Here is a 72,089-nt window from a genome sequence, read left to right on the forward strand (position 1 = left end):
TTGGCTTTAATGTTATTTGTAACCAATGGCCCTTTTAAAGGCCACAAGCGAGTTAAAGTAAAATTATTGAAACATGTCAAGCTACGCACAATCATGTTTAATACAATAATCTGTGGGCTGGTCGTTCATTACTATTTCAACCTTTATGATGTACACAAGAGATTTTTAAAAGAAATATCTATGTCTCAATGGTTGCAGGCGTTGTACTTATTAACCCATCAAAGCCACCATTGCATTCAATGGAGAATTAAATTTGAATATTTCGCTCTTCTCTTTCAAACATTCACTTAAACAATGACACTCACAGATTCTTATAAACATACATATGCCAGAAATGCAGTTTACATTAGTTTTTGATCTAATGATCTGATATAGTCCTACGTCACCCTTTCGTTCAACCCTTAGGGATGTATACCATGTAGTTTTTTAATAAAATAAGTATTATGTTTCCGATTGCGAGAAACCATAATAAATAACCATTAATAAATGTGCACTAATTCTTTCATAGCTTTACTTCAATAAAAATATTGAGGGTTATTAAAATATCCCGTCAAATATCAACGCCTAGTTTGGCTTGTTCATCAAAGTAAATATCCTCACCATCTGAACTAGTAACAAAAACAAAAGAAGAAAGTGTACCATACATACTTACACATTTTATTCCTTCTGTTGCACTGCATTCATTCCATTATGTACAAACACTTATTATACTCGGATTTAACGTTTTCAACAATTATGCACCAAAGTATAAATGCGATGTTATTAGCGTGGTCCACCTCACTTCTGCATCACTGCTATATAACTAGCTAAACCTGTTATGTACGGTCAGTACCTTTAGCTTCATGAAATTATTTGACCGTACGTACAATTAGTAATACAATAATAAGCACTTTAACGCGATGAACAATCAATTTATCATTCGCACGCTTTTCATGTAACCGGTCTTTAACATTTTAGAGCCACGTTCGAATAGCCATTTGGAGTTTTATAACTTTATTTCCCAAAAAATATATACCTACAGAAATTTGACTGCACCGCAACAACCCATTTAGTTTATTCATCCAAAGTACCAAATCAGCGTAGTAAAGAGTATACCAACCTAGCTAGTAGCGTAGGTAAAAATTAAAATGAAATACAAATTTGCGATTAAAACTCAACCTGTAGCATCTCACGGGAATATTTAAGTCGAGTGACAATATTAATTTATTTCCGGTAACACGACGTTCCAACACAAAATATATAGTTTCTCGAGTTCTTGATTATTTTCTTACACACTGTCAGTTTGTTTTCATAATTCTGTCAATAAGATATAATTTTTACGAAAGTCAATAAATGATTATTTAATTGATTGCTTATAAACGTTGCAAATGCTCAACTAAAATAGCGAGATACAAATTTGCGCTAGCTACTTCAAATAACACGGTCGTTACGCAGACCAATGAACAATAAATTTGACTGCCGCTGTTTGCGATGCTGACGAAACGACTAAAGATGCCGAATGACGTTATTTAACTGGAGTCATGAATCTTCATATCCTGTTGCATTAGCAAACATCGCAGTCGGTTGCGCTTCGTACCAAAAACCCGAGCATGCGCTCTTGGTAGAAGAATGCTTATTTGACGCATTCTTTCTATTGAAAATTAGAGATGAAATGATCTTACATTAAATAAAAAATCTCCAAAAGGTCACAGTCAACGTAAAAGTGACCATCAATTGTTTTGTACCTCGTCACCCTGTTGACGAAACAGTGTCTTAAGGTTCAAACACGCGTTATTAATTTCAGGGATTTCGAAGGCACTTTCTATGCTTAAAACATAACTCTTACGTGCACAAAAATTTATCAATGTGTTCTGACAAACGCAAAGAACACAATGATAAATTTTCGTGAACATATCTTTTGTTTTGAGCTTAAAAACTGCTAGTAAAATCCTAGGAATAAAGGACGCATTTTTGAACCTGAAAAAAATATAAGTAAATGTACAATTTAATATTATTTGCTTTATGTTTCAAAATGCTGCAACATTGGTTTAAGCATTATTGTTAAAACTTTATAATAACCCATAGGGTATTTCAGAGTGCATATGGGTCATTCCACGCGAAGTGTCCGAGTCACCTGTAATCGACCTTCACGGATTTCAACCTAGAACTCCCCCCCACCTTGATTAATGGGAGCCCCCCTCTTTTTAATGAATAGCACCATTTTTGCTAAATTCTTTTGCTTATATCTCCGTAGCTATCAAATTTAGAAACAAACTTTCTTCTGCATTTTCAAGGACAATTTTCCAAGGAATCCGAAAAAGATCAGTTCAGTTCAGATCAGTTTTTGGCAACAGTGCTGCCAAATATTGTTATTTTCGATTTGAAAACTAAATTTGCATTTTTCTTTCAATGAAGACAATTTGATTTCGAAAATTTCAATACCATCGTATTCCTGGGACTTTTTGCCTTTCTACTATATAAATATCGGTAGAGCGGTGATCAAATCGTCGACGTATTTTTTGATAAATGGAATCGGTATATCGATCGCTTCTATCACATAATCAAGTAATGTTTCCATTACCAGATCGGCAAGAGCAGGACTTAAAGGATTGCCCATAGCTGTTCCTGACTTTTGCCGGAAATGTGTTCCCCGGTAAACGAAATAACTGGATGAGAGATTAAAGTCAATTAGATTGGAGAAAATATCTATGTTTTTGATTGTTGTGTTTTTCTCGATCGAATTCCAGTTATTTCTTACCGCTGCCATAATCAAATCTCTCGGTATGCAAGTAAACAAACTGACGACATCGAACGAGACCAACACATAGCCTGTTGGAAGTGAAATGTTGTAGATGAATGAACAGAATTCGTACGAATTTTGTACGTTATATTTGTTTTGGTCGATCGATAATCTGATAATGTTTGCAAGATATTTTGATAAATCATATGTCGGGCAGTTGATGCACGAGAGTATGATTCTCAATGGACTTCCCGGTTTGTGAATCTTGGGAAGTCCATAGATTCTTGGACAGGTTGCGTTATATGTTATTAGCATAGACCTGGCTTTTTGGTCGATCATTTTTTGATCGTGTAAAGCATTAACAAGCTGGTTGTTTTTTGTTTGCACTCTGTTGGTCAAATCCGTATCTATCCGCTCATATGTATCGTCGTCATCGATAAGGGTTTTCATTTTTTCTTCATATTCTTCTTTCTTCATTATTACGGTTTTATTTCCCTTATCGGCTGGTACAATATATATGTCGGGATTGTCACGGATGAACTTTTTGGAAATGTGGTAAGCTCTCATCAGGAAACGGTTGACAGAATCAGCTGTAGGATCAAGCAGACCGTTTTTTCTTTTGTTTAAATGGTTTTGAATGATGTTGGTAAAACGGTTTCGGTTTGCTGCTTGTAGCGATTCGTCGGTTTCAAGTTTGAGAATTGATTCCAAGTCTGCTATAATCTTGAAGTACGGGACTTCTCGATTACTTTCGAAAGGCAAGGCAAATTTGGGGCCATAACCCAGAAGAATCATTGTTTCTGTAGGAACAATAACTCGGTGGTATTTTGAATCCAATTTTCGTTTACAGAGAAGTTAACAGAAGATTCAATTTCAACTCTGGTAAGCAGACGTTGAAATTTATTCTCAGATTTAGCCATCAGAAAACGGCTTTGTCTTTCGAGGTAAGATTCTTGTGACCGAAAAAATGAACTGTAAGTGTGCGAGGGGGTTACCTGTGTAATCTGTCTAGTCAGAGCTACTTTTGTTAATTCTAATTGTTTCACTTTGTGGTAGCTGTCTTTTATCTCGATATTTAGGATGGTGCGTTTAAATCGGTCCACTGCTTGTTGCAATTTTCTTATGTACGGGCTAGCGTCTTCGAGCAGTTCATTTACGCATCGGAAGGAATTCTGGATGTGTGCTGGGTAGAGTCCGGATCTTTTACATCGTCGTAGAAATTCTCTGCGGTTCAACTGTGAGCTCAATCTGTCAATGGTGTGAGCGTACTTTTTAAGCAATCTGCGTTGTGGTTGGGGAAAACTGTTGTAGAAATTGGAGTGTCTCGGTACTTCTCTTGTCGCCATTGTCAAAAAATACGTCGACGATTTTATCACCGCTCTACCGGCTGACAAGATCGAATACGTGAAGCGCACGCTCAATACGTATGACCCACACATTCAGTTTACGTGTGAGGTTGAAAACGAAAACCGATTGCCGTACTTAGACATGGTTCTAATAAGAACTGGTGAGCAGCGAATCGTCACCGATTGGTACCGCAAGCCAATCTCCAGCGGACGTATGTTGAATTTCCTCTCGTTTCACCCTCTCACCCAAAAGCTAAACACGGCCACCGGCTTTATAGGAAGAGTATTTAAACTATCGACATGTAAATCTTTTGATGAGAAAAAGAACGTGGTACGGGAATATTTGAAAAACAACAACTATCCCAGTTCATTGATAAATCTTCTGATCAACAGATTTGCCACAACAAATTCACGTACCAGTTCAAATGGTGAAACGGAAGGCGAGGAAAAAGTATATCGATCGCTTCACCACGTAGATGTTCTCACTCCCGCACTTGCGAGGGTCGTTCACAAACACCAGAAAAATGTTTGCCTTAGTTTCAAATGTGCCAAAGCAAACGCAGCGCTATTTTCAAAACTTAAAGATCCGACATCTATGCTTTTGAGACGCAATGTGATATATCGCATTCCCTGTGCAGATTGTGAAAGTTGTTACATTGGACTTACGACACAACAACTAAAGCAACGTTTGTCTGGTCATCGATCTTTGATAAAGCGTTATCAAGATTTCAAGCAGTCAGACTCTGGACAAAATGAAAACAAAAACCCGAATTAATCCACCTAGCGGCGTGACCTCGCCTTTCTACTGCCACAATAATCATTATTTAATTTTTCAGGAACATCTATAATTAACTTGACTATTTTTTTAAATATCCGTTCCGTATTCCTCAAAATTCTTATTTGTCAGTGAAATTCACAACGTATTGCGTAGAACAATTATATTTTCTTTCCTTGGGTGCGTAAATACTTGTAAGCGTCATTTATGTTACTTGATGAACACCTTATTTAGTTTTATAATCGGTCGGCCTTAACTTTCGGGCTTCAGAGCCACATACGAAACTTGTTTTGAATTGACAATATGAAATATGTGTTCATAGCAGATTTTTTTATATTTTGATATTAATACCATGCGTTCAAAAGTTAGCATCTTTGAAAAACAAGAGTTCAGAAAAATTATTATACTTCGCTTTTGAAGAAAAAGGATATCGACAACAAAATAATTAGTCTCAAAATTTTACTATTAGTTTGCTTGGCTTCAATTTTGCAATATATCTGAATTAGAAAAAACTGAATAGAGCATTAGATATGAAAAAGAGAAATTGAACTTTTTCTTAGCTGGCGCTCTTTCAGATAATAATTTTTGCATGAAAATCAAAACTTAAGCTTCTTTTGAATGTACTTTTATGAAAAAATAGACTTGATTAGCTTGATCGCATCGTTTTTACAATGTTAGAGGGTTAGGAAAACAAGATGAGTTCGAAAAAAACTACAAGGTGTACAGCCCTAAGGGTTGTACGAAAGGGTGACGTAGGACTATATCAGATCATCAGATCAAAGACTAATGTAAACTGCATTTCTGGCATATGTATGTTTATAAGAATCTGTGAGTGCCATTGTTTAAGTGAATGTTTAAAAGAGAAGAGCGAAATATTCAGATTCAATTCTTCATTTAATGCAATGGTTCATAAGTACAACGCCTGCAACCTATGAAACATAAAGGTTTCTTTTAAAAATCACTTGTGTGCATCACAAAGTTTAAAATAGTAATGAATAATTAATTTCTGTTTTATTTGTGTGAGAGTCTTTATCCTCCTACCACAGGGGTGAGGGGTCTCAAACCATCATAAAATAAATAAATTCAAAATAAATTCAAAACCCCCACGTGCCATTCCATTTGCTGGATTAGTTCTAAAGTTATGAGGAAATTTATATTTCATTTGTATGAGAGCCCCCCCCCCTCTTAGAAAAAGAAGGGGTCTCAGTACACCAAAGAAAAACATATTACCTCCAAAAACCCTCACATGCCAATCTTGGTTCCTTTTGCTTGATTAGTTCTCAAGTTATGAGGTAATTTGTGTATTATTTGTATGGGAGCCCCCCTTCTAAAGAAGGTCTCAATTCACTATAAAAATCCTTGCCTTATAAAACTCCCACATGCCAAATTTGGTTCCATTTGCTTGATTAGTTCTAGAGTTATGAGGAAATTTGTATTTCATTTGTACGGGAGACCCCCCCCCCCCCTCCCTCGTAGAAGAGGAAGGGTTCTCAGTACACCATAGAAAAAATTCTTACCTTCAAAAACCTCCACATGTCAAATTTTGTTCCATTTGCTTGATTAGTACTCGAGTTTTGAGGAAATTTGTGTTTCATTTGTTGAGAGCCCCCCCCTCTTAGAAGGGGAAGAGGTCTCAGTACACCGTAGAAAAAAATCCTGCCTTCGGAAACCCCACATGCCAAATTTGGTCCCATTTGCTTGATTCGTCCTCGAGTTTTGAGGAAATTTGTGCTTCATTTGTATAGGAGCCCCCCCTCTTACGCCCTCCTTAAAATTGCTTTCTTGCCCCCCTATAAAATTGCTGGTCATTTTATCTATCCAACGACATATAAATCGTTTAGTTTCGTTCAGTAGTTTAGTAGTTATTAGCATTTGAAATCTTTCATTCAAACGTTACACTTTAATTCTCGTTTTCACAAAGTGCTACCCAGTCCCAGTATAGTAAACAAAGACGTAGTCCTACGTCAATAGTGCAAAAGCTGCGCCATAAACATGCTTCAGAATGGGAAATATGATCGGTATGATTTCCAGTGCTTGTCATTTTTGATTTATTTATTAAAACATGATACATGACATAAGACATTGTCCTTTAAAATGACACTAACGAAAACAAATCGTACAAAGTTACTACCGTGCAACGTTTACTTCCTATTTTTCATATAACATTTCTAAGCTCTAGTATCTATGGATTGAAAAGAGCATCTATTAATGCGCAAAATTTGTATGAAATTTGTATAAATTTATTTGGAAAAATCAACTCACTAGTATTTTAATTCTCTACACCACTACACCTACATGCTTAAATTAACTGATTTTCTTCGCTTTTTGCTTTTCTTGTACAATTGTGAGTAACAGCAAGTGAAGAAAATGACAATTGAAATGTGAAATCAAAGAAAAGAAAAAACTTTTCGATTGAATCCCACTATTTAATATTTATTTGCAACAGATACGTAGTTCGCCTACGACGTGCAGGCTTCATCAGTGTCTTATTTCAAAGCGTATACGTATCTGTCGCGAATAAATATTAAATAGTGGAATTTAGTCGGTAAAAATTTTTTCTTTTCTTTAATTTCAGAGTTCGTATTCCACTAAGAGGCTTCAAAAACTTCAGACAATTGACATGTTTCTCACTTTTCTTGAATTTCAATGCAAATTTAAAAATTGCAAATTGTCACCACATACACATACATACATACATACATACATACATACATACATACATACATACATACATACATACATACATACATACATACATACATACATACATACATACATACATACATACATACATACATACATACATACATACATACATACATACATACATACATACATACATACATACATACATACATACATACATACATACATACATACATACATACATACATACATACATACATACATACATACATACATACATACATACATACATACATACATACATACATGGCCGGTTAAGGCCCTAACTCAGCGAGGTTAAGGCGCCGAACAAAGTCGCATTCGACTTTGCGCGACTCCGAATAGCCATTACGATGGGAGCGGGAACTCTTATCCCTACCTCCACGCGGTACCGGCCGGGACGCAACTGGGCCTAGGGTCAACCAAATACCAGTCTTTGGTTGCACCCTCAGTTGTGTGCTAACAGGGAAAGGGGGGCACTTTGTGCCTGAGGGTAGCGTGGCGTAGTGGTGTAAAGAGGCGAGCGGGGCTCAACTCCTATAAGCCAGCTGCGGGCGCCGTAGTGTTTGCGGTTAGCGTGGCGCAGTGGTGTAAAGAGGCGAGCGGAGCTCAATTCCTATAAGCCAGCTGCGGACGTAGTAGCGTCCTGTTAGAGCTCAGGACTTTAAGCAAAAAAGCCAGGTCAGGAGTGCCATGGGCACATTAGGATCGGTTCCAGGAAGATCCTAATTACGGTGTACTGGACGGGCGGGAATAAACGTTTGGATTTGGCGCTACAGGGCTGACGGCTGTGCTATTCTATTACCTTATGTAAGGAAGGGTGATACCTTCCCGAAACGGCGAGTAGGCTAATGGTACAGCTGCCTTCCGTCCCGTTAAAACCGTGGCTGGTCTCTAGGTACGTTCAAAGCTCGTCACTCACGTCAAAGTGCGGTGGTGTAGGCTCAGATGATACATTCCTGACTAACGCCGATCGGATGCTGACATCCCTGCCCCCATGAAGGGTAGGGGGGAGTGTCCCTAGCCATGGCCTCCCTGCTTGCATAGATCACCATGGGATCGTTAAGGCGACTACACAATTACGAGTGGAGATAGCGGCCTAGAGTTGGGACCCTTTCGAATGGACAAATTTTTAAGTTTCAAAGAGGGATCGAATACGGGTGCTACTAGTGGCAAAGATGATATCTTTGCCAAAAGTAGTAAGTTGGCTAGGTCACCAACAGCAAAGACAGGTAGCCCCCCGTTATCGGGGGCGCGACCCAAGAAGGGAAGCCCGCCGAAGTCGGGGGCACAGCCCATACAGGGAAGCCCCCCGAAAACGGGAGCGATACCGAAGAGGAAGTTGACACCACCTAGGACTAACACCCCAGTTAGAACGCCGGTGGCCATCGCTGCCAGCTCAGCCAAGAAGGCGAGCGACAGCGGTAGGCAAATGTCAACGGAGGGCATGGTGCACCCTCCTGAGGGCGAAGTCGGGCTTCCTCCAGCCAGTAGCAAGCTGGAGGAAGCCAAAAAGTTGGTGGACGAGTTGTACTCGTTCATCAACTCTAGGTCAAATGTCCACCTCGACATTAAAAAGCTGGCGGTGAGCCTCCGCTCTACCGTCATAGCTGCCGAGGTGGAGAGGCAAGAGCTTCTGCAGCGATGCGAAATCGCCGAAGCTCAGGCCATAGCCGCTAAGGCTGTGGCCATGCCTAGTCAGGCGCGTACGCCGCTTGCCAAGCGCAAGGCGGCTACGCCCGACCATGGACCAACGCTGGTAGCCAAGAGGCAGCGGACTTCGGCTCGCGCCTCTACCAGCGAACGTGCGGAGGCGGTCCCGGATGGTGCTTCCGGGACCGGGGAAGAGGATTGGCAGGTGGTTAGGCGTAAACCGCCTAAACCGCCGAGGCCGAAACCGAGCGAGGCTGCGGCTGCAAAGCCAAAGCCAAGGCGCGTCCATAAGGGCGACGCCTTAGTAGTGAAGCTGACAGGCAAGCTGTCGTATGCTGATCTACTGCGCAAGGTTCGTGTGGACCCCAAGTTGCAGGAGCTTGGGGCCAACGTTGTAAAGACCCGCCGAACCCAGGCAGGGGATATGCTTTTCGAACTTAGAAAGGACCCAACGGTCCAGAGTTCGAATTACCAGGAACTGGTTGAGCAGTCCCTGGGCGAAGCGGGCCAGGTCAAGGCGCTGTCGCAGCGTGTTCTGGTCGAGTGTAAAAACCTCGACGAGATTACGACGACAGTTGACCTGAGTGAGGCTATGCGGGATCAGCTTAAGGTTGATGTGGCACCCGCAGACATCCGCTTGCGGAAGGCATATGGAGATATGCAAACCGCGACCTTAAACGTGCCAGAGGCAATCGCCAACAAGATGTTGGCGTCTGGCAAAATTAAGGTAGGATGGTCAGTGTGTACACTGGTGTCGAAACGGCGTATCGAACGCTGTTTCAGGTGTATGGGCTTTGGCCATCGGGCGGCCAAGTGTAAGGCCCCCGATCGGTCCAAGCTGTGCAGGCGGTGCGGCGAAGATGGCCACTTCGCCAGGGGATGTAGCAAACCCCCCAGGTGCATGCTCTGCACAGTCGATGCGGGAAATAAGCATGCCACAGGTGGTCCACTGTGTGCGGCTTATAGGCGGGCATTGCAACGATAAGGGTGCAGGTTATACAGATTAACCTAAACCACTGTGAAACGGCACAGGAGTTGCTTTGGCAAACGGCAGCCGAGACGGGGTGCGATATTGCCATTATCGCGGATCCCTACCGGGTCCCCCGTGGAGGCGCTAACTGGGTTATCGATAAGGGTCGAATGGCAGCGATCGCTGTGATGGGTAGATACCCGATCCAGGAGGTGGTGTCGTCCGACCAAGAGGGGTTCGTGATCGCGGTGGTCGATGGCGTCTGCATCTGTAGCTGCTACGCTCCACCTAGGTGGTCGCCGGAGCAGTTTGACCGGATGCTGGACGTGCTCACCGACGAACTCACGGGCCGCAAGCCCGTTGTCATTGGAGGAGACTTCAATGCTTGGGCTGTCGAATGGGGTAGCAGGTGCACTACTCCGAGGGGACAAAGCTTGTTGGAAGCTCTGTCCAAGCTAGATGTAAGTCTGGCTAACGTGGGATCCGTCAGTACCTTTTGTAGGGGGGTACAACAATCGATCATCGACATCACCTTCTGCAGCCCAACGTTGCTTGACAACATGGGCTGGAGGGTGTCAGATGAGTACACGCATAGTGACCACCAAGCTATACGGTACACGATTGAACGACGGGCGCTACGGCCACGCGGGGCGAAGTCGACAGGGAGGAGGTGGAAAGTGAAGGCCTTCGACAAAGACCTGTTCGTTGAAGCACTCAGTGCAGAGAGCACCCGCTCGAACCTGAGTGCTCGTGAGCTGACCAACGTCCTAGTACGGGCATGTGATACCACTATGCCTAGGACGGGGCAGCCAATGAACGGTCGTCGCTCGGTATACTGGTGGAGTGATACCATTGCCCAGCTCCGTTCCAGGTGCCACAGAGCGAGAAGGCTAGCGCAGAGGGCCCGGACCGATGCAGATGCTGAAGCTCGGGGAGTTGATCTTAGAGCGGCAAGGTCGGCGCTTAAGAAAGAGGTTAGGCGTAGCAAGAAATCCTGTTTCCAGGAGCTATGTCGCGATGCGGATTCAAACCCCTGGGGTGGTGCATACCAGGTGGTAATGAAAAAGATGAAGGGTACATCTGCGCCGCAGGAAACCTGCCCCCAAAAGCTGAAAGTCATCGTGGAAGGGCTCTTTCCGCAACACGATCCAGTTTGGTGGCCTCCGACCCCGTACGGTCAATCGAATGATGTCCTCACTCCGGTCACGAATGAGGAACTCATCGTAATTGCCAGGGGTTTGAAATCGAAGAAAGCGCCCGGTCCTGACGGGATTCCGAACGAGGCACTCAAAGCGGCGATCCAAGCGTATCCCGATATGTTTAGAGAGACGCTTCAGAGTTGCCTAGAGGTATGCGAATTTCCAGACAAATGGAAAGTCCAAAGATTGGTACTGCTGCCAAAGCCGGGGAAACCGCCTGGTGATCCCTCGTCGTACAGGCCAATTTGCCTATTGGACACGCTAGGCAAATTGCTAGAGCGGGTAATCCTAAACAGGCTGACGCCTGTAGTGGAAAGTGATGTCGGACTGGCAAACACGCAGTTTGGCTTCCGTAAGGGGAAGTCCACTGTAGATGCCATAAAGTCCGTAGTGGAGAGGGCCGAGAAGCCTATGAAACGGAAAAGGCGAGGCGACAGGTATTGTGCTATAGTCACAATCGATGTCAAAAACGCCTTTAACAGCGCTAACTGGGGTGCAATTGCGTTAGCGCTGCATAGGATGAGGGTACCGGATCATCTATGCAGGTTGCTTAAGAGTTACTTCGAGAACCGGACGCTAGTGTACGACACGGCGGATGGGGCGAAGAGGTACAAAGTGACAGCGGGTGTTCCACAGGGTTCGATTCTCGGCCCCACGCTTTGGAATGCCATGTACGATGGGGTGCTGAGGCTTGAACTACCCACCGGGGTCGATATTACTGGCTTCGCCGATGATATCGTCCTTACGGTGGTAGGCGAGTTTCTAGAAGAGGTGGAAATGCTGGCATCAGACGCCATAAGCATAATAGAGGGTTGGATGGCGGGCGTCAATCTGCGATTGGCCCACCATAAGACGGAAGCTGTGATGGTCAGCAACCGAAAGTCGGCCATAGAGGCAAAAATAATCGTGGGGGGACAGGTGATTGTCTCCAAACGAAGTGTGAAGTACCTGGGTGTCATGACAGACAACAGGCTGAACTTCACCAGTCATGTGGATTATGCTTGTGGTAAAGCGTCAACGGCGGTCACTGCTCTGTCTAAGATCATGCCGAACGGCTACGGTCCTAGCAGCAGTAAGAGACGCCTGATGGCCAGCGTTGCCATGTTGGTGCTACGATACGGTGCACCGGCGTGGGCCCCGGCTTTGGAGAGTAAGCGCAATCAGGCATGCCTGAACAAGGTGTTCAGGCTGTTAGCATTGCGCGTTGCGTGCGGCTACCGTACCATATCGTTGGATGCGATTGGGGTTATTGCAGCCATGATTCCAATATGCATACTCCTAGGTGAGGATATCGAGTGCCATAGGCAGAGGAACGTCAGGGGCGCTAGGGACAGAGTTAGGCTGGACTCTATTAGGCGTTGGCAGGCGGAATGGGATCGCACCGACCATGGTAGGTGGACCCATAGGCTGATCCAGAACATATCGTCCTGGATCGGCAGAGGTCATGGTGAGGTAAACTTTTTCCTTACCCAGTTCCTGTCGGGTCATGGATGCTTTAAGAAGTATCTACATACGCGCGGGCGGGCAGATTCACCCTTTTGCCCCGTTTGCACGGTAGCCGAGGAAACGGCGGAGCATGTGATCTTTCACTGCCCGCGGTTTACGTCCACTCGGCAGGTGATGCTTGCGGTCGTTGGAGAAGACACCAACGCCGACAACATCGTGCAGAGAATGTGCGCTGAGCAGCGTGCATGGGGTGCCGTCGATAGGGCGGTAACCGCGGTGATAACGGAGTTGCAACGGCTAGAACGTTTGCAACGACAGGGCCGACATAGCTTGCTAGGGTCAGTAACGGGCTGATTGGGCAGCCCAGGCCCTAGGTGAAGGGTAGTGGCGGTATGAAATGGCAAGGGTGTTGTGTGGACCCACACACGCAACGGACAAGTCGGAGTGCTTCAGCACGTCCTCCCTCCTGAAGTAAAACCTAACGGTAGTTCCGGGAGGGGTTCAGGAACGGGCAGCAGGAGAGTTTTTAGTAGGTAGGCGCATGTTGGCACCATGTGAATCCTATTCGGCACCGCGAAGGTGCTGTCTATGAAGATTTTCTCCCTGCATAAACAATACAAAAAAAAACATACATACATACATACATACTTACATACATACATACATACATACATACATACATACATACATACATATATACATACATACATACATACATACATACATACATACATACATACATACATACATACATACATACATACATACATACATACATACATACATACATACATACATACATATATACATACATACATACATACATACATACATACATACATACATACATACATACACGCACACATTGAATACAATCAACATTTGATTGATATGTTTTGATTTCACACGTTTTAACGGTTTAATATACGGTGCTTAAGTGTTAAAGTTTGAATAACTTTTGAATGAACCGTCCGATTTTCAATAACTCGGTTTCGTTTGATAGATCTTAGCAGTAATTTTCAAATAATAATAAAATGTGTGATGTTTTTCATTGAATTGATGCTTATATGTTACAAAAATATGTTTTAAATACTATTTTTTCACATTTCTTTATGTAACTTTCGAACTACAGGTCCAATCGTCATGAAATTTGGAAGTTAAGGGTTTGCAAGACTCCTCTTTCATATGCAATCAATTTTGTTCAAATCGGTTAAGGGATCTATGAGATAATGAAGTCCCATATTTTTCGTATTTTTTTAGATAACTTTTGAACTAAAAGTCCGATCAGTATGAAATTCAATAGCGACCTATGGGACACCTAGACCTTTCATTTGACACTAAGAACATTAAAATCGGTCCAGCCATCTCCGAGAAAAGTGAGTGAGATTAAAAGCGTAACATACACACACACACACACACACACACACACACACACACACACACACACACACACACACACACACACACACACACACACACACACACACACACACACACACACACACACACACACACACACACACACACACACACACACACACACACACACACACACACACACACACACACACACACACACACACACACACACACACACACACACACACACACACACACACACACACACACACACACACACACACACACACACACACACACACACACACACACACACACACACACACACACACACACACACACACACACACACACACACACACACAAAATGCTCAGTTTTCGAAACTGAGTCGAATGGTATATGACATTCTGCCCGCAGGACCTTTTTTCCATTTCCGGTTTTCCAAGTGATTTCTATACCTTTATACTATATATTTATATAGTAGAAAGGCAAAAAGATGAATTTAAGAAAACTGCACTCATGGTTCACATTATCAAACATGATCACAATTTTGATTTATCCAGAGTCAAAATCATAGACCAAGACAGTAGAATTCAAGCTCTACAAATTTTGGAAATGTGCCATATCTTTTCTGACAATTCTACAGTGAATTTTAGAACCGACACCCAGCCACGTAGCCAGAGGTGGGGGCCAGGAGCCCTATCTTGGCTCCTAATACTCTATATGCATATCTTACTGCTTATAACTATAACACATCACAATAAATTTAATGTATTGTAGTTCTAAACGAAAAAATATGCATATAAAACGGTTTAAATCAAAATTGGGCCCCTGGGCCCCCCCTTCTGGCTACGTGGCTGCCGACACCGACAATTTGAATTCTACCTACGCTGGCATTTTACACTCTCTCGCTCAAAAATTCTGATCGTAACTCTCAGCCAAGACGTTGCTCTTTAGCTACGCCATCTCTGTTCTTATTAGTTTCCAAGCGTTCCATGCAATCTTTTCTTGAAATTTCGCCATCTCACACAGTCATTTGAAAAGTTTCATTCTTCAATCTGTGTCCGATGTGCCCGGGTAAAATCTGTGTTAGTTCTTCTTTTTAAAGTCAATAGTTAGCCAAAAAAGAAAACACTATAAATGTGCTGCTTTTTCAGTGTAGAGAAACCGACAACTTTATATACAAAAATGACACAAATTACTTGACAAAGAAAATATTTGCATACGTTGTGAGTAGTTAAATGTTAAATGTTAGACTTGTATAACTATGTTAAAAATTTTGTAAATCAATAGCTGTCCTGAGGATGAAGGGATACCCTTCGAAACGTCGACAATAAACGAAATATAAATATTTTCGCACGAAACCCGTGACCAAATGCCAGTACCACATCTATAATTTAGTGCAAGTTTTGTATAAAAATACGAAAAATATGGGACTTCATTATCTCATAGGTCCCTTAGCCGATTTGAACGAAATTGATTGCATATGAAAGGGAAGCCTCTAAAAACCTTAACTCCCAAATTTCATGACGATCGGGCTTGTAGTTTAAAAGTTACATAAAGAAATGTGAAAAAATAGTATTTAAATCATCTTTTTGTAACATATAAGCATTAATTCAATGTAAAACATCACACAATTTATAATTATTTGAAAATTACTGTTGAGATCTATCTAACAAAACTGAGTTATTGAAAATCGGACGGTTCATTCAAAAGTTATTCAAACTTTAACACTTAAGCACCGTTAAAACGTGTAAAAGCAAAATATATCAATCAAATGTTGATTGTATTCAATGTGTGTGATGTATGTGTGTATGTATGCATGTATATATGTATGTATGTATGTATATATGTATGTATGTATGTATATATGTATGTACGTACATATGTACATGTGTGTATGTGATGACAATTTGCAATTTTGGAATTTGCATTGAAATTCAAGAAAAGTGAGAAACATGTCAATTGTGTGAAGTTTTTGAAGTCTCTTAGTGGAATGTGGAATACGAACTCTGAAATTAAAGAAAAGAAAAAAACTATTTCCGACTAAATTCCACTATTTAATATTTATTCGCGACAGATACGTATACGCTTCGAAATAAGATACTGATGAAGCCTGCACGTTGTAGGCGAACTACGTATCTGTCGCAAAAAAATATTAAATACAGTAGGATTTCGAATTTGGCAAGAAATGCGTGTCACCTATGTTGCCAAAATCGAAACCGTGCCAAAATCGAGATCTTTTTTTGATATGACAAAATCTTGAATGAAATTGACTAAATGTTATTAATCAACGATTGCAACCTTTTTATGTCAAAAAATCCGCCAAGAGCTATCCGTGCGGTGCAAGTAAGTTTTTGGCGACCTACGGTAAGACGTAGTCCTACGGTAATAAAAATATTATTGTTCGAAACATTCTATAACCGCAAACTTTTTTTCATGAACACACTTAGGCCAATAATTTTTCGTTATTTAAAGTAATGCGGAAACTGACTGATATTTATGCATACTTTTGGAAGTAAAATGTTTTGTGTTGCCAAAAACGGATACTTTTGTTGCCAAAAACGAACCATGCCAAATTCGAAATCCCACTGTAGTGGGATTCAATCGGAAAGTTTTTTCTTTTCTTTGATTTCAGATTTCAATTGCCATTTTCTTCACTTACTGTTACTTACAATTGTACAAGAAAAGCAAAAGGCGTAGAAAAGCAGTTAATTTAAGCATATGTAGGTATAGTGGTGTATGGGATTAAAAATACTAGCGAATTGATTTTTCCAAATAAAAATCGTTTCCAAATAAACGATTTCGGCGCATCAATAGATGCTCTTTCCAATCAATAGATACTAGAGCTTAGAAATTTTATATAAAAAATAGGAGGGAAACATTGTACGGTAGTAATTTTGTACGATTTGTTTTCGTTAGTGACACTTTAAATGACAGGAATCTTATGTCATGTATCATATTTTAATGAATAAATCGAATTGACAAGCACTGGAAATCATATCGATCATATTTCCCATTCTCAAGCATGTTTAAGGCGCAGCTTTTGCACTATTCGACCTCATCTTGTTTTCCTGACCCTCTAACGGGATACATTGTAAAAACGATGCGATCAAGCTAATGACTATCTTTTCATGAAAGTACATTCAAAAGAAGCTTTAGTTTTGATTTTCATGCAAAAACATTATCTGAAGGAGCGCCAGCTAAGGAAAAGTTCAATTTCTCTTTTTCATATCTAATGCTCTATTCAGTTATTTTTTCTAATTCAGATATATGTATTACAAAATTGAAGCCAAGCAAACTAATAGTAAAATTTTGAGATTAATCATTTTGTTATAGATATCCTTTTTCTTCAAAAGCGAAATACAATAATTTTTTTGAACTCTTGTTTTTCAAAGATACTAACTTTTGAACGCATGGTATTAATATCAAAATATAAAAAAATCTGCTATGAACACATATGTCATATTGTCAATTCAAAAAAAGTTTCGTATGTGGCTCTGAAGCCCAAAAGTTAAGGCCGTCTGTAGACCCGTTAGAGGGTTAATTTCTAATTTTCTATATATATTCATTCAAGTCTGCAAACATTATCTTTGGTATTTACATAAATCTATAAATCTTTAAATTTCTATAAATCACGTAAATACTATAAAACTAAATAAGGTGTTCATCAAGTAACATAAATGACACTTAGAAGTATTTCTGCACCCAAGGAAAGAAAATATAATTATTGTACGCAATACGTTGTGAATTTTACTGACAAATAAGGATTTTGAGGAATACAGAACGGATATTTAAAAATATAGTTAAGTTAATTATAGATGTTCCTGAGAAATTAAATAATGATTATTGCGGCAGTAGAAAGGCTAGGTCACGCCGCTAGGTGGATTAATTCGGGTTTTTACTTAAGAAACACTCATCACCCCGAGGTATTCTTAGCCGATTCCGAGATACAGCGTTTTGAAATAAACAACACCCAATTTATCATGTAAAATTACAAGCAAAATAAAACTTTTTGAAACATGAGCAATCTAAAGACACTTTGCGCTGTTGTGGAAACACATAAACATACTGTTTATATAGTCTATATAAACTATATAAGTCTGTTTATATAGTATAACATAGTCTTCCCTAACAGTGATACCAACTATTATTAGGACACTATCAATCCATATTAAATATTTAATCAGTATTAACATGTACGGCATTGACAGTATTAATATATTTTTATTTCTCTTAATAATTCTTTCCTTCTGCTTTTATTGCTTATTTCTATGACACTATCTTGAATGCTGTCCCTGATTTTGATTCGGAAATAGTTTTCATTATAACAGTGTTGGTACCAGAAGGAATTGCAGCATGCGTAGATCGGATACCAGGAATAGACCAAATCATCATACCGTCAATTGACAGATACTGGCGCCCTTGTTTACATTTTGGAAAATTTTCCTTTTCGTTTATAGCGAATGTAGCGTGTATTTTAACATTTTAAAGGCATAATGGCGTTTTAAATTTATCCTAATGCTGTTTAAAATAACAAACTTGCCGTTTAACAGCTGAAACTTTTTTGGACTCTGCGGTCTGTTTGTAAACAAGGGCGCCAGTATCTGCCAGATGACGTCACCTTGATTTGGTCTATAGATGCTGCTGACTTGAATCGTTCCTTCAAAATTTGTTTTTCTTCGCAGCATTCTGCGGCCGACACGAATTTCACATTAAGTTTACAATAGATCATTTTGCGATGACGTCATTTTTCCGTCAAATGACACCACTTGGTGGTTTGTTTACATGTTTTTGTCACATCCAGCAATTTCGATTTGAAATTTCGTGAAGGATTACTGCATCAGTTTTTGTAAAATGCATGTACGGCACTTTCTCTTAAATAAAAACTATAAATTTTTATCATCTGCCGGACAAAGATAGAAAACTCAATTCAAAATTTAACACCATGTAAACAAACCACCAAGTGCTGTCAGAAAAGTGTGGTTAGGAGCTCCCGTGTAATGATCTATTATTTAGCGTCCAATTGTGAAGTTGTTTGGGTGTCTGTACACTCTTAAATGATTCTATCCGTAAATAAATCGGATTTAGCTAAAACTAGGCTGAAACTACTCAAAATGCCATTAAAGTTTACAAACTCAGATTTTGAGTAGTTTTTCAACCAAAAAAAATCGCTGGAAAACGTGGAAGGTAGTTGTATTGTGCTCTAAAGTGTCTGAAATTATAGTACAATTCAGAGGCAGAACAACTCCTTCCTGTCCGATATGTGCCGCAAACAGATGAATCGTAGCCTGACTACCCAGGTAACCGCTGAGCACTGAATTAAGCTTGAAAGCTGCTCTATATTTGCAAGTTACATGCTGCCAGATATAATTCAGCATTGTCAAAGCATAGTAGCTTTAAAATGGCATTCTCAATGCTGAATTAAAATTTACTTGAAGCACTACGAAAAGCTGATTCGATGCTCTAAGCAAGCTTTATTGCCGTTACCGGCATCAAAAGAGATTTTGAACACTGCTCACACTTGCAGGAAATCTCCTTGCGAACGTACGTGTGATAACAGAAAAAATGTTTCCCTCTCTTTTTATCTTACGCAAAATCCTGCGCCACCGATTGAATAAACATCAACACGAATCTATAGGGCATATGCATACGGATAATTGGCCTTGCCAGCGTTGAAAGAGATTTCGTAGGCTGCTCGCACTTACAGGAAATCTCGTGCCGAACTGTCAACGCGTGAGTGTTGACAAAAGCAAAAATACTTCCCTTTCTTTTTTTCTCACGCAAAACCCTGAACAATATCAGCAACGCTGGCAAGGCCAATATGCAAGAAATATTTCTATACATGTATGCCATCACATAAAAAGAAAATAAAAGGTAGGTAATTCTCCCAAAGCGCAACTTATGGAAAAAATGGGAAAAACAAAATCTTTCCCTCCATTCCGCCTTGATAAGCAAATCTAACATCCGAGTTAAGAATTTCGGTAATTTAAGTAGAGCTAGTGGCAGCTGACTCGCAACTACCGTTTACAGATCAACTGGTAAAGGCGTTTCCCTACTCCTCCACTCCAAGCCACGTAATCGACAGATTGGCTGGCGGTTCAATTCTAACCGAAAAAGAAAATAACAAAAAAGCAATCTTGAAACGACAACAAAGTACACCATATAAGCAATAACAGAGAGGGAAGATAAAAAAAGGATGTACAATATTTTTCGCATTTTTTTATGTTTGACGTTTTACCGTTACGCAACAGGCGTTACGTTTTATGACATTCGTAAATCTCCAAGCACTAATGTAGCCGGATATTTCGCCAAAACCGGCTTTCTAGCAGCTTTTTATAGACATCCCAGGTAACCAATAAGCATTAAAATAAGCAGTAAATCAGTCGTTTATTAGCATCCCTGGCGTTTTATACTGCATGTTGTTGTTTATCAGCTTTTTGACTGTATAACTGTTGTAAATTGGCATCCACAATTCTATTTAAATTCTTCTTGTTGGTAACTAGCTGCAAATAAGCATTGTCAGCACTATAAGAGGGCTGGCAGTAAAGTAGCCGCATATTTTGCCAAAATAGCATTTAAGTAGCATTTAAGGCAACTTAAATGCTTATTGGCTTGCTTTTAAATTGCATTGGAAATGCTTATTGGTTACCTGGGATATTCAACTATGCTGCACGATATGGTGTGCACCATAGGCTAATAAAAAGCTAGATTTCTGCTTCTTTAAGTGCTCACTTGTTACTTGGGTATTATTATAGTGAACCGACTATACGCTATCTTGGAACACAAATGAGAAATTTTCGGAGAAATCGGCAACAACTAATGCCTTACCCTCACGAAGATTATTACGTACACTTTTAAGGTGATACGGTACTAAATCCCAACATGACCGAAAAAATTGCGTCCTTGTGAGGATATAGGATGTCCGACCATGTTGGATATCGTTTCACCTTAAAGAACTCCGCTTGTTGTTTTGAAACGTAGTCATGTTCGCAAGTACATCTGGGATTGTATCAAACAACGTTTCCACAAAAAGTTCGACCTCCGAAACATGACAGTCCACGCAAAATCTCTCTTACTGAGACTAATATTTGTATTGGATTTGCTTGATATCGGTATCATCAAAATATGACCAAACAAGATCTTTCAAAGTGCTTAGATCACCACATGCGGACTTTTTGCATAAATTTAGGAAACATGTCTCTGTTGGTGGATTGCACAGGCATCGTTTCAGCATATCTCTGTAAGGTTTCAAACACTTTGATCCCATCAATCTCCATTTGATCCAAGCGGGCTCCTACGAATTTCAGTCTGAAATTTTCATGAATTGCACACACGCACACCGTGTGTGTATCTGTTCCTGCCAACACGCACTCTGGTGGCCGAGATTCTGCAAACTTCGAAAATCCAATTTTTTCATTCGGGAACTTTTCTTTATACAGGGCATATATTTCTTTCAGATTCACCAAAACTAAACGCTTCTACTTTAAAACACGAGTGATCAGTATTTTGCATTTTGCTTTACGCAAGCAAATGGTATTGTTGCACCGTTGACATTGTGTCACCTCTGCTGCTGGTCATCTCGCATGGTTAAAGGCACGAGAAACTGGGAATTGCTTGTTTCAAAACGCTATATCTCGAAATCGGCTAAGAATACCTCGGTGTGATGAGTGTTTATTAAGTAAAAAAGTCCGAGGAACACGATGGTGTTGAAATTTTCGAGATCAAATTGTCTTCATTGAAAGAAAAATGCAAATTTAGTTTTCAAATCGAAAATAACAATATTTGGCAGCACTGTTGCTAAAAACTGACTGTGATTTTCGGATTCCTTGGATAATTTTCCTAGAAAATGCAGAAGAAAGTATGTTTCTAAACTTAATATGTTCGGAGATATAAGCAAAAGAATTTGGCAAAAATGGGGCTATTCATTAAAAAGAGGGGGGCTCCCATTAATCAAAGGGGGGTCCAATCGGAATCCGAGAAGGTCGACTAGGGTAACCAAATTGATTTGGACCCCTACATGAATTGGACCCTTTCAACTTATTTAGCCGCATTACTACGTAGAAGCTCTAAATTCGATTGGTTTGATACCTTAATAATATTCTTTGGATTCTTTTCTAAGCCTGAATATTTTCGGATCACTTTAAATTGCTTTTATTTATCTAAAATTTACAATCATAAAGTGTATTGTCATATACCGCTCGCAATCCGACGTAGGTGAAGAAGAAAAGATGTTTGCAACACATTTTCAATTTGTTTTAATAGCTGAATTCAATGAATTCGTATTGATGAAATCAGTTAGTTTTATTCTGAAAGACGTATTTTACGTGGTTTCGAAGGTTTCTTCTCAAGATTTGTCCAAAATACATTTTGGACACTGTCTAAAATAAAGTGAGAGGGTCCAATATATGAAAACTACATACTAAATAAAAATGTCTATAGCACATTTTTATCGACAAATAGATGACCCTACAACACTTTGGCTTTTAGGTAAGTTGTTCTAAAAGAGAGTCTTGCATGATTTGCATAGCAAAACAAGGTTAATACACATTTTATTCCAATAAATGTAAAATTACTTCCACTAGGGGTCCAAATTCGGTTGGTTACCCTACACGTTTGTAGGGGAATGTCCCCGGTTATGAAACAGGTTTTGTTTTTTGGCCATAGCTTTTGATCGGATCATCCAATTTTAAATCTTTTTAAAGCATTTGAAAGTTTAAATGTATGCCTATCTTTTTTGTATATGGTTTTTGTTTAAAACACAAAAGTTATATCAAAATTTCAATACATGGTTTTTTGTGGCTAAAAAAAAGTATCCCCGGTTGTGAAACACCTCGGAAAATCGTGAGAAAAGAAAAGAAAATATAGAAATATCGAAGGAAAATAAAAAATTAGAATCTTTTTTTCATGGAAAATATTAAAAATACAAAATCATTGATTAATTTCTTCGTTTAATCGTCTAAATCTACATCGCAAAAAATGTATGTAAAAAGCTAGCGCATTTGAAATGCCCTGGCGTGATATGTGTGTTACAAGGAATTGAGTTTTTGCTAAACTTAAATAAATCCTACTGCTATTAAGACTCATAATACCCCAATTAAAGTTATGTATGTTCAATGAAGTATAAAATAATTGATTTTCAATATGTTTCACAACCGGGGAACTTCACTGTTTCATAACCGGGGCGGAGGTCATATTGCAAAAAAAATTATATAATTATTTTGGAATCAATTATTTCACCTAAAATTCGCCTGTGTGATGAAATAGAGGTCCAAAACTAAGCTTATAGGCTTTTACCTGACCTTTTTTATTCCATTTGATACACAAAATAATCAATTGCAAAACATGCGAAAAAACATTTTTGGGTGTTTTTTCAAACACCTTTCCTACAAATCATTGTAAATATTGAAGTTTGACCGTTGTTTGCTTAAAAGTTATATTACTATGAGACTAGACGTTGACAGGAGTTTGACAGCACTAGGATAATAAAAACCCGAATTAATCCACCTAGCGGCGTGACCTAGCCTTTCTACTGTCACAATAATCATTATTTAATTTCTCAGGAACATCTATAATTAACTTGACTATATTTTTAAATATCCGTTCCGTATTCCTCAAAATCCTTATTTGCCAGTAAAATTCACAACGTATTGCGTAGAATAATTATATTTTCTTTCCTTGGGTGCGTAAAAACTTGTAAGCGTCATTTATGTTATTTGATGAACACCTTATTTAGTTTTATAATCGGTCGGCCTTAACTTTCGGGTTTCAGAGCCACATACGAAACTTGTTTTGAACTGACAATATGAAATATGTGTTTATAGCAGATTTTTTGATATGTTTTACCTTTGTTATACTATAACAAAGGTTTAGAAATTGGTGGAAAAACACGAAATTGAACCGAGGCCCCGAGGCCGACCCAAGTAACAATTCCAAGTTTTATTACGTTCGTATAGTGGTTTTCATGACCAATTTCTTAAAACTGCTAATAAAACTATGAGCGCCACCAGAACTTTCTGATGACCGCTATAAAACTGCTTTCTGACCAAGTGGCCCACTCCTCAGAATGTTTTTATAACCGCTATAAGAATTAGATCATAAGCTCGTATCACGCTCTGCTCAAAGCAGCAATAAAACCGGTTAAGCTTTCGCTGCTTGACAGCCATTGCCATAATTTGCAAAAGCTTTTCGCTTTTCGCATTTCGCTTTTCTGCCAAAAGCTAAATAAGTTCACTAACTTTGTCAACTTGAAAATACATCCGTGAGAAGAAAAGTTTAGGTTTTAGTGACAGATCATTCTGAATGATTTGGTTTATAGCGACCAGAATAATGTATTCCATAGAATATTTATTAAATTTTAAACAATTTCATTGGTTTGCAGTATGTGCGCATTCAATTTCATCGTGCATATTGATATGATAGGTCGATAAAATCAGCGCGCCACTGAAATTTTGCAATTTACGAAAACTGGTTGTTTCAACAAATTGAAAATATTCAGTTAGTCAATCTCAATTTCTAGCAAAACCATTTTAGTTGCTTCGTCTGACAGGAAAACCGGTTGATAATAACTTTTTTTCTGCAAAACACTTTGCTTTGATGAATAGTTGTTTGCGAGCTGAAACAAAATACTAGAATATGGCAATATGGCTTCGCATAAAAAAATGATTTTGGTGTTGAACTTAGGTATTCTTCATAATAGCAGCAAAAAACTGTTTGGTCAGGGTGTTACCGTTTTAATAGCTCTATAAAACTAACAGATTTATTGCGGTTTGACAAATAACCGCGGTAAGATCAACTTTGATTGATGCGCCATTTTGTATTGATACGCCACACGTATGTTAGATTTGTAAGAGACGTGGTGCAGCCAACAAGTTTTAACGTGGTAATACAAGCAACCACAATAAATGTGCTTTATTAACAGTTTTATTATGGTTTTCTAGCTAGCTATAGATGTGCTTGGACTCGTATCCCCTAGGTATTGCGCAATACCACAATAAAACCAGAGGTAATGATTAATACCGCAATAAAACCTTTATAAAATTCAAGTAAAACCAAGTGGCTTTAGAATTGTTACTTGGGGAGTCACATACACTAATCGATAGGGTTCGACGAACTGAGCAATGTGTGTGTGTGTGTGTGTGTGTGTGTGTGTGTGTGTGTGTGTGTGTGTGTGTGTGTGTGTGTGTGTGTGTGTGTGTGTGTGTGTGTGTGTGTGTGTGTGTGTGTGTGTGTGTGTGTGTGTGTGTGTGTGTGTGTGTGTGTGTGTGTGTGTGTGTGTGTGTGTGTGTGTGTGTGTGTGTGTGTGTGTGTGTGTGTGTGTGTGTGTGTGTGTGTGTGTGTGTGTGTGTGTGTGTGTGTGTGTGTGTGTGTGTGTGTGTGTGTGTGTGTGTGTGTGTGTGTGTGTGTGTGTGTGTGTGTGTGTGTGTGTGTGTGTGTGTGTGTGTGTGTGTGTGTGTATCTAATGTTCCGTGAACGTACCATATTCTGCGCAGTTAAGACATTTTTATGATTCTTCCGCTATTATAAGTATTCTAGATTGAAATTAATAACGTTGATAGCAGCAACGTGTAGTGCTACGGTCTATAGTATCTGGTAAAAAACATGGGAATTAAAAATCGTCCAACAATTGAGTATATTTTTCGTTTTGTAAACTTATCAACGGTGCCTAATTCTGCGCACTTTCTTGCCCATGTTCCTAATTCTGCACATGTTTGTTCCTAATTCTGCGCACCCAAAAAGTAACAATAAACACTCATACCATGTTGTTTATGTCATTATACGCTAAAAGCACGTCAAAAATCCGGCATTAGCCATTACAATAAATAAATCCATGATTTAGCGTTCTTGTGCTGTCCAGGTGGCACAGAAATATTGTTATCATTTTGATTGGCTTATTTTAAATATTTTATTGTCGATAACGTGAAGGGCGAGTTGATTCGGGGTTTCTGCATACTGAATATTACACTTTAGATATATATTAAAAATTGTGTTTTCATGTAGAAACCCCTTCGCCACTGCCTGAAGTTGGACATTCAAAAAAAATTCAGAAAACATGGTTCCATAAATTGGCGCTTGTAGGTTCGGACCCCGAGTCGCAACACAGTATTCCAATCAATGCACGTTAAACGTTCTACTTGAATTTTCATGCCTCTATACCTTAGCTATTTGGGTGAGGTTGCGTATTGTTTCATGATTTCTTCGAAGGATACATTACTGCGCAGAATTTGGAACATGAATAAAAAATCTGTGCCTAAATCTGCGCACTACTGCGGTGCATTTTTCCAACGAAAGCAAGGCATGTAATCATTCTTTTTGTCTAAAACATGACTAAAACTAATTATTCTTTCTAACTATGGTGGGTAATTTGATCATTGCAAGGAATTTCGACCATAAATTTGTTAATTTTCTAGAATGACAGTTTTAGCGTTGGCGCTAACGACGTTGTTTTCTGACATATAAAATACTTTCAGTTTCACTTTAATTTATTTCGCTGTCAAATATTATGCCTCTTTGGTGAATAATGGCGTAATATTCAACAGATATTTATAAGAAAATAACACAATGGTCATAGTTATGCACAATGTTGAAAAATACATATATAAAGAAAAATGCGCAGAATTAGGAGCTGCGCAGACTTAGGAGCGGTCACGGTATCACTATTGAGTTGTTTCATGGTCCGACTTTTTGTTTAAAAGTTATGAGCAAAAATGTGAAAACTACCTGACACGATTTTCTCCAGAACTAGACAACCAATTTCAATGATCTTAGTACCAAATGAAAGCTCTTGCTATAATAAAGAAAATGTCAGGAAGCTTTATTGAGAACAAACAAGTAGTTTAAAAGTTAACCTTAAAAAACCTGTTTTGACAAGGTAATAATTATCGCCTGTTTCTCAGAGATGGCTGAACCGATTTTTGAGCTATTAGTCTCATTTGAAAGGCAATATAGCCTAATAGATCACTATTGATTTGTTTTTTGATTGGACGTTTAATTTGAAAGTTATAGACAATCGTGTACATCACATCAAAATTAACAATAATTTATAATAATTTTAACCAAGACAATTTATCAAGTTTCAATTATTTTAGTACCAAACGAAAGGTTTTGACACTGCGAATGTATCTGCAAAATTTCATAAGAATTGGTTTTGCCGGTCAAAAGATATTAACCCTCGAACACTCGCGCCAACTTTTTAACACGGTTACTCGCGCGCACAATAGCCCAAAACCAAAAAACGTGCGCATTAGAGTTTTGACTGGGAAAACTTGGTTTTAGATTTATCGAACTATTGGAAGAGTTTCTTGAAATTGAAAGCTCTATCGTCTGGTAGAATTTCAATTTTGATTAATCCCCCTTAAAGTGAAACAAAAAAATTATTTTTCTTCAGTTTCAATATAACACATTGACGACTTCTGCAAAGTTTTAGAGCATATTATTACAAGAAATTCTGCTGAAGACAGCAACCTTTTATCTATTCAGCGAAGATAGAAAAACCTTATTTATTGTACAGTTGGATTTCGAATTTGGCAACGTTCGATTTTGGCATGCTTCGATTTTGGCAACAAAAGTATTCGTTTTTGGCAACACAAGATATTTCACTTCCAAAATTATGCTTAAATATCAATCGGTGTCTGCATAGACGACGAAAAAATGATGCCCTCAGTATATTCATGAAAAAAGTTATGTGGTTTCGAACAATAATATTTTTATTCCCGTAGGACTACGTCTTACCGCAGGGTGTCAATAACTTATTTACACCGGACGGATAACTATTGGCGGACTTTTTAAACATAAAATGGTTGCAATCGTTGATTAATGATATTTAGTCAAATTCTAAAGCATTTACATTAATTTTTTTCATATCGAAAAAGGGTTTCAATTTTGGCACGATTTGTAAAATCAGTTTTTCTATTTTAGTTCTTTTTGGAATTGTTGTATGGCTTTTACATGTATTACGAAGTTGTACAAATAGTTAAAATACACAACTTTGCTAAATATAGTATACCTCTATGTTTGCTTGTTCAGGAACTGTAGAATTTTGATTATAAAAAATACCTTAATTTTGATTCCGAATTACTTGACTACCAACAGACGGATACATTTTAAACATTTTACATTTGCTGATAGTTTTGCTGCAGAAAAACACCATTTTTCCATATGAAGAAACGAGAGAAAATTCTGGTTGGAGTCAATTGCGGTACACCTCACATGCTGCTTACTTCATTTCCGTGATGTCGGTTTATGCTGATCTATTTTCCTAACAATTTAAAGTATTAATGCATTGAATAGTTATGACATTTCGCTCATAACAAGTTTATTGAAGAATATACGTTAGTTAAACAACGATTTGTAACTTTATAACAATATGGCATTCTAAAACCTACACGTGTTGTACAAAATACAACAGCGTGAGTAACCGAAGGTTAATAAAAATTGACGAAATTTATTCAAGAAAACTTTATTAAGTCAAATAGAATGCCATTACAGGAAATTATGCATAGTTCAAAAACCTATAAACTAGACCTTTACTGCGCAATGTATATGTTAAAGAATAGTATTTCCCCTTACAACTTACTTTTACTTGCACACGGAAAGAAATCTGTTTCTGTTTTCATGAATGAAAAATCATGAAAACAAAAAGCTTGAAATTTCATGAAATCATTACCATTACTCATGATTTCATGACTGTACCGACCAATATCATGAACTATAACAAGCATTTTTGTGAATATTCTTCATAATTGCTTCAAGCGTTACACGAACTGTCAAATCGGATCTTTGAAATCACAGCAGCCATGTTATTGATTTAGCAGTATGTGATGATTCTATTAAATAAAGAAGTACAGTTTTGTGTGATGGTTTCCGTCGCTGATAAGCAAAAAATGTGGATAGATTAGTAATTTTCAGTTTCGTTAGCGTGAGTTGTGTGTTAAAAGTGCTATTATAATGAAAAATAGCGGAATAGAAAAATCCGCTACCGTGAAAGTGGGGGAAGACGATAAAAGCCGAAAGGTTATGATATCTTAGTTTCTGGATATGGAAATTAAACCATCGCACAGTGGTTCAAACAGCGAAATACGTGATCGTTTGATATAGCGCCGAAACGTGAAGTTTTTCGCATATAGTGTCTTTAGGAACATTTCTTGGTATAATAAGCTCCTTCTTGTGAGAAAAATCTTTGGGTGATTAATTCTCTTAAAAGTGAGATACGAAATTTATTTTCTCGTACATTCGAGATACAGGTTTGGTACTTTCAGCAAAGTTGTAGTGAATATCAATACAAACAACTTTGTCAAAGACACCATACTTGTATCTTTTCATGGAAATTGTCTATGAAGCGCTATTCGTGGACAAACCCTTCAAAACAGTTTTTAAACCCTGGTTTATTCTGGTCAACTTTTATGTGTTCATAGTGTTCTAGAAAGTTGTTTATCTTGCTAAAATCAACGTTTTTGTAGAACATTATTATATGCAATTTTCTGCAGTTTCGGAGATTTTGAGCATTTTTGATGAAAAATAGTACTAATTTGAGCCTCAATATTTCCCAAGGTGGCAAATGGTGGCAGACCAAACAACTCCTACTTAAAAGTACAACAAAAAACCTTTAAAAGCAAGTGTCAATTGGCTGTATCCGTTTGTATCCTCAAAAGTTATAGTTGTTTTAAAAATCCATCTCAGTCATGTTTATGGAACAATTAAAATGTACTTCGGATGCAATAAACGCCATTTTGTTTACGTTGATAATCTCTTTCTAACAAGTTGAGTTACCAGCAATTTTTTCGCCTATTTTCGAGTCGAAAATGAATGTAGACTTAAAATTATTTAACGCAATTAATAAGAGCAAGACTTCCAAATAACTAACTTAAGTCTATTTTGTTCAATACCTTCGATTGGTATCTTTTCAAAAGATCACACTCATAATGGGCTGGTACCGAATGGCCGAAACACAAATGGTCGAATCACGAATGGCTGAAATCCAAATGGCCGAATTTCAACAACAGTCACAGAAGGCCGAATTTTCTCGGAATGACTAAATAACTATTTAATTAGAAAACACGAATTAACAAGCAGTTAACAATTAACTTTACTCAAACCAAAAATAAAATAAGCAACACATCTTTTTGTTGTACTTTTAAGTACGAGTTGTTTGATTTGCCACCATTTGCCCCCTTGGGAAATATTTAAGCGCAAAAAAGTACTATTTTTCATCAAAAAAGCTCAAAATCTCCGAAACTTCAGAAAATCACGTATAACAATGTTCTACAAAAACATTGATTTTAGCAAGATAAACAACTTTCTAGAACACTATGAACACATAAAATTTGACCAGAATAAGTCAGGGTTTAGAAACTGTTTTGAAGGGTTTGTCCACGAATAACGCTTCATAGATAATTTCCATGAAGAGATACAAGTATGGTGTCTTTGACAAAGTTGTTTGCATTAATATTTACTATAACTTTGCTGAAAGTACCAAACCTGTATCTTGAATGTACGAGAAAATAAATTTCGTATCTCACTTTTAAGGGAATTAATCACCCAAAGATTTTTCTCACAAGAAGGGGCTTATTATACCAAGAAATGTTCCTAAAGAAACTATATGCGAAAAACTTCACGTTTTGGCGCAATATCACACGATCACGTATTTCGCTGTTTGGACCACTGTGCATCGATCCGTTTTAATGACGGCAGTTCCGTTGAGGCAACAATGATGGCCGTTTTATCCGACGCAACAAGTGTTGTGGGGAAAGAAGAACCTGCGTCATACATCATCGACGCAGCCGAGACCGACTCCTACCGAACATAAGAATAACGAGGATTGATCCGACTCCGAGCACCTTTCATGCAATTGCCAATCCATCCGTCGTTCGATCCAGGTAACTCTGGTAACATTCCGCATTATTTGAACCATACTTTAACCGTAAATATTATCACGTGTCCTCTTATCTAGAACCACTTTTGAAATGGTTCTGGTTACCGTATCCAAACTGTTTCCTGTAGTGATGGGCAAAACGGATCACTAGACTGATCGGATCAGAGCCGGTTCATTTAGTCAAGGATCCGGATCTTCGGAACGGTTCATCGGATCTTTAGTTACACAGAACATGTTTAGTTACACTGGGGTTTTCCCTACTCTTCAGGCAAAATTTTAGAAAAAGAGTCAATGTTACTCCATAGAGAGAAAGACATAACTCTGAAGAAGATTCTACGGAGATTATGGCCACGCATGCTTTACGTGCGCACGTTTTTCGTACAAGCTAGTACTTTTAAACGGGTTTCCTCATCCCTGCACGAACGTCATTCTCATACATTTTTCGGCTCGATTTTATGTACGTCAAATTTGACAGCAGCTGTAAGAATTACGCAATCATACGGTTTTATGCTTCAGAAAATTTGTTGCATGTGGGATGTAGATAATGAAACATGTTCGTTTTTTCTGTTATCGGCAACGTAAGAAAGGAAAATTTCTGACTTTCGATAGTCTTATTTTTTACGATAAATGAAAGAGGGGAAACAACACGCTGCATTCGTCATACTACGCAGCATTAAATACATGCGTTGTCTCGTATAAATTTTGTTTAAAAATTTGTTGTCTAGCTCTATTACCACCACTATCAGAGGCGGCTTTAGCTGACAACTGTCGTGACAGGGATCTGGTTTTCTCTCATTTTGTTAAAATGCGGTATGGCTACGGAGACATTTCCATTCAAACCCAAATTTGAATTTATTATTAAAGCGCACGAAGAATAGAGCCATTAGGCCGTATGAATAAAACAGTTTGCTTTGCTTATCCCGTTTAAAACGTATGGGAGCATTTGCTCTAACTGTTTTATTCATACGGCCTATTGTCTCTGATCTCGTTTTATCCTGCCTTGTCAGTAGTCTGCCTTCATGACAGCAACCTGAAATAGAGTGAAGAGAACGAAGAACTACTAGGTAAGACATAGAACTGTCATCAGCGAAATAAAACCTAATGAAAACCGCTGCAAACTAAAAGTCGCACGGGCAAGATCCGTGTCTTAAAAGAGAAGATTCACGGATCAGTCATTCTTTTTACGGATCCGGATCTTTTACATGGATTGACGACTCATTGATTTTCTGGTTGCTTGACGAAAAATCATGACTGATATAGTTGATATTATTGGCCCTATTTTGTGAGTCCAGCCGAGCAGCTCGACTCGACTGTCGAGTGTAGAGTGCGGGAAGAACGGCCGGCATAGCAGCCGAATGCACCACCAAAATAGGACAAGCTCAGTCGTCATTTGCTGACGGTTGAGTCACTAACTTTTAGCAGTCGACTCAGTCGAGTTACGCGACAAAATCGTGTCGCATGTTACTTAGAGGTTGGTAAACGGCTAGATAATGCGGAATATAGACCCCATAGTGGTCGTTAGCCTCTTATCCAGCAACTCCGATCCCGCCCTCCTCGTGGTACCAGCCGGAATACGAGCAACCTTAGCGGAGATCGGGTAACCAACCCCGGTGGAAACTAAGGTCGTGTACTAACCGGGAAGGAGGTAGTGAGTCTCGGCACTATAAGATGGCAGCCCCATCACGAGACTCGGTTGTGTTGCCCCAGTACGGCTACACACCTAAACAACACAAACTAACAACATTCAAGCATATTCGGAGCGGAATATTCGGCATCGACCTAGGCGACGAAATAAGGACGACGAATGGAGACTCGGGACTTGGAACTGCAGATCGCTAAATTTCGCAGGTTGCGAGCGGGTGCTGATTGAACAGCTGGAACCCCGCAAACTCGGCATCGTAGCTCTGCAGGAAATCTGTCGCAAAGGAGAGAAGGTATGGAAGATACGTGGCGGAAAGGCCCAGTTTTACCAGAGCGGTGGCGCTACCAACGAACTGGGAACGGGCTTTGTAGTGCTGGGCGGAATGCAGGATCGCGTGATAGATTGGAAGGCGATCAACGAGAGAATGTGTGTATTGAGGATAAAGGGCCGTTTCTTCAATTATAGCATCATTAACGTGCACTGCCCGCACGAAGGTAGACCCGACGATGAGAAAGAAGCGTTCTACGCGAGGCTGGAGGCTACGTACGACAGCTGCTCGTCACGGGACATCAAGATCGTCATCGGGGATATGAACGCCCAGGTCGGTAGGGAAGAAATGTATAGACCGGTGGTAGGACCCCATAGCCTGCACACCGACACAAACGATAACGGCCAACGATGTATAAACTTCGCAGCTTCCCGAGGCCTGGTGATCCGAAGTACCTTTTTCCCGCGCAAGGATATCCACAAAGCCACCTGGAGATCACCTGACCAACGTACAATGAACCAAATTGACCACGTTCTCATAGAGGGCCGGTTCTTCTCTAACATCACGAACGTACGCTCCCGTCGGGGTGCGGATATTGATTCTGACCATTACCTAGTAGCAGTACATGTGCGCTCAAAGCTGTCCACCGTATACCGGACACGTCAAAGCCGCCCTCCTCGGCTGAACATCAGGCAGCTAGATAACCCATAAGCTGCCGAGAACTACGCGCGAGTACTGAATGAGGCACTGCCTTCTTCCGAGGAGTTAGGTGCTTCAAACCTCGAAGACGGTTGGGGCAGAATACGCTCGGCCATCGGAGAGGCCGCTACCGCGGCACTAGGTATTGAGCCTCGGAGTACACAAAATGATTGGTTTGATGGGGAATGCCAACAAGCGGTGGAGGAGAAAAAAAACGCTTGGAAAAATTATCTAAGTATTGCCACTAGAGAGAACCTGGCCAAGTACCGACGAGCTAGGAACCAGTTGACGACGATCCTGAGGAGAAAAAAGCGCCAAAAGGAGGACAGAGATCGTGAAGAATTAGAACAACTATTCCGAGCTAATGACACGCGCAAGTTTTATGAGAAGGTGAACCAAACTCGGAAGGGCTACACACCGAAACCTGACATGTGTAGGGACGAGGGAGGGAATCTAATTACAAACGAGCGCGAGGTGGTCGACAGGTGGAAGCAGTTCTTCGATGAACACCTCAATGGCGAAGTCGCAGAAGGAGGCGGAACGGAAATTAACCTAGGAGCGCCCATGGAAGATAGTGATGTCCTAGCACCTGATCTCCAAGAAGTCAAACGAGAAATCAGGTTGCTGAAGACCAATAAAGCCGCTGGGAAGGACCGCCTACCGGCAGAGCTTTATAAACATGGCGGGGAAACGCTAGCAAAGGCTCTACACTGGGTTATTTCGAGGATTTGGGAGGAGGAAAAGCTACCGGAGGAATGGATGGAAGGAGTGGTTTGTCCCATCTACAAAAAGGGTGATCGGCTAGACTGCTGCAACTATCGTGGTATTACGTTAGTAAACGCCGCCTACAAGGTACTCTCCCAGATCCTGTTACGCCGGCTGTCACCGATAGCACAAGGTTTCGTAGGGAATTATCAGGCGGGTTTCATGGGGGCTCGCGCAACTACGGACCAAATGTTTACTATCCGACAGATCTTGCAGAAATGTCGGGAGTACAACGTGCCCACGCATCACATCTTTATCGATTTCAAAGCAGCATACGATACAGTCGATCGAGACAAGCTATGGCAGATAATGCACGAATACGGTTTTCCGGACAAACTGACGCGACTGATCAGAGCTACATTGGATCGAGTGATGTGTTTCGTACGCATCTCTGGGACACTCTCGAGTCCCTTCGAGACGCGACGAGGGTTGAGACAAGGTGACGGTCTATCCTGCATGCTGTTCAACATCGCTCTTGAGGGGGTGATCCGACGAGCGGGCATTGAAACGAGAGGCACGATTTTTACCAAGAGTAGCCAACTTCTAGGCTTTGCAGATGACTTCGATATCATAGCCAGGAACTTTGCGACGGCGGAGGCAATCTACGCCAGACTGAAAGCAGAGTCTAGGAGAATTGGGCTAAAAATAAATGCGTCGAAGACCAAATACATGAAAGGAAGAGGCTCAAAGGAAACAAATGCGCGCCTCCCACGGACGGTAACCGTTGACGGTGACGAACTAGAAGTGGTAGAAGAGTTCGTGTATTTGGGATCGCTGGTGACCGCGGACAACAACACTAGTAAGGAGATCCAGCGGCGCATCCAAGCGGGAAATCGGGCCTACTTTGCCCTTCGTAAAACGCTACGATCAGGAAGCATACGCCGCCGCACGAAGCTAACATTGTACAAAACCATTATTAGACCGGTAGTTCTTTATGGACTTGAAGCCGTGACGCTGCTTACGGAGGACATACGCGCCCTTGCCGTGTTTGAGCGGAAAGTGCTGCGGACGATATTTGGCGGAGTACAAACTGAAAGCGGAGAGTGGCGGAGGCGTATGAATCACGAGCTACAGGCACTGCTTGGGGAGATTCCCATCGTACATCTAGCGAAAGTTAGCAGGCTACGGTGGGCCGGACACGTCGTAAGGATGCCGGACGACAGTGCGACGAAAACGGTCCTCTTCAACAACCCCACCGGCACCAGGAACAGGGGGGCCCAACGTGCACGATGGCTCGACCAGGTCGAAAGCGATTTGCGACTTCTGAGACGACTAGGAAATTGGCGACGAGTGGCCCAAGACCGAGTTGAATGGAGACGAGTGCTTGAAACAGCACGAGCCACCCCGGCTCTATGCTGCTGAAGAAGAAGAAGATGTTACTTAGAGGAAAGTCCTGTATGACCGAACAGCCTCTATGCCCGGACACTAGCGATTTCTCAAAAACAAAGAGTAGTAAAAATATTTGGCGCTTTAATGGTACTATTGTTTTAAGTTTTCCAAATAATTTTATCATTCTTTGTTTCGCTAGTGTCCGAGCATGTAGGCTGTCCGGCCACACAGGAACCTACATAATACCAGAAGTAGACCAGTCGAGTAAAGTGACACTCGACGTGACTTATAAAATAGGGCCCTACACCAGGAAACTAGTGACGGGCAATCCGCTCCTGATCCATGTAAAAGATCCGGATCCGTAAAAAGAATGACTGATCCGTGAATCTTCTCTTTTAAGACACGGATCTTGCCCGTGCGACTTTTAGTTTGCAGCGGTTTTCATTAGGTTTTATTTCGCTGATGACAGTTGTACCTAAAATTTCATTCTATGTCTTACCTAGTAGTTCTTCGTTCTCTTCACTCTATTTCAGGTTGCTGTCATGAAGGCAGACTACTGACAAGGCAGGATAAAACGAGATCAGAGACAATAGGCCGTATGAATAAAACAGTTAGAGCAAATGCTCCCATACGTTTTAAACGGGATAAGCAAAGCAAACTGTTTTATTCATACGGCCTAATGGCTCTATTCTTCGTGCGCTTTAATAATAAATTCAAATTTGGGTTTGAATGGAAATGTCTCCGTAGCCATACCGCATTTTAACAAAATGAGAGAAAACCAGATCCCTGTCACGACAGTTGTCAGCTAAAGCCGCCTCTGATAGTGGTGGTAATAGAGCTAGACAACAAATTTTTAAACAAAATTTATACGAGACAACGCATGTATTTAATGCTGCGTAGTATGACGAATGCAGCGTGTTGTTTCCCCTCTTTCATTTATCGTAAAAAATAAGACTATCGAAAGTCAGAAATTTTCCTTTCTTACGTTGCCGATAACAGAAAAAACGAACATGTTTCATTATCTACATCCCACATGCAACAAATTTTCTGAAGCATAAAACCGTATGATTGCGTAATTCTTACAGCTGCTGTCAAATTTGACGTACGTAAAATCGAGCCGAAAAATGTATGAGAATGACGTTCGTGCAGGGATGAGGAAACCCGTTTAAAAGTACTAGCTTGTACGAGAAACGTGCGCACGTAAGCATGCGTGGCCATAATCTCCGTAGAATCTTCTTCAGAGTTATGTCTTTCTCTCTATGGAGTAACATTGACTCTTTTTCTAAAATTTTGCCTGAAGAGTAGGGAAAACCCCAGTGTAACTAAACATGTTCTGTGTAACTAAAGATCCGATGAACCGTTCCGAAGATCCGGATCCTTGACTAAATGAACCGGCTCTGATCCGATCAGTCTAGTGATCCGTTTTGCCCATCACTACGTTAAAAACCCGAATTAATCCACCTAGCGGCGTGACCTAGCCTTTCTACTGCCACAATAATCATTATTTAATTTCTCAGGAACTTAATTGTAGATGTATAGATGTTATATTAGACTATATTTTTAAATATCCGTTCCGTATTCCTCAAAATCCTTATTTGCCAGTAAAATTCACAACGTATTGTGTAGAATAATTATATTTTCTTTCCTTGGGTGCGTAAATACATGTAAGCGTCATTTATGTTACTTGATGAACACCTTATTTAGTTTTATAATATTTATAGAAAAATAATGTAAACACATAAGATAATTTTTACAGACTTGAATGAATATGTATTGAAAATTAGAACGGGTCTACAGACGGCCTTAACTCTCGGGCTTCAGAGCCACATATGAAACTTGTTTTGAATTGACAATATGAAGTATTTGTTCATAGCAGATTTTTTGATATTTTGATATTAATACCATGCATTCAAAAGTTAGCATCTTTGAAAAACAAGAGTTCAGAAAAATTATTATTATATTTCGCTTTTAAAGAAAAAGGATATCTACAACAAAATGATTGATCTCAAAATTTTACTATTGGTTTGCTTGGCTTCAATTTTGCAATATATCTGAATTAGAAAAAATTACTGAATAGAGCATTAGATATGAAAACGAGAAATGGAACTATTTCTTAGCTAGCACTCCTTCAGATAATTATTTTTGCATGAAAATCAAAACTTAAGCTTCTTTTGAATGTACTTTCATGAAAAGATAGTCATTAGCTTGATCGCATCGTTTTTACAATGTTAGAGGGTTAGGAAAACAAGATGAGGTCGAAAAATAGTGCCAAAGCTGCGCCATAAACATGCTTGAGAATGGGAAATTCGATCGATATGATTCCCAGTGCTTGTCTTTTTTTGATTTATTTATTAAAACATGATACATGACATAAGACATCTGTCCTTTAAAATATCACTAACGAAAACAAATCTTACAAAATTTCTACCGTGCAACGTTTACTTCCTATTTTTCATATAACATTTCTAAGCTCTAGTATCTATTGATTGAAAAGAGCATCTATTGATGCGCAGAATTTGTTTGGAATTTGTACAAATTTATTTGGAAAAATCAACTCACTAGTATTTTTGATTCTATACACCACTATACCTACATGCTTAAATAAACTGCTTTTCTCCGCTTTTTGCTTTTCTTGTACAATTGTGAGTAACAGCAAGTGAAGAAAACGACAATTGAAATCTGAAATCAAAGAAAAAAAAAACTTTTCGATTGAATCCCACTATTTAATATTTATTTGCAACAGATACGTAGTTCACCTACGACGTGCAGGCTTCATCAGTGTCTTATTTCAAAGCGTATACGTATCTGTCGCGAATAAATATTAAATAGTGCAATTTAGTCGGTAAAAGTTTTTTCTTTTCTTTAATTTCAGAGTTCGTATTCCACTAAGAGGCTTCAAAAACTTCAGACAATTAACATGTTTCTCACTTTTCTTGAATTTCATTGCAAATTTTAAAATTGCGTGCGTACATACATACACACACACACAGAAAATGCTCAGTTTTCGAAACTGAGTCGAATGATATATAACATTCGGCCCGCAGGACCTTCTTTCCATTTCCGGTTTTCCAAGTGATTTCTATACCTTTATACTATATATTTATATAGTAGAAAGGCAAAACGTTCACCATACAAAAACAAGTGATTTTCCCAGAGGTGGGCACCGCTAATTAGCTAACCGCCAACCTTTTAGCCAGCGAGTAGTGCGTTCGCTAGGTTTCAAATCTGTTAGCGCTTTCATTAGCTTCCGATAAGTTAAAGTGCCACTAAATAAACTACTAGCCGCTAATTTTTGAAAATAATAACAAAAATAAGTGTGCGGTTTCTTACAAATTGATAAAATTGCTCGCTGCTGTTCGTGACGCGAGCAAATATAGTTCATTCATGGCTAGTTGAACTATTTCCAAAAATTATTTTCAAAAATTAGCGGCTGGTAGCTTATTTAGTAGTACTTATGTTTATCGGAAGGTAATAGAAGCGCTAGCACATTTAAAACCTAGCGAACGTGCTACTCGCTAGCTAAAATGTTAGCGGTTAGCTGATTAGCGGTGCCCACCTCTGGATTTTTCATACATATTTTTGAAGCGTAGGATATGTTCAATATAATGATGATGGTTGATCCGCATACTGTTTGAATATTATCATACCATTATAACTATATATGTTAGGTTCCATTATTTTAATATTATTCGTATTGTCCAATCATTACAATTAATACCATACTAGTCATAATTGAACGAAATGATTGAATTATTTTTTTAACAGTACTACAGATAGTTTTCTAAGTTGAAAAAACTAAAATAATAAAATTTAGCTGATATTTTATTAAATTGTCTGGGTATGCAATTGCTGAAGCTGTTGGACTCATTGTTTCCGTTGCTGTTGAGCTAGAATTGCAGATGTGGGTTTCACAATATTTTTGGGCTGGGCTGGGTCTTGCAATTCTTGACCAGAGATGGAAAAAATCGCTTCTAGCGATCAGATCCAAATTCATTGACATCACTACTTGTAAGCGACAAATACTTTGTCGTGATCTGTACAGACTATTGATAAACCTCATATTAGTTTATGCTCATTGCATGATTGCGTTGCGAAATATAACAGATACTGACGATTGGTTGAGTGCAGCGTATGATTCGCAATAAAAACAAACATGAGTATTCTTTTTTTCTCGCAGCTAGGTAAGATGTAACACTGTAATCGACTGCTGAGACTGTTTAGAGAACAAAATTTTATGATCAATGCTAAAGATTTACTGTTTATCCTGTACTGTACGGATCGTGATCTGTGCGTGTAGCGATAAGTCACAGCTTATTTTCCATCCGTTTTCAAAGTAAGAAAAGATAAAATTGCCAGTTTCTTGTATAATTGGCAGGATATGTGTTATCTGCAGGGCGACCAAAATGTCGACGTAGCCGTTCAACGCGTGATTAAGTTTGTCGTTACATTCACCTCGTTCGAAGTTGTAAATGGTTTTTCATAAATCATCGGTGGAAACCACAGAACCATCCCAAGAGTTGAATGTCTCCAGTGACTCGTTCTAAGAGGGATAAATTCCACCTACACACTCGGGCATGCGTTCGTTTTCTGAGCAGTCGATATTGAACATTTGTTCGTCTACACCCTCCACGTATACTCGTATACGTCCATCGGTATCCCTTAGTGTGATTTTCTACAGCAGAAATAAACGCAATTATTAAATCTTACATTAACTATCAAAACGACTTACATTACTACCATTACCAACCCTCCTGAATGCTGGATAACATTGGTCACGTGCTGATGCACATGGATGTACTTCGGTGTTGACAAAAGGCACGAGCGGAATTTGTGCATTACCTTACAGAAAATACGGGACAAATTGCCTGATCAGCTTCTGAAAAGTGAAATTTGCAGTGATGTATTGGAACTAGCAGTAAATATCACTTACTTACCTACGTAAAAAGTTTAGCTAGCTTCTGTAGCATTTTCTGGCCCGGAACTGTGAGCACTTCTACTGCCAGCGTCACCTAATCCAACTCCGCCCGTACCAGGCACCACCGGTCATGCTATTGCTGCTAATGGTGATGTTGTTACCACTGGAGTTCCACTGCTGCTACTGCAACTCGCACCACTAACACTTTGTCAAATCCAGCGGTTTCGATATAAGTTTCGTGAAAGATGACTGTATCGATTACTTTAAAACGCACGTAAAGCACTTTTCCTTCAATAAAAATTAAACAATTTGATCATTATTTGCCGGGCGAAATTTCAATTCAAACTCTAACCCCATGTAAACAAACTACCAATTGCTGTCAAAAGAGTGAGGTTAAGAGCTCCCATACAATGGTTTACAGATCATGATTTCATGATTCTAGTCGAAAAATCAGGAATTTAATTCATGGTTCCAAGTTGAAAGATTCATGGTTCCAGTATTTTGCGTGCAAAATAGTAACGCTTAGGCGGCGTTACGGTAAAGAAAAGTATGAAATCATGAACATTCTTCATGGTGTATATTCATAACATGAAAATACACTAAACTCTCGAAATCATGAGTCATTTTTCGCATTATTGAGATTAAATTTGTACCCGTGCACTTACTCACATCAATAACAACTGACTCCGCAATTTCATGGAAAAATGTTCTATCAAAATTTATAAGTGCTCCTATTTTGTTCAAATTTTGCAAACTTATTCAATTTCCAAAAATTTTATGTAAACCAACGCACTACGCAACGTTAACCAATAGATGAATTATGTTCCGAAGACGTGTCGATTTCTCTATTAAATAGCAAGTAAGACCTATAACAAAGGTTCCTTTCACCACTAGGTGGATTAAATCAGGTTTCTACCTTTGTTATACTATATAACAAAGGTTTAGAAATTGGTCGAAAAACATGAAACAGTTATTGCTGCAAATATATCTGCAAAATTTCAGAAGAATTGGTTTTGCCGGTCAAAAGATATCAACCCTTGAACACTCGCGCCAACTTTTGTAACACGGTTGCTCGCGGGAGACAATAGCCCAAAACCAAAAAACCCGAATTAATCCACCTAGCGGCGTGACCTAGCCTTTCTACTGCCACAATAATCATTATTTAATTTCTCAGGAGCATCTATAATTAACTTGACTATATTTTTAAATATCCGTTCCGTATTCCTCAAAACCCTTATTCGCCAGTAAAATTCACAACGTATTGCGTAGAATAATTATATTTTCTTTCCTTAGGTGCGTAAAAACTTGTAAGCGTCATTTATGTTACTTGATGAACACCTTATTTAGTTTTATAATCGGTTGGCCTTAACTTTCGGGTTTCAGAGCCACATACGAAACTTGTTTTGAACTGACAATATGAAATATGTGTACATAGCAGATTTTTTGATATTTTTTTTGAGTGGTTTTAACCCAAAGGGTAGGGTATTGTCGTTATCGTCGGGCCACTGTTATGGTCGGGCCATCACGATTTTACAGTTTTAGTAACTCATGATATCTATGATACAACCACTGTAAAACTTCTTACTGTGATAGCTAACTTTTCACAATATTGTGAGTTTTAATCGTGTATTCAAAACACCCGTACTGAATTCGGTGACTAAATCTTACAAAAAAAGTTTTCCAGACGCAGTGAACTTTTCTTCAAGAAATGATTCATGAAATGCAATTATCGAGACAAATTTTGAAAATTTATGAAGTGTGTTGTGCTGCACACGAAGACTACAGAAAAATCCTCTCCAGTAAGGTGTTTGGGAAGGCTAAGGTGAAATACTAGAAAAGTGCTATTTGTAAAGGTCGGGCCACTTGAGTAGTCATGGTTGGGCCACCATAATTTTAAGCGCAACAGTGCAATAATCGCTAGAGAATGTCAGTCACGTAAAATGTGATGAAATAAAGCAAAATAATACGATAAAAACGTAAATCTTTGTTGTTTTTTTTTTCATTGTAGTTGTACATTTCGGGAAAGGCGATTGTAGCAATATTGATTTTACAAGATTGCCAAAATTTCGCAAAAATGCAACTAAAAATAGGGTATTTGTACCTATATGAGCCGTTGTTCACGGAATTCATTCTTTTTATGTCTCCATATAGAATTTCAATACGTATGTCTCAGATTTTCTGCGGTGGCCCAACCTGTACAACATGACAACATATTTTGTCTTCACGTAAATGCCTATAACTTTTTTATTTTTCAAGCAAACAGTTCAAAACTTTCCGGAGATATACCTTATTCTTAGACCTTTGCAACGATGTATTTAGATTTCCAAAATTCCTTTTGAAACGAAAGTTATGGGCGAATTCCAAAACGTGGCCCAACCACGACGACACTCCCCTAGATTTTTTTGATATTTTGATATTAATACCATGCGTTCAAAAGTTAGCATATTTGAAAAACAAGAGTTCAGAAAAATTATTATTATACTTTGCTTTTGAAGAAAAAGGATATCTACAACAAAATGATTAATCTCAAAATTTTACTATTAGTTTGCTTGGCTTCAATTTTGCAATATATCTGAATTAGAAAAATAACTGAATAGAGCATTAGATATGAAAAAGAGAAATTGAACTTTTCCTTAGCTGGCGCTCCTTCAGATAATTATTTTTGCATGAAAATCAAAACTTAAGCTTCTTTTGAATGTACTTTCATGAAAAGATAGTCATTAACTTGGTCACATCGTTTTTACAATGTTAGAGGGTTAGGAAAACAAGATGAGGTCGAAAAATAGTGCAAAAACTGCGCCATAAACATGCTTGAGAATGAGAAATATGATCGATATGATTTCCAGTGCTTGTCATTTTTGATTTATTTATTGAAATATGATACATGACATAAGACATCTGTCCTTTAAAATGTCACTAACGAAAACAAATCTTACAAAGTTACTACCGTGCAACGTTTACTTCCTATTTTTCATATAACATTTCTAAGCTCTAGTATCTATGGATTGAAAAGAGCATCTATTAATGTGAAATTTGTTTAAATTTATTTGGAAAAATCAACTCACTAGTATTTTGATCCCATACACCACTATATGTACTTATATACTTAAATTAACTGCTTTTCTCCGCTTTTTGCTTTTCTTGTACAATTGTGAGTAACAGCAAGTGAAGAAAATGAAAATTGAAATCTAAAAAAGAAAAGAAAAATCAAATGGGTTGTGTACAAGACACGACCGCATATATAGGTGACGCAGGACTACGTAAGTCTCTTTGTAGTGATAGTGGCATGTATTCATGCTTGTAATCATTCGATTCTTCATGTATACATGCTATATGCAACATATATACATACATACGTTGTATGTAATATTTATCAAAGTAGTAACATTGCATACGTTCAATTCTCAAAAGATTGTGCATTTGAAAACAATTTAACAAAATCACGAACACAAACTATTGCTTTCCTGATACCTTACTGAAATTAAAGATTGTTTTTATTATCCATGGTTTCCCACGTTAAAGGGATTTTACCAATTCAATCCTATTTTATCAACAGCACATCTTTTCACTACACTTCTAATGAAACGGCAAGCATGCGTATTCATACAGAGCCGTATTATAACCGAACACTACAGCTGTAGCACATTTTTCCAACACAGATACCAAGTTCGCCGAGGTTTAATCGTGTCGCAGTGAAGAATTTGCAATCTGTTGGGACAACGAACTTGTGTCATTTTTTCTGGCACACTTTCCTAACGCAGACATCAAATTGGACTAGGTTTAATCGCGTTCGTAAGAAATCTGTTGGCACGAGGGGGCTTTGTTACTCTCTCTGGCGTACTTCCCAAGCAAGGACGTCAAAATGGTCTAGGTTGAACCGCGGTGTTAAGAAATCTTGTTGAAATGAGGAAACTTGGTCCCTTGTTTTGGCTTACTTCCCAAGCACAGATATCGAATTGGTATAGGTTTAGATCATCGTAAAGAATCTTCCAACCAATCACGAAACGAGAATTCTGGTAAAACATAGGTTCATTATTTTCAATTTTTCAATAGTTCAGCATCAAGAATCCATACTTTTCTTCATTTGGGTCAATTCTTAGAAGATTTTCCGATCGATTGATGTAAGAATGTTGAAAATCGATCGGAAAACCGCTGAGCTATTAGCGCTCAAAACCTTTCATTTTTCGTGACGCTCGCATTTTTCGATTTTTTGGAATGACACCCTATCTCAAAACTTGCCGTAAGACGTAGTCCTACGTCAAAAAAACTTTTCGATTGAATCCCACTATTTAATATTTATTTGCGACAGATACGTAGTTCGCCTACGACGTGCAGGCTTCATCAGTGTCTTATTTCAAAGCGTGTACGTATCTGTCGCGAATAAATATTAAATAGTCGAATTTACTGCCCATGGATGCATAGTCGACGTAACGACCAGCACCATGATTGTTGAGAAAACGCATTTTTATCGTGAAAAACGTTTAAAGCCATATAATCTTTGCTATAAACTTTTTCAAACGAATAATCTGTCTATTTAGTAGAGTTTATTAATCAAAACAGGACTGATGAGGTTTTATGATTCATTTCTCATTTATTGTGTTTAAAAAATGCGAACGCCAGAGTTTATGTGAATAAACAGACTGTTTTTTGAACGATTATTCCCATAACTTGGCGTAAAGCTACAAAAACAAATAGGTTACTACTGTTTTACCTGACTCACTGCGAATATGCGTGTTATTGAAATAAAACGTCACCATGCGTTTTATTCGTTTATAACGCATATGCAGCTAATATCGATAACAACCGATTTTTTATAAGTTGTGCTTTTGTTATTGCATTTAACTTGTAAAAAGTTGCATAAATAACAATTCAGTTTCACAATACAATTATTGCGTACTACTAGTACTTGCAATATAACGTTTAAGTACGTTATTTCTAGTGATCAAAATCAACGATATTTTCGATACAAGGGCGATATTTTTCGAAACCTTTCGAACCAACACGATACCGCGAATACAACGCTATGCGCAGTGAGTCAGGTAACACAGTAGGCTGATTGATTATGCAGGAAATTACGTCAACCATTAGCATTACGTGAAACCAATAGCAGAGTAACTCAATTTTTCTAAATTTCTCGAATATTTTCGAAAGAAACATATGTTGTTTGAGTATTGGGCATGTGAACAACATAGTTAAGAGTGCGTAGGACCGAAAAAGTACATTTTGGTCATTTTGGTTTTTATGTCAACTATGCATCCATGGGCAATTTAGTCGGTAAAAGTTTTTTTCTTTTTTTTATTCAAAGTTCGTATTCCACTAAGAGGCTTCAAAAACTTCAGACTATTGACATGTTTCTCACTTTTCTTGAATTTCATTGCAAATTGTAATCACATACACATACATACATACATACATACATACATACATACATACATACATACATACATACATACATGCATACATACATACATACATACATACATACATACATACATACATACATACATACATACATACATACATACATACATACATACATACATACATACATACATACATACATACATACATACATACATACATACATACATACATACATACATACATACATACATACATACTTCAATTACGTAGTCGTGCTAACGTAAGAACTAGAATGACTCTTAAATGCCTTGGACACTTTACTTTTTGTTCTTACAAAGTATAAAAATTACCTTTTTGCCGACCGGTTTCGGGTAAGTAGTTACCCATCTACGGGGCCGAGTCCAACTAATTATGTTGATGAGAGCAGCTACATACTTAACTTTGTTAAGCCGAAGAGCGGCGATACTATTGGAGCATCATCCTCGTTCATCAGTGGCCGCTCAGCAGTGAGGATGTGTAATGACTCCCACGCAGAAAGATGATGTACAGCGAATCAGCATGCCATTCTACCCGAAAGCCACCAATCCGATTAAGCAACGCCTTAAACGACGTGGGTATCACGTAGTGTACAAAAACAATAATACACTACGGGATTTACTTTGTAACACGAAAGATAAAGTCCCCGCCGAAGAAAAATCGGGAATTTATCAAATCGAGTGTCAAGATTGCCCGGCGATATGTATTGGCCAAACTCGTCGAAAAATTAAAGTCCGCGTGAAAGAACATAAAGCAGCAACCGAAAATAAACGTACTAATGACTCCAGTGTGGCAATGCATGCCATTAGCAGTGAACATGTGATAAACTGGAATAGTGCTAAACTTTTAAAAAATGTACGAAAAACATCACATTTGAATGCGTGGGAGTCATTACTCATCCTCACTGCTGAGCGGCTACTGATGAACGAGGATGATGCTCCAATAGTATCGCCGCTCTTCGGCTTAACAAAGTTAAGTATGTAGCTGCTCTCATCAACATAATTAGTAGGACTCGGCCCCGTAGATGGGTAACTACTTACCCGAAACCGGTCGGCAAAAAGGTAATTTTTATACTTTGTAAGAACAAAAAGTAAAGTGTCCAAGGCATTTAAGAGTCATACATACATACATACATACATACATACATACATACATACATACATACATACATACATACATACATACATACATACATACATACATACATACATACATACATACATACATACATACATACATACATACATACATACATACATACATACATACATACATACATACATACATACATACATACATACATACATACATACATACATACATACATACATACATACATACATACATACATACATACATACATACATACATACATACATACATACATACATACATACATACATACATACATACATACATACATACATACATACATACATACATACATACATACATACATACATACATACATACATACATACATACATACATACATACATACATACATACATACATACATACATACATACATACATACATACATACATACATACATACATACATACATACATACATACATACATACATACATACATACATACATACATACATACATACATACATACATACATACATACATACATACATACATACATACATACATACATACATACATACATACATACATACATACATACACACATACATACATACATACATACATACATACATACATACATACATACATACATACATACATACATACATACATACATATATACACACATACATCACACACATTGAATACAATCAACATTTGATTGATATGTTTTGATTTCACACGTTTTGACGGTTTAATGTACGGTGCTTAAGTGTTAAAGATTGAATAACTTTTGAATGAACCGTCCGATTTTAAATAACTCGGTTTCGTTTAATACATCTCAGCAGTAATTTTCAAATAATAATAAAATGTGTGATGTTTTTAATTGAATTAATTCTTAAATGCTACAAAAATAGGTTTTAAATACTATTTTTTTACATTTCTTTATGTAACTTTCAAACTACAAGTTCAATCGTCATGAAATTTGGAAGTTAAGGGTTTACAAGGCTCGTCTTTCATATGCAATCAATTTTGTTCAAATCGGTTAAGGGATCTATGAGATAATGAAGTCCCATATTTTTCGTATTTTTATACATAACTTTTGAACTAGAAGTCCGATTAGTATGAAATTCAATAGCGACCAATGGGACACCTAGACCTTTTATTTGACACTAAGAACATTAAAATCGGTCCAGGCATCTCCGAGAAAAGTGAGCGAGATTAAAAGCGTTTCACACACACACACACACACACACACACACACACACACACACACACACACACACACACACACACACACACACACACACACACACACACACACACACACACACACACACACACACACAGAAAATGCTCAGTTTTCGAAACTGAGTCGAATGGTATATAACATTCGGCCCGCAGGACCTTCTTTCCATTTCCGGTTTTCCAAGTGATTTCTATACCTTTATACTATTATAGTTATATAGTAGAAAGGCAAAACGTGCGCATTAGAGTTTTGACTAGGAAAACCTGGTTTTAGGTTTATCGAACCTTTGGAAGAGTTTTTTGAAATTGCAAGCTCTAACGTCTGGTAGAATTCAAATTTTGATTAATCCCCCTAAAAGTGAAATAAAACAATTATTTTTCTTCAGTTTCAATACAACACATTGATGTGTTCTGTAAAGTTTAAGAGCATATTATTACAAGAAACTTTGCTGAAGACAGTAACCTTCTATCTCTTCAGCGAAGAGAGAAAAATCTTATTTATTTTATACGAATTTGTAAAATCAGTTTTCCCATTTTAGCTCGTTTTGTAATTGTTGTATGACTTTTTCATGTTGTACAAATAGTAAAAATACACAACTTTGCTGAATATAGTATACCTCTATGATTGCTTGTTTAGGAACTGTAGAACTTTGATTATAAAAATATCCTAATTTTGTCCCCGAATTACTCGACTATCGACAGACGGATACATTTAAAACATTTTACATTTGCTGATAGTTTTGTTGCATACAGACACCATTTTTCCATATGAAGAAACGATAGAAAATTCCAGTTGGGACCGATTGTGGTACACCTCACTTATTGATTGCTTCGTTTCTGTGATGTCAGTTTTTGGTGATCTATTTTCCCAACAGTTTAAAGTATTAATGCATTGAATAATTATGGCATTTTGCTCATAACAAGTTTATTGAAGAATATACGTTGGTTAAACATCGATTTGTAACTTTATAACAATATGGCATTCTAAAATCTACACGTGTTGTACAAAATACAACAGCGTGAGTAACCGAAGGTTAATAAAAATTGATTACAGGAAATTATGCATAGTTCAAAACCTTTAAACTAGACCTTTACTACGCAATGTATATATTAAATAATAATATTTCCTCTTACAACTTACTTTTACTTGCATTTCCTCAAATTAGTAACAACTTACTTATACTTACTCAGCAATTTCATGAAAAAAGGATCTATCAAAACTTATAAGTGCTCCCATTTTGATCAAATTTTGTAAACTTTTTCAATCTCCAAAAAAATTATGTAAACAAACGCACTACGCAACGTTAACGTAGACGAAGACCGTATAACAAAGGTTCTTTCACTACTAGGTGGATTAAATCGGGTTTTATATCAAACGAGAGGTTTTGACACTACGAATATACAGTAGAGATTTGTATAACGCGGATTTGTAGAACGCAGATTTCTATAGCGCGGGTACCACGATATTTCTATGACGCGGTTTTCCGCATATAATAAATACACGTAGTATATGGAAATTGAGTTAATTGGGGCTAAACTCGAATTTTGAGCGATTTTGAACAGATACAACCGTGGTGTTTTTTAAGAAGTTATAGAGTCAACTGTTATGACTCTCTAAGTGATATACGGAAACCACAAAGTAACGGGAGGTTCTGGAATATCCGTTGAAATTTTCGTATCTGTAAAGTTGGTTAAAATTGGTAAAATATTTTTGAAGTAACTAAGGTCGGGTAATTGATACAAATTTTAAAAAAAGTAATAAATAGGTGACCTTAGGAAGCCATAAGGTGGTCCTCCGGAAAATTCAAAACATATCGTGAAAATTTTGAGTGTAATTTGACTACACTAGAAGTAAATTTCGACTATTCGTGGCTCAATTTGGCCATGATTCACCGGGAGGAAATTCAAAGCTTACCTGAAATTGGTCACTGGAAATGCAAAGGTTTTAATTTGTAACGGATCAAAATGAAATGGAATATCAGCAATCATCAACTAAATAGGCCGCTCACGACTCGGCCGCCAAAACGTTCGCTGGAAAATTAGGATTTGCCGTCAAAGTGAACAATAAGTGAAAATTCATGTTGAAGTCCGCGTTACAATTTGAAAAAGGTTTGATATAAAACAATTCAGATTTAGAAATAGAAATTATGCAAATACTGCGAATGCTCGCTGACAAATAAACGAGGTTATTTAGCAAGTTTGCTGAAATTACCAATTTCACTAGTGTAATTTGATAGATGTGGTATAGTAAACTGAACTACCGGTAACATTTACTATACAAATTTACAAATCTAATAGCAAATATATCAACTTTTGTATAAACTCTACACCAGGTATTGAGCTCTTCTGGGAAAATTTTAACCGAAATCTAACCATCGTAGTTATCCATGGCCATTCCGTAATCCGCGTTGACGGTATCTAATATTTTTATGGGCTTTACCGGAGAAAAAGAGAGAGAAGTATTACTGCTTTTGTTTTCACCTTTTCCTGGACAATTCAGAATGGGGCTTCTTGTAAGAGCGAACAGGCTACGAAAACTTTGTTGCTTTCGTCAACACGATAAGCAGTTCGATGACCTTGATCATCAATTTTAATCCTCTAATTTCGGATCTTTCGATGCATTTCATAGTGGCCAGGTTGAGTCAAAAACCGCTGAATTTATATTCCTATTTCACATTGTTCAATTCGAGGTTGAAACATAATTCCGAACTTAAAGAACAATTTTCGCTCGTTGACGGATGTTCCGGATTTGTCGAAGAATCGTGTGAAGGCTTCTCAATAGCACGAATTGTTTACTTTACTTATATTACGCCAAATAATAAGCCATAAGGTCTTCAAAAAGAATTTTGAAGCTATGAGAAGACTTCACAGAAATGAAAATTTAGCGGATGTTCCGGAAGCTCTGGAAGACCAAGAGGAGATTTTTTATGTCTCAACAAGCATCTGCAAGATGGAAAAATATATACTTGACATGTTTCCCAAAGGAACCATGGTCGTGTTGATTAAAAATTTCCTAAAATTCGGGTATAGCCCCTATTAACTCAATTTCCATATGCTACGTGTAGGGTATTGTCGTTATCGTCGGGCCACTGTTATGGTCGGGCCATCACGATTTTACAGTTTTAGTAACTCATGATATCTATGATACAACCATTTTAAAACTACTCACTGTGATAGCTAACTTTTCACAATATTGTGAGTTTCAATCGTGTATTCAAAACACCCGTACTGAATTCAGTAACTAATTCTTACAAAAAAAAGTTTTCCAGGTGCAATGAACTTTTCTTCAAGAAATGATTCATGAAATGCAATTATCGAGATAAATTTTGAAAATGTATGAAGTTTGTTGTGCTGCACACGAAGACTATAGAAAAACCCCCTCCGGTAAGGTGTTTGAGAAGGCTAAGGTGAAATACTAGAAAGGCGCTATTTGTAAAGGTCGGGCCACTTGAGTAGTCATGGTTGGGCCACCATAATTTTAAGCGCAGAAGCACAATAATCGCTAGAGACTGTCAGTCACGTAAAATGTCATGAAATAAAGCCAAATTAATACGATGAAAATCTAGATTTTTGTTGTTTTTTTTTTCATTTTAGTTGAACACTTCGGAAAAGGCGATTGTAGCAATATTAATTCTACAAGATCGCCAAAATTTCGCAAAAATGCAATTAAAAATAGGATATTGGTACCTATATGAGCCGGTGTTCACGGAATTCATTCTTTTCATGTCTCTATATAGAATTTCAATACGTATGTCTTAGATTTTCTGCGGTGGCCCAACACATGGTCCGACTATGGCAACATTTTTTGTCTTCACGTAAATGCCTATAACTTTTTTATTTTTCAAGCAATCAGTTCAAAACTTTCCCGAAATATATCTTATTCTTAGACCTTTGCAACGATGTATTTAGATTTCCAAAATTCCTTTTGAAATGAAAGTTATGGGTGATTTCTAAAACGTGGCCCAACCACGACGACACTCCCCTACTTATATAACGCGCTTCATATAACGCGGTCCCATATAACGCGGGTAATACAAATATCGACTGTATATACAAAATTTCATAAGAATTAGTTTTATCGGTCATAAGATATTAACCCTCGGACACTCGCGCCAACTTTTGTAACACGGTTACTCGCGCGCACAATAGCCCTAACCAAAGAAAACGTGCGTACTAGAGTTTTGACTAGGAAAACTTGGTTTAAAGTTTATCAAACCTTTGGGAGAGTTTCTTGAAATTGAATGCTCTATCGTCTGATACAATTTAAATTTTTATTAATCTCCCTAAAAGTGAAATAAAAAAATTATTTTTCTTCAGTTTCAATATAACACATTGATATGTTATGCAAAGTTTTAGAGCATATTATTACAAGAAATTTTGCTGAAGACAGTAACCTTCTATCTCTTCAGCGAAGATAGAGAAAGCATATTTAATGTATATGCATTCGTAAAATCAGTTTGTATATTTTAGCTCTCTTTCTAATTGTTGTATGAGTTTTTCGTGTATTACAAAGTTGTATAAAAATACACAACTTTGCTGGATATAGTATACCTCTATGTTTGCATGTTTAGGAACTGTAGAACTTGGATTATAAAAGATACCCTGATTTTGACCCCGAATTACTCGACTACCAACAGACGGATACATTTTAAACATTTTACATTTGCTGATAGTTTTGCTGCATACAGACACCATTTTTCCATATAAAGAAACGAGAGAAAATCGCAGTTGGGGCCAATTGCATACCACCTCACATGCTGCTTGCTTCGTTTCTGCGATGTCGGTTTATGCTGATCTGTTTTTCTAACAATTTGAAGTATTCTTTGACGTAATGGCGAACATCATAGTTTGTTTATAAAGTGCTGTGATTATTTTCAACCAATTACGTGTGAAATTTTGCGTGCACATTAGATATTTCGTATCAAAAGTGTACATAAAGTGATTTAAATCAAGATAAGTACAAGTGCAGTAGCAATTGCTACTTATTTTGGTTAAATTTTATTATTTTATTCCCGCCACGGCCGGTTGCCGTCGGTGCTGGTTATTGTTTCGCCTTTCTACTATATGAAAATATAGTATAAAGGTATAGGAATCACTCGAAAAACCGAAAATTGAAAGAAAGCCTAGTGGGACGAATGTCATATACCATTCGACTCAGTTTCGAAAACTGATCATTTTCTGTGTGTGTGTGTGTATATGTGTGTGTGTGTGTATGTGTGTGTGTATGTGTGTGTGTATGTGTGTGTGTGTATGTGTGTGTGTGTGTGTGTATGTGTGTGTGTGTGTATGTGTGTGTGTGTGTATGTGTGTGTGTATGTGTGTATGTGTGTATGTGTGTGTGTGTGTATGTGTGTGTGTATGTGTGTGTGTGTATGTGTGTGTGTGTGTGTGTATGTATGTATGTGTGTGTGTGTGTATGTATGTATGTGTGTGTGTGTGTGTGTGTGTGTGTGTGTGTGTGTGTGTGTGTGTGTGTGTGGAACGCTTTTGATTGAGCGTTGAGCCAACATTTCTCGAAGATGACTGGACCGATTTTAATGATCTTAGTGTCAAATGAAAGGTCTAGGCGTCCCATTGTTCGCTATTTAATTTCATACTGATCGGACTTTTAGTTCAAAAGTTATGTATAAAAATATGAAAAATATGGGACTTCATTATCTCATAGGTACGTTAACCGATTTGAATAAAATTGATTGCATATGAAAGGGGAGTCTTTTAAAACCTTAACTTCAAGATTTCATGACAAATGGGCTTGTGGTTTGAAAGTTACATAAAGAAATGTGAAAAAAATGTATTTAAAACTGCTTTTTGTTGCATATAAGCATTAATTCAATAAGAAACATCCTACAATTTATTATCATTTGAAAGTTACTGTTGAGATCTACAAAACGAAACCAAGTTACTGAAAATCGGACGATTGATTCAAAAGTTATTCAAACTTTAACACTTCTGCGCCGTATATTAAACCGTTAAAATGTATAAAATCGAAATAAATGAATCAAGGGTCGATTGTATTCAAATGTGTTATGTATGTGTATGTATGTATACATGCGTGTATGTATGTATGTATGTATGTATGTATGTATGTATGTATGTATGTATGTATGTATGTATGTATGTATGTATGTATGTATGTATGTATGTATGTATGTATGTATGTATGTATGTATGTATGTATGTATGTATGTATGTATGTATGTATGTATGTATGTATGTATGTATGTATGTATGTATGTAGGTATGTATGTATGTATGTATGTATGTATGTATGTATGTATGTATGTATGTATGTATGTATGTATGTATGTATGTATGTATGTATGTATGTATGTATGTATGTATGTATGTATGTATGTATGCGTGTATGTATGTATGTATGTATGCGTGTATGTATGTATGTATGTATGCGTGTATGTATGTATGTATGTATGCGTGTATGTATGTATGTATGTATGCGTGTATGTATGTATGTATGTTTTTTTTTTTTTTTTATGTGAGGAAACGCTCTATGCCAGGCACACTGATGATGTATGTGGCAGAGTGTGGGACTCTAACCCACTAAAAACCTCACGGGCGTCTGACCTTAACCCCCCCGGAACTACCGTTAAGTATTACTTCGGGGGGAAGCTGTGTTTGTAAACTGCTCCGTACACCTGTCGAGATGTGAACCGATCCGGGGATGGCGACTTTCATAACGTCCACTCCTTCACAGCCACCCTCTCAGGGTTCTGCCATTCTTGATGCTACTCCTGCTCCTTCACCGTCCACTTTCCTTGCACCTGTCGAGACGTGTACCGATCCAGAGATGGCGACCATCATGACTTCCATCTCCTCACGGCCACCCTCGCAGGGTTTCTTATTGGGCTCAGCACTACTCAGTTGAGTTCGCCACTGCACTACCACTTCGCCTGTCGAGACGCGAACCGATCCGCCCTCGTAATGTTTCTGTCCAAGCTTGGTTTGCTCCGTCCCGCTCGTTACTCCACCGATGCGTCTGTCGAGACAATGCTAATCGGGATGCATAATTCGCTGATCGTTTCTTCACTGTCGTTGCAGTTGCAACCTACTCTGTACGCTCTGCCTGTGCAATGCTCCGTACACCTGTCGAGACGTGCACCGATGCTGGGACGGCGGCCAACTTAACGTCCATCCCTTCACGGCCACCCTCGCAGGATTTCTTTCCGTGAGTGTTGTTATTTTGTCAACTTTCACTCTGCTATCGTCGACTTGAGTAGTCCCCGGCGGTGAAGCTACCCTACTCCGACGAGAAGTTCCCCGGCGGTGAAACATTCCCCGGGACCGATTACATGAGACCTTTTTTTAAGGACTCGACTGTTGATCCTCGCGCCATTTTCGCTGCAGCGCCGACATGATTTGTGTGATGGTTCGGCTGATTATATTCCACGTGTGAATGTCGCGACACATTTTTTGGACTACATTATCTGGGCTGGAATCCTCACCGCTGGTGGCAAACATTTCGCTTCGCATTGCCCCGAATCGTGGGCAGACAAACACTACGTGCTCCGGTGTTTCTTCTACTTCAGCGCACTCCGGACAGAGAGGTGACTCTGCGTGACCGAATCTATGTAGGTACTTTCTGAAGCAACCGTGGCCTGACAAGAATTGAGTCAGGTGGAAGTCGACTTCCCCGTGTTTCCTGTTCATCCATGTGGACACATTCGGGATCAGCCGATGAGTCCATCTTCCATTGATTGCATTGTCCCATTCCACTTGCCACTTACGCAATGTATCTACCCGTGTTCGTTTTCGAGCTCCGCCGAGGCCTCTATTTCTGTAACATTCTAGATCCTCCTCCAATACCAATCCAATGGGAATCATGCCGGCAATGACGCAGACCGCTTCCAGTGATATGGTGCGGTAGGCGCTCGCTACTCTCATGCTCATCAGTCTGTACGTACTATTCAAACGCGATAGATTTCTTTTCGTTCTTAATGCCGAGATCCATGCAGGGCTGCCATACCTAAGTATTGACGTGGTAACACTAGCCAGAAGCCTCCTCTTACTACTATTTATCGCCGAATTGTTCGGCAAGATTCTGGTTAGCGCTGTGATCGCTTTTGCTGCCTTCTGACAGGCATAATCTACGTGGCTATTGAAATTTAGTCGGTCGTCGATGATCACGCCCAGCTGCTTCACGTCCCGCTTACAGTCGATGATGCATTCTCCAACTATGATCTTTGCCTGCTGCACTGCCTTTCGGTTGCTAATCACTACCACCTCTGTTTTATGAGCTAATGCCAGCCTATTCTCTCCCATCCAATCTTCCACCATATGTATGGATTCCATGGCGAGTACCTCCACCTCTTCTCTTGATTCGCCAGTTACTACCAACGCCACATCATCAGCGAAGCCGACAATCTCCACACCCCTGGGGAGGTTCAGCTTCAATACTCCATCGTACATCGCGTTCCATAACGTCGGGCCAAGGATGGAGCCCTGGGGAACGCCTGCCGTGATTGTAATCCTTCTCTCCCCTCTGTCTGTCTCGTATATCAGTGTACGATTATGAAAGTAACTTTTCAAAATCCTGCAGAGATACACAGGAACCGTCATGCTAACCAGCGAACGGGCGATTGCTTCCCAGCTGGCGCTATTAAAAGCATTCCTCACGTCTAAAGTGACCGCCGCACAATCGCGATTTCCTCTTCTTTGTTGTTTCTGGGCCTTTTCCGCGGCATCCACTACCATTCGTATGGCATCTATTGTGGACCGGCCTTTCCGGAAGCCGAACTGCTTGTTTGACAGGCCGTTCTCACTCTCCGTGTACTTGGTGAGTCTATTCAGGATTACTCTCTCTAGCAGCTTGCCAACCGTATCCAGTAGACATATAGGCCTATACGCTGAGGGATCGCCGGGGGGTTTACCCGGCTTCGGCAGCAACACCAGTTTCTGGCGCTTCCAGGTCTCAGGAAAGCTACCTTCGTCAACGCATTTCTGCAGTGTGGTCCTAAACATGTCTGGATTCTCCATGATTGCTACTTTCAAAGCCAGGTTCGGAATTCCGTCTGGACCTGGGGCTTTCTTTCCCTTCATGGCCTTCGCCAGCTCGATTAACTCCTCGTTGGTGATTCGAGCTTCCTCTACGTGCTCCGTCTCCTCGCCATACGGGGGGCTTGGCCAGAGTGTTATTTCATGTTGCGGAAACAACCCGTCGATAATGGCTTTCATCTTCTCCGGACACCTTTCGGGTGGTACAAAAGGACCTTTAATTTTTGACATGGCAACTCTGTAAGCATCTCCCCAAGGATTCGCGTTGGCGCTACGACAAAGTTCCTCAAAGCAAGATTTCTTGCTGAGCTTAATTGCTTTGTTAAGTGCGGTTCTTGCTGTCCTGTGCACTAGTATTCTTTCTTCTCTATCGGCCTCGTTGCGAGCCCGCTGACTTCTCCTTCTGGCACGAAGGCAATTTGCCCGTAGCTCGGCGATCGTCGTGTTCCACCAGTAGACTGGGCGGCGACCGTTCTTCGGTCTCTTTATCCTCGGCATAGTGGCATCGCACGCTCGTGTTAATACTGCCGTCAGCACTTTCGTACTTAGGTTCGAAGGAATGCTTTGAAACCTGAGCGCTTCAACAAATACACCCTTGTTGAAGCACGCCGTTTTCCACCTCCGCTCGCTTATCTGTCCCCCATATGATTCCATCTGCGTCCCGTTTCCAATGCGGTACCGAATCGCTTGGTGGTCACTGTGGGTATATTCCTCACACACTCTCCAGTTCGTAATCCTTGCCGCACCAGGGCTGCAGAAGGTGACATCAATGATGGACTCCCGGTCTTCCCTACGGTATGTGCTAGTAGTGCCTTCGTTTGCTATAACTACATTTAGCTTTGCTAGGGCCTCTAGCAGACTGCGACCCCTTGGATTGGTGAGGCGGCTTCCCCACTCAGCTGCCCAGGCGTTAAAGTCACCGGCGATAACAACTGGTCTCCGATCGACCAGCGCCTCCGTCAGCTGATCCAGCATCTGGTTAAACCGCTCTATTGTCCATCGTGGAGGCGCGTAGCAGCTGCAGATAAAAACACCGTTAATTCTAACGATCACGAAGCCTTCTTCTGCAGAATAGACTACTTCTTGTAGAGGATATCTTCCCACCGTCCAAATTGCCGCCGTTTTCGCCTTGTCCGCTGCCCAATTCCCATCACCAGATGGGATTCGATATGGCTCCGAGATAATAGCTATGTCACTCAGTGCTTCCACCATGGACTGCAAGAGCAGTTGTTGTGCTGTATCGCAGTGATTCAGGTTTATTTGCGTCACCTGCACTATGATCTAGCAGCCGCCGCCTGTTTAGAGACATCTCGGGCCTCCTGTCACGTGTTTATTGCCATCTTCATTTGGACAGATCAGGCATTTCGGTGGCTTCCTACAGTCATGAGCTTTATGACCATCTTCACCGCACCTTCTGCATAATTTGCTCCTATCAGGTCCTTTGCAATTTCTTGCAATGTGGCCGAACTCTTGGCACCTAAAGCATACTTCCGGCTGCTTTGAGATACTCAACGGACATACCGACCAGCCCACTTTGATTTTCCCAGTCTTCAGTGCCTTGTTGGCTGCTTCAATAGGAAGTTTTATCGTAGCTACTTGCGTTCCATAAGGTCCCTTTCTCATGCGGATGGTCATTCGGACATTCCCCAACTCGCATTGCTCCTTCAAGGCTAGTCTGGTTTCTTCCTCCGAAGTAACCTCGTCCAAATCCTTGCACTGGAGAGTCGCTTCCGGGCACAGAGCTCTCACTGCCACCGCGTCACCCATAGCTCTCTCAGTTAGCTCTTTGTAAGAGGAGCTACTAACTTGCGGGTCCTTTTTCAGCTCGAGGATTATCTCGCCATTACGGGTGCGTCTAATTTTTTGCACATTTGCACCTAGCTCCTTGAGTTCCGGCTTTGTCCGCATGGCACGCAGAACCTCTTCGTACGAGTCACCGTTTGCTTTCACTATTAGCGCTTCGCCTTTATTCCTTCCCTTAATGAACTTGCGTTGACCGGATCTACTTCTGTTTGTTTTTTCGTTTTCTTTGTTCCCGACGACTTGCCACGGAGCTTGGCTGTCTTCTTCGGTGACCTCTTCGGTAGTCAGCTGTCTGCTAGTGCCTGGCGTCTCCTTAGGTTTCTTGGAGCCTCCTGGTCTTGCATCTCCTGGCGAAGGTCTTGGCCTCTTCGGCGTGGAGAGAGACCCGGATTCTGTCCCCTGGGGATTTCCTTTCGCCTTTCCTTTCACTACCGCCCGGTTCGGTATCGGTGGTGCTTCATTGGCGTTTGCCAACGCTTTTTCAGCCGTTTCCAGTTTCGTTCGCAGGCTCTGCTGTTCCTTATCGACAGCGTGAATAGCGGACTTTAATCTTATCGCCAGCTGCTTGATCTCCTTGTTCACGTAGTGTTTGTCCTTAACAAAGCCGTAGAGTTCTTCGGCAGCTTTCTTGGCCTCCTCTAGCTTCGATCTGCCATACGGTAGTCCTTGTTGCACGACCTGCAGATTGCTTTTACCAGTGGCCAGTACATGCTGTTCTCCTTGGGGATTCTCGCTCCTTTGGGCGTTTGCCATAGCAACCTCGGTTCGAGTTGGCGAACGCTGTAATTTCGCACTTCGGGCGAACGGGTCTTCCTCTCCTTTTTCTCCTACTTGTTGTGGTGTTTGTGGATCTGTCTCCATGCTGTTGGGTCCCAACTCTAGGCCGCTATCTCCGCTCGTACTTGTGTAGTCGCCTTTACGATCCCATGGTGATCTATGCAAGCAGGGAGGCCATGGCTAGGGACACTCCCCCCTATCCTTCATGGGGATAGGGACGTCAGCATCCTATCAGCGTTAGTCAGGAATATATCATCTGAGCCTACACCACCGCACTTGGACGTGAGTGACGAGCTTTGAACGTACCTAAAGGCCAGCCACGGTTTTAGTGGGACGGATGGCCGCTGTACCATTAGCCTACTCGCCGTTTCGGGAAGGTGTCACCCTTCCTTACCTAAGGTAGTAGAATAGCACAGCCGTCAGCCCTATAGCGTCTAATCCGATCGTTTTCCTGCCTTTCCAGTATACCATAATTAGGATCTTCCTGGAACCGATCCTAATGTGCCCTCGGCACTCCTGACCTGGCTTTTAGGTTTAAAGTCCTGAGCTCTAACAGGACACTACGACGTCTGCAGCTAGTTTAAGGGACTTGAGCTATGCTTGCGTGTTTACACCACTGCACTACGCCACCCGTAGGCACTATGTGCCCCCTCTCCCTGTTAGCACACAACCGAGGATGCAACCAAAGACTGGTATTCGGTCGACCCTAGGCCCGGTTGCGTCCCAGCCGGCCCCGCGTGGAGGTAGGGATGAGAGTTCCCGCTCCCATTGAATGGCTATATAGGGTCGTACAAAACCAAACTGGCTTTGATCGGCACCATAACCGCTGGGTTAGGGCGTTCACCGGCCATGTATGTATGTATGTATGCGTGTATGTATGTATGTACATACATGTATGTATGTATGTATGCGTGTATGTATGTATGTATGTATGCGTGTATGTATGTATGTATGTATGCGTGTATGTGTGTATGCATGTATATGCGATTTGCAATTTTAAAATTTGCATAGAAATACAAGAAGATTGAGAAACATTTCAATTGTCATTTTCTTTACTTGCTGTTACTCGCAATCGGACGAGCAAAGCAAAAAGCGAAGAAAAGTATTTGATTTAATCATATAGGTATAGTGGTGTATAGTATTTAAAATACTAATGAGTTGATTTTCTCAAATAAATTTGTACCAATTTCAAACAAATTTTGCGCATCAACAGATGCTTTTACAATCAATAGATGCTAGAGCTTAGAAATTTTATATGAAAAAGAGGAAGAAATACTAATAATTCTGTACAATTTGTTTTCGCTAGTGACACTTTAAAAGACAATATCATATGTCATGTATGTCATATTTTAATACATAAATTAATATGGGTCCACTGTCCACTCATATCAGGAAAAATAACAAGCGCCGAAAATTATGTCGATCATATGGCCATCCTCAAGCATGTTTATGGCGCTGCTTTTGTTTCTTTGATCTCATCGTTTCCTAAAACATCTAAAGGGCAATATCATATAAACGATACGTTCAAACTAATGACTATTTTTTCATTAAAGTTTATTCCAAAGGAGCTCTAGTTTCGATTTTCATGCAAAAATAATTAACTGAAAGAGCGCCAACTAAGAAAAAGTCTAATTTCACTTTTTCGTTTTTCATATCTAATGCTCTACTCAGTTATTTTTTCAGATGCAGATATTACCTTTTTTCAGATATAAGAATTTTGAATAATAAGGAACGGCAGAGGTGGGCACCGCTAATCAGCTAACCGCTAACATTTTAGCTAGCGAGTAGCACGTTCGCTAGGTTTTAAATGTGCTAGCGCTTCTATTATCTTCCGATAAACATAAGTACTACTAAATAAACTACCAGCCACTAATTTTTGAAAATAATTTTTGGAAATAGTTCAACTAGCCATGAATGAACTATATTTGCTCGCGTCGCGAACAGCAACGAGCAATTTTATCAATTTGTAAGAAACCGCACACTTATTTTTATTATTATTTTCAAAAATTAGCGGCTAGTAGTTTATTTAGTGGCACTTTAACTTATTGGAAGCTAATGAAAGCGCTAACAGATTTGAAACCTAGCGAACGCACTACTCGCTGGCTAAAAGGTTAGCGGTTAGCTGATTAGCGGTGCCCACCTCTGAGGAACGGATATTTAAAAATATAGTCAAGTTAATTATAGATGTTCCTAGGAAATTAAAAAATAATTATTGCGGCAGTAGAAAGGCTAGGTCACACCGCTAGGTGGATTAATTCGGGTTTTTTTTATTGTCTGCCGGCGCGCGCTGTGTGTACGATTAACATCCACTGAGTAGTAGGCAAAATGGAATGCGCAAAGTGTAAGGAAATACTGCTGATCAATGATTTGGTTTGTTGCTGCGAATGCAGTGGGAGATTTCACTCGCGCTGCACTATGGTCCAGAAAGCGATTTTAGACGGACAAAAATGATTGCGCCTTAACGGGATATTCTAGCTCAATGAAGTCTTCGGCAACTTTTTGAATGAAAACATGACGCATCTTTTAAAAGGGTCGTCCAATGTTCAGATGATACCGTAACAACAAGTCAAGTAATATTTTTTTAAATAAGTTTGTTTTCTATTTTTTAGTTCCAAAACATTAAAGATAGATTAATTTCACGTAACTTTTCTAAACATTCCAAATTTCTAACTCTTACGTATTGTCAGCAGTGGACCTTTGTTTATGGACGACCCGTAAAATCATATTTCCTCTTATAACTCATTTATCTCAACAGATAGCTCAATATGATGTTCTACAAAGATTTGTATACGTAAGAGAAGAATATTTTTGCATAAGACTATTTTGCTTTATCTTTATGAGTTAATAAGTTATAGCCGAATTCAGGTTAAAAACAGACCAATTTTACTAAAGCATAACTCAAAAAGTGGCAAACGGATCGTGATGAAACTTTGGCGATTTAATATACACATATGCATAAAGTTTTTAGCAAAAAATGGTGAAGGTGTTATTTTTTTAAAAAAAGATAAAATTCTTTGAATTTCATGATTTACTATAGCTAAAATTGTCGTTTTCTTCATAGATTCACATTCAAGTAATCAAGTATGTGACCATGGAATACTATACGCAACAAATATACTGGCAATGACCATGGTTGATACTAAAATAGTGAATGAATTCAAAGACTTACATTCGCAATCTTGTTTTTTAAGCGAAAAAGCTAAAAGAATGTTTAATAATAACCTTGAATTAAACGATTTTTACGATCCCTTTAGATACTAACACGGACTTTTACTGTTATACGTGTATATTCGCAATATGAAGATGTTTTTGAAAATATTTTATAGACTAAAAATAACTGCGATGTGAAAAACGACGAGGATGAAGCAGGGCTGCGGAAAACTTATGATTTGCGCGTAATCAAACTACTTACGAAGGAAATTCCACTAATTGTTATATTTACCATTGAAATTCAAGAATAATTCTATTATGATTTTTAAATCCATTTAAAACTCTAAAATTAACAATGGAAATAAATCGGGATTTTTTTTCTTTATTTTCAATCTTCGTATTCCACTGAAACGCTCAAAAAACTTCAGTCAATTTCAACATTTATCACATATTACTAGACACCACGTTGATTTATTTGAGCGAATGCACGTGATGCTAATAATTATTAGCAAACATATAACCAACCCTTCAATGGGTAGACTTCTGTAGATAGTTTTTGCTTTGAGAGTCTCAGAGCCATATATGAAATTTATTCTAATTGGATAACATAATATCTGTGCTGAGAATAGATTGACATTTTGGCATCAGCATTACAACATTCTGACTATGCGTTTAAGAGTTCTTATGTTTTAAAATCAAAAAATCAGGAAAATTGTGACGAAAATAATTGCACGAATTTTGTCAATTTTTACTTTTGAAAGCATAGGACATCTAGAACAAAATGTTCGACCTCAAAAATATTCAGTGATGAACTACGCACTGAGTTTTGTAATATTTGGAAAAAACAAGGATTGGATATGAAACCCAAAATAAAGATTTTATAGTATGCCTTAACTGTTGCTAGTCCTGATTATTACTTTTGCATGAATATCAAATCTTGACTTTCTTTTGAGTGTACTTTCTTGAAAAATAGTCATTATCTATCGTTGCCTCTTTAGAAGGTTAAATATGTACAGTTTCGGGAATACACAGAACAATCTATATGTATAGCTCTATGGCTGGTATCCTTTGCCTCCGACAGTGTAAATAGTATTTAGATTTCTTAATTATGTAATTGATCCGCATATATATCATAGTTTTTCTCTCAATGTAGGCATTGATACCAAACGTATCAAATAAACTTCATGAATATTTTTCACTAACAGATTGAAAAGACCGCGATTGTCGTAAGATAAGCGTTTGTATTTGTCTCGATAAAAAATAAATAGTAAAGCAACAAGCTTTGTATTATGTTTTAAAGACATTTTCTAAAAAAATAGTTACACAAAATTGTGTTTTAACGCTTTGAAACTGAGCAAGAAACTGTGACTGGGCAGTTAGGGATGGATAAAACGAGAACTTTAGCTACAATAAATCATAAAGTTCAAAGAATTTTATCTTTTTTTTTTAAAAATAACACCTTCACCATTTTTTGCTAAAAACTTTATGCATATTTGTATATTACATCGCCAAAGTTTCATCAAGATCCGTTTGCCACTTTTTGAATTATGCTTTAGTAAAATTGGTCTGTTTTTAACCTGAATTCGGCTATAACTTATTAACTCATAAAGATAAAGCAAAATAGTCTTCTGCAAAAATATTCTTCTCTTACGTATACAAATTTTTGTAGAACATCATATTGAGCTATCTGTTGAGATAAATGAGTTATAAGAGGAAATATGATTTTACGGGTCGTCCATAAACAAAGGTCCACTGCTGACAATACGTAAGAGTTAGAAATTTGGAATGTTTAGAAAAGTTACGTGAAATTAATCTATCTTTAATGTTTTGGAACTAAAAAATAGAAAACAAACTTATTTAAATAATTATTACTTGACTTGTTGTTACGGTATCATCTGAACATTGGACGACCCTTTCAAAAGATGCGTCATGTTTTCATTCAAAAAGTTGCCGAAGACTTCATTGAGCTAGAATATCCCGTTAAGGCGCAATCATTTTTGTCCGTCTAAAATCGCTTTCTGGACCATAGTGCGCTGTGTTGGAATTGGTAATTCAACAATGAAATTGATCAACGCAAGCGAAAATGTTCTGTACAAGTGTAATAATTGCCTATCAGTTCAGAGTTGTGACGAGTTGAATGTATCGGTTTTGGATGTCATTGTATTAAGAGACGAGATGAAAAAACTCTCGGCCTCCATTGCGGATATCCAAAGCAACACTGCTACTCAGATAGGTAACAAGTTGAATCAATATATATAGAATGCCAGTGTCGCTGCAGTGCTCGTGGTAAACATCACACATTTGAAAATTACGTATTTACACTGTATGCGCATATGTGTGAGTGATCGATTCGAAACGGGAATCTGATTGTCAAACTAAAAAGGCAACCCAATAAAAAATCCTTCTGCTTTTCCGTAAATCACGTAGGATAAATCACCCGATTTGGTCGTTTTGGGGTATTTCGTCGGGAGGAAAATTTTCTATTGGGCAATTTGACAATGTAGTTCCCGTATCCAAGACACGAACCAGCAACATGTTTGCCACCAAAATATCCATGAAACACCAGCGACACTGGCATTCTATATATATTGATTATACTACACTCTTAAATGATTCTACCTGTAAATAGGTCAGATTTAGTTAAAGCTAGGTTGAAACTACTCAAAATGCCCTTAAAGTGTACAAACTCAAACTTTGGGTAAAAATTTCAACCAATTTTGGCTACTTGCTACACGGAGAATAAAAATGTAGTTTCAACCATATTTATGGTTGTTTTACGCACAAACAAAAATCTCGTTTTGTTTCAAACTGAAATGAAAATATTTATTGTTACATCAATGTCAACTTCAAATTTGAAAATACTTTACTTTTAATTCAAAACTGTTATTTACTTGATTCAAACAGAATCTCGTTTGGAAACAACAATATTTTCAGGTTGTTATAAAAATATTTTATTGAGGCTTAAAACAACAATCATTTTGTTTGAAACAAACCGGAGTTTTTTCGCTCCGTGTACCGATAATTGAATTATTCTCTATGACAAATAACGCACTTGTAAGTTCCTACTACCTATTTTTTGGTTAAAAAACTACTCAAAATCTGAGTTTGTACACTTTAAGGGCATTTTGAGTAGTTTCAACCTAGCTTTAACTAAATCCGACCAATTTACAGGTAGAATCATTTAAGAGTGTAGGTAACACGTTGAAAATCGGAATAGAAGAATTGAGCTTAAATGTAAATGGTACTATAAATAGAAAGGTTGCCGATTTTGAAACATTATTTCATGAAAAATTGGAAAACATGACTAGTACCATTTTAGAAAATAAACGTGAAAAGGATTCAGTTGCGATGAATAGGGAGGTATCGGATACGGTTGATATTAGCCGAAACCCAGTTAAAAAGGGTAAAAAGCGTAAATTAAATCATGACGTTAATGATAGTAAGAACGAAAGAATTACTTACGCGGACGTTTTGAGCGGTAAGGCAAAGAAACGTAAGGCTGGTCCGGTCATTGTTATCAAACCGAAAGAGTCCACCCAAAGCAGTGAAGTTACGCGGGATTTTTTGAAATCAAATTTAGATCCGAAAACACACAAAATTAGTAACTTTAAAAACGGAAAAGATGGCTCTGTTATTGTTGAGTGTGTAACTAAAGATAATGTGGAGGCGGTGAAAAATGGCATTGAAGATAATCTGGGCGAAAGTTATATAGCTGTTGTTCCCACACCTCCGGTGCCAAGATTAAAGGTTGTGGGAATGAGTGATCAATATTCCTCTGAAGTCTTTATTGATTTTTTGAAAAGTCAAAATGAAGATTTCGCAATTGATACAGTCAAGGTTTTAAGTACATATGAAAATCCTCGCATGAAGTATAATAAATATAATGCTATAATTGAAGTCGACATAAGGACGTACACTCTTAAATGATTCTACCTGTAAATTGGTCGGATTTAGTTAAAGCTAGGTTGAAACTACTCAAAATGCCCTTAAAGTGTACAAACTCAGATTTTGAGTAGTTTTTTAACCAAAAAATTGGTAGTAGGAACTTACAAGTGCGTTATTTGTCATAGAGAATAATTCAATTATCGGTAGCAAGTAGCCAAAATTGGTTGAAATTTTTACCCAAAGTTTGAGTTTGTACACTTTAAGGGCATTTTGAGTAGTTTCAACCTAGCTTTAACTAAATCTGACCTATTTACAGGTAGAATCATTTAAGAGTGTACAATGTTTTATTATCGGCGAAGAAAGTAAATGTTGGATGGGATCGGTGCCCAATTATTCCCGCGATAAATGTGCTTAGATGCTTCAAATGCGGCGAATTTGGCCACAAAAGCACGGATTGTAAAAATAATGAAACGTGTTCTTTGTGTAGCGAACATCACAGAACATCTGAATGTACATCTACTGTTTTGAAATGCGCTAATTGTTGTAAGTTTAATAAGGAACGTAGAATGAATTTGGACTTTAACCACGCTGCATCCAGCGCGGACTGTCCAGTTTATAAAAGATTGTATGAACAAAAAAAAGATAGCTTGCATTTCAATAAGTAGCAATCAAGAATGTCAACAAATGTGATATTATTTACGTAAATATTGCTGGTTTACCTACAAACTACGTAGCATTACGTCAGGTTGTAGAAGAACAACGTCAATTTATGGTATTTTTATCAGAAACACATATTACAGATATGGATGCTTTTGAGCAATATGCTATACCTGAATACAAAGTCGTTGCCTGTTTATCACATTCTAGATATACTGGCGGTATTGCTACACTGAAAACTGAAATTACCCAACTTGCAGTTTGAAAATACTCAACTCTTGTGTACCTTCAGCGAACTTGACGTTTGGGTAAATGGCGAACTAGAACCTAGGTAATTTCAACGCAAAATTTGAGTAAGTATCGCATTCCGTATTTTTGGGTTATTTAGGACTTGTTGGTTTTGTCTTGTTTTGTCGTGTAGCTTGTTCGATCGTCGGCCGGCTGTCAAACGTTTTCGCGATTTGTTTATTTCCAAATGTGCGGCTAGCTATACCGCGGCTACGGGTTGTTTTAATTGTTCGAATTTTTAATATTACGCAGTGATTTTCGGAGGTTTTGAATTGTGTTTGCGGTCACAGTGTTGAACGCAAAATATTGAGGAAGAGTTCATAATGTTTGATGTACCGCTGCTGCTGGTAAGTTGTTTCCTTCCTTTGGATTTTATTTTTACGATCTTTCACGTCCCATTTCTGTTACAGTTGCTATTGGTGCCGTCCGCTGCACCGCTTTTCCTGAGCCTGTCTGCCCGTAACCAACTAGTCAGAACGGAACGTTGAGAAGATCCGGCAAAGCAACACATTACAACATTCGGAAGTTTGTTACCGGCTATCGTCTGTTTCCTGCTAGAGGAGTCAGTATTCCAGCATCACGTAACTGATCGCACCTTCGAAATAACAAAAACAATGGGTACGGATGAGCTTGCTGCTGCTTTGCATCATGTAAATATAGGAACTCATTGATCTACCACATTATTCTTTAAAGCAAAAACCGAGGCAAAAACTTATATGTACATATTTACTTTGCAGGAAAGTGAAGAGTAAACAAAATCCTTAATCGTTTCAACAGTTGCTAACGGAATTCCTTATTGTTCGGAATATACAACATGGCTTGACGGACACGGAACTGGTTGCTGCTCGGTGCCATATAGGTAGATTTTTGTTTATTAAGATATCTATATTTTCAGACTCAATTGTAGTAAATATTACGAAGCCGCATTTTCTTATTTTGTATATATCTAGAAGGAGTAATTTGCTTTAATTAGCAGGGCTTTCAAAGTTTTTAGATAAGGATTTATAGTCTTTTTTAAAAAATGGGGCACTTTTTTATTTATTTTATGTTGCGAGGTTGAGGTGCGTTCACCAAAATTTCTTCGCTGCTAGGGAAGATTAGAGATATGTGTTCCAAATTATAATTAGTCTTCTCATTACCAAATGGAAGCAAATTTGGCATGTGATGGTTTACGAGGCAGGATTTGTTTTCTATGGTGAATTAAGAGGGTGGCTCCTATGCAAATGAACTACAAATTTTTTCATGACTCGAGAACTGCCGCCGGAAGCATATCTGTGCCATGTTACAAAACACGAAAATGAGAAAATCGCACTCAAAGTTGAAAAACTGATATTTATAAAATTACTTAGTTTCCATGTTGTTATTCATCCCTCTTTGAGATAATGTTGAAAAACTTCACTAAATTTTGTATACAACTTGAAACCATTTTATATAAAAAGGTATATGCAGCGAGACAAATATGCGTCCATTTTTCCAATGGGACAAATTGGCTTCAAATTTTTTCGAGTTTTTCTAGTATAAACACCATGTTTTCGATTCATATTATAAAAATATATAATTATAACGTTAGACAACAAAACGTCGAAAATGACAAAATGTAACATGGGACAGTTATGCTTCCACCGGCAGAGATCTAATCAAGCAAATTGAACAAAAATCATCATGTGAGGGTTTTTGGAGGCAGAATTTTTTCTATGATCATAAATTTATGTATAACTCGTGAACTAATTAAGCAAATGGAACCAGATTTGGCATGTGATGGTTTTACGAGGCAGGATTTTTTTTGTGAATTGAGACCCCCTATGCAATTCTTAAGGCGGCGGTTCAATATACGACACTTATACGGAATATATAATACTTCGGCGGAACTATACTTAGGTCAGGAGAAGGGTCTTTATTTATCACCTCAAAGACGAATTGATTGGTATTATTTAGAGTAAGCGCTAACCTTCCGGATATATCCGGTTAGTACGCTCTCTAATCAATGCAGTTATAAGACTGAAGTTTATTGAGTAAAACCGGTTAATATTTTTTGAAACGATGGTTCCACAATTGAGAAGGATTTTTTTGAATGGAGTGGAAAGAGTATAAAGGTGAGAGGAGGGTTTTTTTTTGTATGGGCTTGTCACTCTGACCCAGCGGGGTGCTATCCTTATCTTAACGAACGGTGTTTGACAGTCGACTTAACGAAGGGCGCTATTTGCAGGAAATGCAGGAAATAGCGCCCGTCTGACAGGTAAATTTGCTGCCAACCTTGTCGAGATGTGCTGAGGATGTTGGCACCAAAAACATGGCACCCATCGCAAGCCCCTGCTCTGACCACAACATTATTGATTATATTACATCAGGGGGGTTATTGCTAGCTACGCGTAAAAAGTTGTCTCTTGGATTTTTCGTCAACATTTAACGTAGAAAATTAGATATGAGACCCGTTATATGGTTTTATATGTATTTCTAAAAAATCAGAGGGGTTGTGTACAAGACACGACTGCATATATAGGTGACGCAGGACTACGTAAGTCTCTTTGTAGCATGTATTCATGCTTGTAATCATTCGATCCTTCATGTATACATGCTATATGCAACATATATACATGCTACATGCGTTGTATGTAACATTTATCAAAGTAGTAACATTGCATACATTGTTCAATTCTGAAAAGATTGTGCATTTGAAAACAATTGAACAAAATCAAGAACACAAACTATTACTTTCCTGCTACCTTACACAAATTATAGATTGTTTTTATTATCCATGGTTTCCCACGTTGAAAGGATTTTACCAATTCAATCCTATTTTATCAACAGCACATCTTTTCACTACACTTCTAATGAAACGGCAAGCATGCGTATTCATACAGAGCCGTATTATAACCGAACACTACAGCTGTAGCACATTTTTCCAACACAGATATCAAATTCGCCGAGGTTTAATCGTCTCGCAGTAAAGAATTTGCGATCTGTTGGGACAATGGACTTGTGTCATTTTTTCTGGCACGCTTTCCTAACACAGACATCAGATTGGACTAGGTTTAATCGCGTTCGTAAGAAATCTGTTGACACAAGGGGGCTTTGTCACTCTCTCTGGCGTACTTCCCAAGCAAGAACATCAAAATGGTCTAGGTTGAATCGCGGTGTTAAGAAATCTTGTTGAAATGAGGAAACTTTGTCACTTGTTTTGGCTTACTTCCCAAGCACAGATATCAAATTGGTATAGGTTAGATCATCGCAAAGAATCTTCCAACCAATCACGAAGCGAGAATTCTGGTAAAACATAGGCTCATTATTTTCAATTTTTCAATAGTTCAACATTAAGAATCCATACTTTTCTTCATTTGGGTCAATTCTTAGAAGATTTTCCGATCGATTGGTGTAAGAATATTGAAAATCGATCGGAAAACCGCTGAGCTATTAGCGCTCAAAACCTTTCATTTTTCGTGACGCTCGCATTTTTCGATTTTTTGGAATGACACCCTATCTCAAAACTTGCCGTAAGACGTAGTCCTACGTCAAAAGGAGGTTGAAGGAAACAAACGGTCTGGTATTCCAACAGTAGTTCAATTATGTTTTCGGAGAGGAGAACGGCAAAAATGTATCGATTACTAACTAAATCTTCTATATAAAAATGGATTTCTGTCTGTCTGTCTGTCGGGATGTTCCTTATAGAATCAAAAACTACTAAACCAATCGGCGTGAAAATTTGCATGTAGAGGTTTTTGGGGCCAGGAAAGATTTTAGTGATGGTTAGAGACCCCTCCCCCCACTAAGAGGGGGGCCTCCCATGCAAATAAAACCCAAATTTCTGCATAACTCGAGAACTAATCAAGCCAATTGAACAAAATTTGGCATGCGGGTGTTTTTGGTGACAAGAAATTATTCTATGGTAAATTGGGACCCCTCCCCTCTTCAGAAAGGGACTTTTAGAATGACTCCTCTCTCCTTTAAGAGGGGGGGCTTCCATACATATTAAATTCAAATTTCCTCATAACTCGAGAACTAATCAAGCAAATGTAACCAAATTTGGCATGTGTGTGTTTTTGGAGACCAAAATTTTTTTTATGACGAATTGGGATCCCTCCCCACTTTAGGAGGGGGGGCTCCTATACAAGCGAAATACAAATTTCCTCATAAC

General features: G+C 38.7%; 1 protein-coding gene across 1 annotated transcript; it reads right to left on the reverse strand.

The window, feature by feature from the left end:
• Window positions 1–2,452: 2,452 nt before the first annotated feature.
• Window positions 2,453–55,538, reverse strand: LOC128745905 (uncharacterized). Its single transcript, XM_053842970.1, has 3 exons — window positions 55,456–55,538; window positions 55,225–55,382; window positions 2,453–3,519 (listed from the first exon to the last, which is right to left on the reverse strand). Exons 1-3 carry the CDS (start codon window positions 55,536–55,538, stop codon window positions 2,453–2,455), a joined length of 1,308 nt encoding a protein of 435 aa, XP_053698945.1.
• Between the last annotated feature and the right edge of the window lie 16,551 nt (window positions 55,539–72,089).

Source organism: Sabethes cyaneus, chromosome 1, assembly GCF_943734655.1.
Source record: "Sabethes cyaneus chromosome 1, idSabCyanKW18_F2, whole genome shotgun sequence".
Taxonomy (NCBI): Eukaryota; Metazoa; Arthropoda; class Insecta; order Diptera; family Culicidae; genus Sabethes; species Sabethes cyaneus.

What these genes read in the sequence shown, in the direction of transcription:
- LOC128745905 (XM_053842970.1), bottom strand. Translation starts at nt 55,538, where the DNA reads ATGGACGTTAAGTTGGCCGCCGTCCCAGCATCGGTGCACGTCTCGACA. An exon ending in GCACAGGCAGAGCGTACAGA is followed by an intron (nt 55,383 to 55,455) that starts GTAGGTTGCAAC and finishes TTGTCTCGACAG; the next exon opens with ACGCATCGGTGGAGTAACGA. An exon ending in GAAACCCTGCGAGGGTGGCC is followed by an intron (nt 3,520 to 55,224) that starts GTGAGGAGATGG and finishes TTGTTCCTACAG; the next exon opens with AAACAATGATTCTTCTGGGT.